The sequence below is a fragment of the Phalacrocorax carbo genome, assembly GCF_963921805.1.
Source record: "Phalacrocorax carbo chromosome W unlocalized genomic scaffold, bPhaCar2.1 SUPER_W_unloc_4, whole genome shotgun sequence".
Classification (NCBI taxonomy): Eukaryota; Metazoa; Chordata; class Aves; order Suliformes; family Phalacrocoracidae; genus Phalacrocorax; species Phalacrocorax carbo.
The window spans coordinates 134,959-207,047 of NW_026990255.1; the positions used below are offsets into that span (position 1 = coordinate 134,959).

At 39.9% G+C, this 72,089-nt stretch overlaps 1 protein-coding gene and 1 non-coding gene across 4 annotated transcripts; both read left to right on the forward strand.

Moving 5' to 3' along the window:
- The first annotated feature begins 276 nt into the window (after positions 1-276).
- On the forward strand, positions 277-50,086 carry LOC104048705 (zinc finger RNA-binding protein-like). Of its 3 annotated transcripts, none has more exons than XM_064439954.1 (20): positions 277-418; positions 688-772; positions 18,738-19,020; positions 22,112-22,256; positions 23,060-23,278; positions 24,593-24,843; positions 26,414-26,605; positions 28,766-29,066; positions 29,958-30,151; positions 32,010-32,129; positions 33,099-33,244; positions 33,637-33,799; positions 35,434-35,639; positions 35,883-36,033; positions 37,540-37,681; positions 42,640-42,737; positions 43,535-43,630; positions 46,626-46,737; positions 46,848-46,955; positions 47,736-50,086. In XM_064439954.1, the coding sequence occupies exons 1-20, from the start codon at positions 382-384 to the stop codon at positions 47,825-47,827; spliced, it is 3,141 nt and encodes a 1,046-aa protein (XP_064296024.1). In that variant the 5' UTR covers positions 277-381; the 3' UTR covers positions 47,828-50,086. The 3 variants fall into 3 exon arrangements, with proteins under 3 accessions (XP_064296024.1, XP_064296022.1, XP_064296023.1); XM_064439952.1 differs by having other exon boundaries at positions 46,848-46,945; XM_064439953.1 differs by having other exon boundaries at positions 28,766-29,054; positions 46,848-46,945.
- Positions 16,068-16,194, forward strand: LOC135310884 (small nucleolar RNA SNORA66). Its single transcript, XR_010370842.1, has one exon. It is a non-coding gene; the product is annotated as a small nucleolar RNA SNORA66 (small nucleolar RNA).
- Positions 50,087-72,089: the final 22,003 nt, after the last annotated feature.

The following is a 72,089-nucleotide window of genomic DNA, read 5'->3' on the forward strand; positions in this document are numbered from 1 at the left end:
ATAATGGAGGGAGGAAGCGGGCAGGCGGGCCGTACGTGTCGTGTTACTCTGAGAGCAGCTCTCCCTGGGGACGGGGACGGGGACGGGGACGGGGACTACAGCTCCCAAGAGCCCTTACACATCCCGCGCATGTGCACATGAGGATTCGCGCCTTAAGTGTGGTGGCGGCTCCCGCAGCCTAAGTACCCTCTTCTGGGGGCTGGATGGAGGGGGTGCAGTCATGGGTCAGACTACAACTCCCAGCAGCCCCTCACACGTCTCGCGCGTGCGCAACGTCCTGGCCGCACTCCGCCGTTGTCACCCTAGGTGTGTAGGGGGAAGGGAGCAAGCGCGGCGGAGAGTAGAGGGTGAGAGTTGAGTTGTTGTTTCGAGCTTGGACTCATGATTCCTATATGCCCGGTAGTTTCGTTCACCTATGGTAAGTAACGGTGCTCGGCCTTTATTTGTGCCTGCGCGTGGGGTGGGTGGCCGTGAGGGGAAGGGGATGCGGCCCGCGCGCGGGGCGGGGGAACGGGGAGGGCGTTCTTGAGACGGCGTGTCTGACCTGGCGCTCGCGCGCTCTTTCTGTTTGTCTGTCCTCTTATCTTCCTAATCCTTCGTCTCTTTCTTCCCCTTTCTCCTGCCGGGCCTCCTGTCATGGCCCCGACCACCACCGCCGCTGTCGCTTCTTGGTTATCGTCGCCACAGTGCCCAGCCGGCTGGGAGAAGATGCCAAAATGGCCACCGGCAACTACTTTGGTTTCACCCATAGCGGGGCTGCTGCCCAGTATAGGTAACCCCCACGATCCCTCCTTGCTCCGCCCCTTCCTCTGTCTGGCCCCGGAGCCACCTCTTCCCTCTCCGACTCCGGTCCCGTATCCGTGACCGGGATATCCCCGCCCCTTTGGGGTTGAGTGCCTGTGACTGCTCCCGTCCCCCGCCCCGTGTTGGGGGCTTTTTCTGCACCCCGCTCCTCCGGGATGGTTGTGCTTGGGACGCTTCTGCTTGTCTGCCTCGCCCGCGCGTGTGTTTTCTTGTCCTCCTGGTAAGGTCCTCCCTGTGTCCCCAGTGGTGTGAGGGTGGGGAGGTGGAGCCGGGCACCACGGAGGAGGAGAATTAGCGGCAGCATCAGGTCCCAAGGCCCTTAAATTAAAATGGCCACTTGCAGTCAACAACACCAGCGAGTTACCATCTGCTGCTGCTGGACCCTTCTTCATCTTCAGGGAAGGTGGGATTTGCTCCCCAATTCTTTGCCTCCCCCTATGTCAGCGTGGGAGGATGGAATCCTTTTTATCATAGGTTAAAATTATGCCAACCCAACCCATGGGAGACTGGACAGATAAAGGAAGAGCTGAAGCACCAGAAAGTACAGGGGACTGTCTCATTCTGCTAAAACAATGTTATAATTAATGTATCAGAAACTAGAGAAGGTACTTTGAGGGCCAGGCACCCTTTAAAAAGATTTTCTACTTGGATATCTTAAGGCCAGGAGCAGGTCCTGTAAATCTTGTATAGACATACTACCTTAAATCTTTGTATCTTTATATTCTTTGTGCATTTAAATTGCATATCAGAGTGTTAAAAAAGTAATTGGTAGTATTTGTTATCTTTTTCTGAAATCAAATTACTTAATTTGGCAACAACCAGATACAATCAGGAATATCTTCATATTTTTGCCTTGTATTGGGGTAGCACCTTGAAGTCCACATTTGAATCTATGTTATTTGTTTCATAGATCTGTAATAAAGACCTTCCTTGACTCCTAAGTCTTGGTTAATGGGGAAAAACAGAAGAATAAAGCAAATATATGAGGGGTTATTAACAAATGAATGCAGGTGTGTGCTACTGTTAACTAGCTAATCAAAATTACATGCCTGACAGTTTCAGGAATGTAGAGTTTTATGGGGGTCTTGGAATGACTCCCAATCTAGTCTTTCTTTCCTGGAAATTGGCATAAAGTACATGAATTTTCATTTACTCCAATGTATAATAGTTAAAGGAGAAGATTAAACTTAGCTCGCCTTCTAGTTCTTTTAAGATTAGGTGCTCACAGTATGTCTGTTTTACTTGGCAGTTATAGTGAAATTTGAAACTGGGTGATCATGGGATATGAAGGAGTTGCTAAATAGCATAGAGGGTTTTTTATAAGTAAATAAACTGAGATCCATATATCTGCAGTTTAAAATTATTATTCCTTTTATTATAGAGCTGAGGTGGTCTATAGACTTAATAACCTGAACAACTCGCTAATTTGAAATTTCCTTTTGAATTGCAGTATAAAAACATATATAATGGGAATAAAGTTCAAGTTCAAAATTCTGTTCATAGTTAATCCTAAATGCATTCCTGAGAAAATGGAAAAACTGATTGAAAGAAGCTTTTCCCTTTGCTATCGCAAGTGCAAGACAGTATTCCATTTGCATCTCAGTAAAAGATTCTGCATGTATATTCCGCTCCAGTATATTTGAAAAAGAGATGGTGATGGCAGGGGAAGATAATAAAAGATTTAATATTGTAAAAAGTTCTCTAAGATTGTTACCAGTATTCAAAGTAATAGTTTATAGAAAAACAAAATTCCTGTGTCATTAGAAACTAGGATAACAGAGAATACCAATGGATGTTTATCTGCATAGTTAATACATAGGTGAGTCTCATAAATCCCCATATTTCCCCGCCCCCCCCCCCCAAAAAAAAAACACAAACAACCACAAAAAAACCCCAAAATCTGGTCACAGGAGTAATCCCCGGATTTTTAAGAAGTTGCTCAAAATAGCAAGTTGCTTTAGGAGGGCAAATCAGACACTTGAAACTGAAGACCTTAGTTTTTTGATACATGCCATTTAGAAGTCCTAGTGCTGTGGTTTTTATAGCAAGTAACAGAAACTTTCATAGTGAACATGTTATTAGTCACTTTTTTTTTTTGTTCCCTCTTGAAAAAATGGCTGTCAGAAGTTCTGAGGCACTGGGAGAACTTTTGGCTGCAACTTTAAAGGAATCTCAGTCAGTGTTCCCTAACAATAATATATAGAATCCTGTTGATTTCAGTACTTATTTCAGCTAAGTGCAAAAAATCTGTGTAATTCTTCTTAGGATTCAAGCCTTTTGTGGAATAACTTAAAGTATGAAACTGTTAAATCTTCAGCTGGAGACATGCAGAAGAAAAAAAAACAAAGCAACTTTGCATCAGAAAGAAGAGTTTAAATATAGTTTCTGATAAATAATTTCAAAGGAGAAAAATCTGCTATACTAATAACTAAATGATATTTGAAAGGTGCTTGTAGTAAAGATTTTCTGTATTTAATTCTAGACTTCTTGTAGACCAGTATAAACCCTGTTGGAATTCCAGTTTCTCAAAATGGCAATATTCTAATTTGCATTAATAGTAGTGAAGGGACAATGTATTCAAATTATTGGGTTCAAGGAAATAGCTTCTTAAAATCAACAGTTGAAAAGATGATGAAGCTACTATTGGCATAGAAATCACTTTGTCTGTGATTCTAGTTTATGTGCAGCCATGGTGGCTATTTAAATACTCCCTCATCCTTCACATGAAGGATAAATTAAAATTTGTCCAAGGAATCTAGTATTAACATTAAATACTGATATTTGAAGCAGTTATAAAGGCCAGATTGGTAGCTGCTCAGATGTTAGATCTTGGATTTGGGAAGTTCATGAATACTGTGTGTAGGAGTTGATAACGTATTTACTGCTGTAACAGTGTAAGCAGTATAGTTCCCTGACTTGACTAGAAGAAAGGGAATAGATGTCTGTTTTTATTAGTTTATAAATACAAGTTTTCATAAAGTACATTTGAAATCTTAAATTGTTTCATATTTAATGAAAGGCAGCAAAAGAGCTAACTGCCCTTTAAACCTGTAAATAATGGATTAGAAGCATTCTTGTTCCTTTCAGTGTTGTCACTGCATAAAATTTTCTTCTGCCCTGCTCATTCAAAATTATTTGTGTGCACTACCTGGTGATAACATTGTGACTTAATGAGAGAATCATTAGATTATGTAACTACCGATACAGGAAATTTCTCTGAATTGAAATACATTTGTACTTTCTGCTAGTGGTGGTATTGGGGCCTAAGGTTATAAATCTGTGTGCAATGCAAAACTCATCTGTTACTTATTTAAGTAACTGTATTAATCCCTCTTTTTAGGAGCCTGAAATCAATGTGGAATTTGGTGATACTAGTCCTCTTTACTTTGTGTGTGTGTGTGTGTGCGCGCGCGCGCATGCGTTCTGTAGGCCACCTGAACCACTGTGTCTATTCAGTTTGAAATGAGCAACCTAATATTGGCTTGTCTTTTATGTGTAAAAAATATTAGCATTCCTGATTCAGTGCTGGAGAAGATAGTTATGCTTTTATTTTAAAGTTGGCTGACTGAAATGTAGGGATGCTGATGGAGAGGTAGGGACACTGAAAAATGTTTGGATAGAGAAGTGTGCAAATATGGTGGTCTCAACCTTGTGTTAAGATTTTTGTTTATGTTAAGAAGATAAAAATCTTTGAGTGTCTGAGTTTCATCTTAGTGATGTTCATACTGTGTCCTTGCTCTAATGAGACAGGTCACAGATGGGAGGTTCTTGGGTAGTTAGGAGTGATCTGTTAACTTTGAACTGCTATCAAGTAGTATGAATATTACTAAGTGTGGTGAGCCTTCACAGATAAAGGCAATTGTAGCAGTTAGGGTCCAGAGCCAATCACAGTGCCTGCGAATTTAGGTTAAGATGCAGCCATATGGAAGTGAACTCTTGCAATTATAGCTAGTTTGGCATTCAAGTGCAGCACGCAATGTTACAGGATATTCAAGACTGGTGCAGAACAACAAAGGTAGGTGAAATGCTGTGGATGGATAAGTTGGCTACTGAGAATTGTTTGGGGGTGGAGTTTTTTTCACATTTGCTAGTACTTCTAACTTCTGTCTTCAGTGTCTGCCTTGGTTACCTCTTCAACTAGATACTGGTTTCAAAAGTATTCAGTCTTTCAGAGATGTTAGGGCTGTAATCCACACAGGCCTACTAGCCCAAGCTTAAAGTATCACTAAGCATAATTCAGACTTGTACTGGTGGACAACAGGAAGATAGGGACGATGTTGAGTAGGACTTAAGGCTTATTCTGAAGTGAAAATGTACCAAAATGTTAGTCTTAAGTGCTATCTTAAACATGCTGTTCTAGCACAAGAAGCCTTCAGTAAGTTACTGCTGTTTATAAAAAGATTTTGATATACTTATTTTCAAAATCAGTGAGGTCCCACTCTCAAAGGAGATATGTCAACATTAGGCAATAAGGGGCTCTGGGTTTCTTAACATGGGCTGCATGCTGTTATTGCAGTTGTCTAATGATGGGGAGACAGAGGAGGTAGTGGTAATTAGGGATGAAAGGTGCCTCACTAATCAGAGGAGCCTTTGTCACTTTTAGGAGGGAAGTCCGCCAACTAGTTTAAATTTCCATCAGGCTCATTTCTTTAGGAACCAAGCAGTTAGAGAAGCTTTTCTGTTAATGGTATAGTTATATCCTTCATAGTTGTAACCTCAAAATGGATTGATGGTTATAGGCTTAAATCTGGGGTGTTAAATTAGGTATAAAATTTTGTCTGCTACTTAAATTCAACAATGGTAGGTTAAAGTGTAGTTGCATTATTGGTACCTAGAAAAGTAAAATAGTAGCTTAAGGCAGGAAATATAGAATGTTTTAAAAATTGAATAAAATTTTCTGTACTAGTAAAGTGTCTTTCCTTTTATAGAGAACTTGCCAATTTTAGTATTTTCCTGTTTAACATCTTCATTAATCATCTGGGTGATGGGGCAGAGTGTACTCTCAGCAAATTTGCTGATGACACAAAACTGGGAGCAGCGGCTGATGTGCCAGAGGGTTGTGCTGCCATCCAGAGAGATCTCAACGGGCTGGAGAGATGGGCTGATAGGAACATCAAAGTTCAACAGGTGGAAGTGCAAAGTCCAGCACCTGGGGAGGAATGACTCCATGTACCACTATATGCTGGGGGCCACCCAGCTGGAAAGCAGCTTGGCAGAAAAGGACCTGGGGGGTCCTGGTGAACACCAAGCTGAACTTGAGCCAATAATGTGCCCTTGCAGCAAAGAAGGCAAATGGCATCCTGGGCTGCATTAGACAAAGTATTGCCAGCAGGTTGAGGGAGCTGATCCTTCCTCTCTAACCCAGCACCGGTGAGGCCATGCCTGGAGTCCTGTGTCCAGTTCTGGGCTCCCCAGTGTGAGACATGGACATACTGGAGAGAGTTCAATGAAAGGCCACAAAGATGATGAAGGGACTGGAGCCTCCCTCCTATGAGGAAAGGCCGAGAGAGATGGGACTGTTTAGCCTAGAGATGAGAAGGCTCAGGGGGATCTTATTAATGTATATAAATACCTGAAGGAAGGGTGCGAAGAGGACAGAACCAGGCTCTTTTCAGTGGTGCCTAATGCCAGGACCAGAGGCAATAGGCACAAACTGAAACACAGGAGGTTCCCTCTGAACATCAGGAAAGTGGTTTTTGTGTTGTGGTGTTGTTTTTTTTTTGTGTTTTTTTTTTTTTTTTTACTGTGAGGGTGACTGAGCCCAGGGAACTTGTGGAGATTCAAAAGCTGCCTGGACATGGTCCTGGGCAACTGGCTCTAGGTGGCCCTGCTTGAGTGGGATTGGACCCCCAGATGACCTTCAGAGGTCCCTTCCAACCTCTGCCGTTCTTGCAGTTATGTTGTGATGTACAGTGAGGAAAACATCACAGAATTTGATTGGATTTCAATGAGGTAGTGAGTCTAAATGTGAAGATGAATAAACAGCAAGGGTGTATTGAAAACATAAGGATATTCATTATTGATGGTATATGGTTTAGCTATCCATTAGCAATCAGCATTTTTTTTGTAGTGGAATGATGGCAAGGATGTTTTAGAAACAAGGAAGAGGAAGGGAAACTTAAAATTACTACAGAGAACTGTCTTTTTTAGGCCATGTGTAGTTAAACCATAGACTATGTTACCAGGAGCTGCTAAAATATAACAGAATTTGAGAGGATTGCACATGTACATGCCTTCAGGCCTAGTGAATTGTATTACAATCAATGTTCTGTTCACAAAGCTGTAATAATAGGAAATAATAATTTTCATTAAAATTCTAAAAAGATAAAATCAGTCTTTAAAATTTTATGCCTGTAGTGAGTGACGGGCTCTAGTAAAACAGAAGTCTTCTAAAATACAACTTACTGTAGTGTAATGTTTCATTTCACCATTTAATGTTGTTTATTGTCAAGTATGATTAGGGGAAAAAGCTCATTTGATTTTTTTTAAAAATTATTATTACTACTTTGGTTTTTTACTTTACTCTGCCCAGGTTCCATTAACACACCTGAAACTTCATCTGACCGGTTACTCAGTAGTGCTTCTTTATAGGTTAGAAACTGAAGCAGCAGCAGATTGTAGTGCTGCTTTCAGGTTTTGGAGAGTTAAGTCATACTTGTTTCAGTCTTCATATCCCTGAAAGAAAAACTGCAAAATTGGGGTTTTTTTTGCTATTCTGATACTAATAGTCTATGAAACATTGAGAAAACTGGCAGTTAGGTCTCAATGAATATAGTTCCCTTAATGCTAAACTGTTCAAATATTCCTAAAAATTAGAATTTGAGAAATAAGGCTCAATTAGTGTGGGATGGATTTTTTTGTTGTTGTTGTTTTGGGGTTTTGGTGGGTTTCTCGGTTGGTTGGTTTTGGGTTGTGTTTTGTTTTGTTTTAGTTTAAGATATTTGTATAGCCTGAAAATTACTTCTGCATTTCCATGAAAAAAAACCTCAGAAATTACAACTAAAACGTATTCCTTGCGGGAAGCTGGTAGTTCAGGTAGAGACAAAATTGGCAACTGAACACACAGCTGCTCGCTCACATCCCTGTGGGATGGGGAAGAGAATTGGACGAACAAAAGAACTTGGGTTGAGATAAGCACAGTTAAATGATTACAATAAAACAATAATAATAATGTTTATGAGAATAATGACAATAATGTTAATATAAAATGGAAAAGGAAGGGAAAGGGAAAAAAAAGGAAAAAACCACAGAAACACAAACGATACAACCGCTCACCACCCACCGACCGACACTACCTGTCCCCGAGCCGCGATTGCTTCCTCCCTTCACCGGCCCGCTCCTCCCAGTTAACATACTGGGCATGACGTTACATGATATGGAATATCCCTTTGGTCAGTTTGAATCCGCTCTCTTAGCTGTGCCCCCTCCCCTCCCAGCTTCTTGTGCACCCGGCAGAGCATGGGAAGCTAGAAATGTCCTTGACTAGTACAAGCGCTACCCAGCAACAGCCCAAAATATCTGTGTGTTCTCTCAACATTTTTTTTTCCATGCTAAGTTCAAAGCACAGCACTATACCAGCTAGAGAGAAGAAAATGAACTCTATCCCACCTAAAACCATGACAGTATCCACCCCTTATTCCATATCATTGACATCATGCTCAGGTCCCATACTATCCAATACAATTTCAATAATCCCTACCCACCTTCTGATCCTTTAACAGGATATACAGATTTTCATTTATCATTCCCCTAGTGTATGGACCACCCCTGTAAAATGCCTGTGAAACGTCCATTGAGTTCTTTTAGCCCATGACTTCGGGTTCCGTCTATTGTAAGAGTCTTTCAGAGAGGTGCTCTGTGTGGTGTTGGTTTGTTGCATGCTGAAGTCAGTCCTTGTTCCATCACCGCTGCACTGGTAGTCCTTGTTCTCTCACTGCTGCACTTTGCTTGGTTCAGTTGAAAGTTCATTTGCTATTATTATTAATTGGGAGATTCCCACCATGATAACATTCCATTGATATGGCATATAGCAACCATAGTAGTGATGACGTACAACATTATATAGCAATTAGCAGCATATTATTCAGTTCATTGGCTGTTTTCACCCAAAATCAAATCCCCTTGAGGCACACACCGGACTCCTCCATCCTCCCGCATCACCCACCAAGTGCACCCAGGTCCTCGAGCAAACGCAATCTCACGAGTGGGTTTGCCTTTGCCTGAAGCAGGAATAACCCAAACTGTTTTGCCCAACATATTTTTTATGTGCACTACAGGGACTCTATCCCCTTCCACAGTACGTAGGATTTCTGATTGGGCAGGGCCAGCTCCATTGGCAGATCCCCTCGTGTTGACTAACCAGGTGGCTTTTGCTAAATGTGTATCCCAGTGTTTAAATGTTCCACCCCCATTGCTCTCAGTGTAGATTTTAACAATCCATTGTACCGTTCAATGTTTCCAGAGGCTGGTGCATAATAGGGGATGTGATACACCCACTCAATACCATGCTCTTTGGCCCAGGTGTCTATGAGGTTCTTGCGGAAATGAGTCCCGTTATCTGACTCAGTTCTCTCTGGGGTGCCATGTCTCCACAGGACTTGTTTTTTGAGACCCAGGATAGTGTTCCGGGCAGTGGCGTGGGGCACAGGATATGTTTCCAGCCATCTGGTGGTTGCTTCCACCATTGTAGACACATGGCGCTTGCCTTGGTGGGTTTGTGGGAGTGTGATATAGTCAATTTGCTAGGCCTGCCCATATTTATATTTCAGCCATCATCCCCCATACCACAGAGGCTTTACCTGCTTTGCTTGCTTGATTGCAGCACGTTTCACATTCGTGGATAACCTGCGCAATAATGTCCATGGTCAAGTCCACCCCTCGATCACGAGCCCACCTGTATGTTGCATCTCTCCCTTGATGGCCTGAGGTGTCATGGGCCCATCGAGCTAGAAATAGTTCACCCTTATGTTGCCAGTCCAGATCCACCTCAGCCACTTCAATCTTGGCAGCCTGATCCACCTGCTGCTTGTTTCGATGTTCTTCAGTGGCTCGACTCTTGGGGACGTGAGCATCCACATGACGTACTTTCACAACCAGGTTCTCTACCCAGGCACCAATATCTTGCCACAATGTGGCAGCCCAGATGGGTTTACCTCTGCGCTGCCAGTTGCTTTGCTTCCACTGCTGTAGCCAGCCCCACAGGGCATTTGCCACCATCCAGGAGTCAGTATAGAGAGAGAGCACTGGCCACTTTTCCCATTCAGCAATGTCTAAGGCCAGCTGGATGGCCTTTACTTCTGCAAACTGGCTCGATTCACCTTCTCCTTCAGCAGTTTCTGCTACTTGTCGTGTAAGACTCCATACAGCAGCCTTCCATCTTCGGTGCTTTCCCACAAGGCGACAGGACCCATCAGTGAACAGGGCATATTGCTTCTCCTTTTCTGGCAGTTTGTTATAGAGTGGGGCTTCTTCAGCACGTGTGACCTCCTCCTCTGGTGATATTCCAAAATCTTTGCCTTCTGGCCAGTCCATAATCACTTCCAAGATTCCTGGGCGACTGGGGTTTGAGTAGCTGCAGTGTCTGTCATAGGGGTTTGAGTGGCCGAGGTACTCGTTGCTTTCCTTGTCTTTGTCTTTTGAGATCCAGCAACCTTCTCTTTCCCTTGGGGGTACTGAATAGTGTTAAATATGGCTCGATAGGCATGAGCCAGGCCCCAGCACATTGCAGTGATCTGTATCTCTCTGGAATTACCAGGGTGACAACATACTTCCTCCAAATATTCTACTAATTTTTCAAGATTCTGCACTTGTTCAGGGGTGAAGTCCCACATCACGGGGGGTGCCCACCGTCTTAGGCATTTGCCCATACTATCCCACATACCCTGCCACGCATAGTTGTCGAGCCTTGGGGCAGATCTCTGGATGATATTCTTAACTTGCTTATTAACCTTAGGCAGAACTGACACTGTCTGCCAGAGCAATATCAATGGATGTATCTTGATTACCCAAGGATGTTCAAGATACTGAAAAGTTGTTGTAATGAAGGAGGAGACATTCTATAAGATGGTAGCTGAAATACAGTAACGGCTTCCATGCAAGACCTAAATAACCGATAACAGTCAAGGCCAGTGTTTTAATAACAAGTCTCCTAGGCAAAACATCTCTAATCACTGCAGAGCACAGCAAACTGAAAAAACCAACAGCAAGTTTTAACATGTACTTTACAATCGGCCTAGTAAAGACTGGACAAACTAGTACTGAGAGCAGATGAATCAATGCGGTGACCAGCAACTGTTATTATCTCAAACCCTTCGGGCCCCACGTTGGGTGCCAAAAATGGACTGTCGTGATTCAGCCTCAGCTGGCAACTGAACACCACGCAGCCGCTTGCTCACTCCCCCCACCCCTGTGGGATGGGGAAGAGAATCGGACGAGCAAAAGAACTTGTGGGTTGAGATAAGCACAGTTTAATGATTACAATAAAATAATAATAATAATAGTGATTATGATAATAATGACAATAATGTTAATATAATAAAATGGAGAAGGAAGGGAAAGGGAAAAAAAAAAGGAAAAAAACCACAGAAACACGAACGATACAACCGCTCACCACCCACCGACCGACGCTGCCCGTCCCTGAGCCGCGATTGCTTCCTCCCTCCCCCAGCCAGCTCCTGCCAGTTAACATACTGGGCATGACGTTACATGATATGGAATATCCCTTTGGTCAGTTTGAATCCGCTCTCTTAGCTGTGCCCCCTCCCCTCCCGGCTTCTTGTGCACCCAGCAGAGCATGGGAGGCTAGACATGTCCTTGACTAGTATAAGTGCTACCCAGCAACAGCCTAAACATCTGTGTGTTATCTCAACAGGGTTTTTTTTCATGCTAATTTCAAAGCACAACACTATACCAGCTAGAGTGAAGAAAATTAACTCTATCCCACCTAAAACCATGACATAACTCTATATCAATATAGCATTCTTCAGAAAACTAAAAAAAAATTACATGTCCTTTGCCTCTAGGAAGAGAATTTTCAGTGTTTATCACCCTAAACGGAGCTGGAATTGTAACAGCATTAATGTGCGTGTTGGCTGTTAGTACAGAGATGCACTGGAGATCAGCATTTTTGTATTCCTTTGGCTTATGTGCACATGAATTACAATTAATTTTTGTTTTTAAATTAAATCAGTGTGATGAAAAGCAAGGCTTATAGGGAATATTTTATGTGCTTTCCTCTATATATACCTTTTACATGCTGTATAACTTATATGGAAATAGACTGTGTTTTTCTGAAAGTTTATTCCTCTGACAATAATTGCTACAGATACCTTATTAAGTTTCTTAATGCATGACTTCACAGATATGCCAATGTGGAAAATAAAATATCTTACAATCTTAAGTCACCTGGCAAAATAGGTAGCATTGTATCAAAGTGTTGCATTTTTTTGATATTGTTAATGTGCAATAAATAAATGACGCTTTCTACCTTCAATTTATTTAAAAAAACCAAAACAAAACAAAAAACCAACCTGAACACCTTTATTAGAGAAGGCCAATAGCTGGAAATGAAAAAGGACAAGAGCAGAGTGTTCTCCAGAAAATAATTTAGTATTTGTTTCTTAAATGCTCATAATTCTCTGTCATTCTTGGGCTGATAAATTACAGGAAATCCAGACCTTCTGTCAGTGTCACTATATAAAAGTAACTAACAAGTGAGGATTCTGCTATTTCAGATCTAATTATAATACAAGTTCTCATCCAAGCTTTTTTTTTGTGGAAGAATGTTGCTCATTTGCAAACCTATATTAAATAGCTATTTAAATTAGACAAACCTGTGTGGTTTTGGAACTGGAGAACAGTGTTTTGCTAAGTGGACACCAATACTTCATTAATTGCTATTGATCAGCACTTTCTGCCTCCTAGCCAGCTTCTGACTTAAAATCATTTTAGGTGTGCTGCCATCTTTTTTCACTTTGGAAGCCCATATTTCTTTTTCTGTATAAAAACACTGCTACAGTTTCCTTGTTGAAGATCTTTGTGTGGTTCAGAAAATATTTTTAATTGCTTCTTGAACATTTGGGGTTTTGAAAAGGGGAATAAAAATTACTAACATATAAAATAATCTAGCTATTTTAATAACTAATATGGAATAGTGATGATTAACACCTTTTTGAGAGCTGCTTCTCAGGGTGTGGACTTTTTGTTGCTGGTGTTTTAATACAACTTAGCCAAATGTAAGTGTTTAGGCTGGACTTTTCCAAGCTGAATATCTACCTAGAATTTTTAAATTAACTTTTTTTAAAGCTATACTATAGTTTAATTGAGTTTATAAGCTATACTATAGCTTAATTTGTGGTATAGAATTGGGCAGGGAGATCTTAATGACACTGATACCTTAGTGTTTTGGAATGGGGACTTAGAATTTGCAAATGGGAAAAAGATTTTTACGTGTTATACTGTTTCAGAATCACAGTTCTGAGTGTACACAGCAATATTAAACGTTGATACCATGAAAAGTAGCTGCAGTGTTAGTCTTATGTCCAGCTTGCAAAGTATCAAAGCAAAACATGCACCAGTCTCGGGAACACTTGATTTTACTTGGTGAAAGGAGTTTTGTACACCAGACAGCAATATGGACAAGGCTAATTTTTGCTGTGGCCTTTGCTCTGGGATGAATTCTGCAAGACTGTGAGCCAGTGTGGCCCTTCAGTCCCCAGAAAATCAGATTGATGTGAAATTGGAGATTAGTGTGGAGAAAGATACATGGTCACAGCTTACTGCAGTCATGCATGTATTTTGTTACTATAGCTCATCTGACATACTGTATTTCATTGTTGCTCTAATAACTTGATCAGGTGCCAAAGTCTTTTGGAGTCTTATTTATTGGGACTGAGTTTAAATACTTGATGTGGTGCAGTATGGAAAATTATTACTTAAGTATTAAGTAATAGTAAAGATTAGTAAAAGAATTGTAGAGAAGGAGCTGGCAGAGGTGGTTAGTAGAATTAGAAGAGTTATTGAATAGGAATAATTGCAATGGAATACCCTAGGGATTGGTCTTGAGTCTTACTTAGTATTTATATTAGTGTGGTGTGTCGTGTTATTTGATGCAAGGGAAATATTGTCAATACACAGGTAACTTCACAAGAAGTTGCTCTGAGGAAGCTAGACTGTTTGGAAAGAAAGCAGTCTGGAGCAGAGTGGGTAGCACAGCTGAAACTTCATCTGAAATGATGCATACAGTTCTTGCCATCAAGAAAGAAGAGTAGATAATACTAGGTGTGGTGGTTTAGCCCCAGTCAGCAACCAAGCACCATGCAGCTGCTTGCTCACTCCCCCCTGGTGGGACGGGGGAGAGAATCGGAAGAGTAAAAGTGAGGAAACTCATGGTTTGAGATAAAGACAGTTTAATAGGTAAAGCAAAAGCTGCGTGCGGAAGCAAAGCAAAACAAGGAATTCATTCACTACTTCCCATGGGTGGGCAGGCAGGTGTTCAGCCATCTTCATGAAAGCAGGGCTCCATCACATGTAACGGTTACTTGGGAAGACAAACACCATTACTACAAACATCCCCCCTTCCTTCTTCCCCCAGCTTTATATACTGAGCATGATGTCATATGGTATGGAATATCCCATTGGTCAGTTTGGGTAGCTGTCCTGGCTGTGTCCCCTCCCAGCTTCTTGTGCACCTGGCAGAGCACGGGGAGCTGAAAAAGTCCTTGACCAGTGTAAGCACTACTTAGCAACAGCCAAAACACCTCCACATTATCACCACTGTTTCCAGCAAAACTCCAAAACATAGCCCCATACTAGCTACTACGAAGAAATTTAACTCTGTCCCAGCTGAAACCAGGACAGTATCCACCCCTTATTCCATACCATTTACATCGTGCTCAGGTTCCACACTATCCAATACAACCTCATTAACTTCCCCCCCGCCTTCCCATCCTTTGATAAAATACACAGATATCATTTAGTCCACGGCTTTGGGCTCCATCTGTTCTTGTGGTCACACAGGACAGGAGAGGTGGTGTGTTGCATGGACTTACTGGGCACCAAAGCCAGCTCAGGTCGGGTCACTGCTGCACTTGCCCTGCTTCTTGAAAGGCTTGTCCCCCATTGGTTCGGGTGGTTCCTGCTGTAGTAATTCCTATAACATGCAACTCAAATCACAGGTTACAACAATTTAAAGGTATAGCCAGTACAATCTCCACCCCTGGCCCCTTTGGGCCAGGTTATAGTTTTTAACATTGCAATGAACTCCTCCCCTTGCTCCCAGCCTGGCTAGCAACCAGGGGTTTCTGCTGTAGTAATTTCTATAACATGTAACTCAAATCCCGGGTTACAACAATTTAAAGGTATTTCCATTACAATCTCCACCCCTGGTCCATTTGGATCAGACCATCAGGTTTAACGTTTAAATGAATCAGGTTTAAATGAACTCCTCCCCTTGCCCCTGCTCTGGTTTGGACTTATCCACAGACTGTAGTCCTTTAGGGTTGTACCTGCTCCAAGCGGAGCCTTACCCAGGAGCCACAGTCTCTCCAGGGGTACACCTGCTGCAGCATAGACTTATCCAGAGCCACGGTCGCTTTGAGGTGCGCCTGTTCCAGCGTGGCCTTCTGCATGGGCCTTAATGCTTTCAGAGCTATACCTGCTCCAACATGGCTTTGCCCCATTGGCTTCAGTCCCTCCAGAAGTAAGCCTGCTCTGTTGTGGGCTTATCCATGGCCACACATTTTGAGGTGCTCCAGCATGGCCTCATGCGTAGCCACTGATGCTTCAAGGTGTACCTGCTGCAGCATGGACTTATCTACAGCCACAGACACTTTGAGGTGTACCTTCTCCAAGATGGATTTATCCTTGGGCCACAGTTGCCTCGGAGGTATACCTGCTGTGGCACAGACATAACTGGGGCACTAGGATAGGTGCAAAGAACAACTGCAAGAAATATCAGTGGAATAGGGAGTCTGGCAAAATAGTCTGGGAGGAGGTAAGTTCATCTTAGCGAACGTGATGAGGCACTAATCACCAAACAAGGATTAAAAACTCTTGTAAGTTAAATGAAGTTGGCACAAAAATCTTTTTATATAAATGAATTACGTGAACATGTCTGGTCATCTTAATGTTAAAAGGTTCTCAGTAAGACCATGAGGGGAAAAAACCATACATCATAAATTTAGAAAAGATGTTGCCCTGAATTTCTGTAACATAACTTTTAAAAAGGAAGAAGCAGTCAGTTCTAGAATATTTTACTTGTAGTCTTGCAAACTTGATCACTAGCTCTTCATGATGTTGCAGAAGCAAGGGAACATGTTTCCTAAAGTAAACATGGTCATAGAACTATGTTAGCCTTAGAAATCAAATTATTTGGTCTGTTAAACTTCCTTACCATGGTATAGAATCGATACAAAAATGGTACAGAAGAAATGAAATTGTAGTAGAATCTTGTCAATAGTCCTGCCCATAATGATCACAATCTCTTCACAATATTAAATACTGAAAACTGTCAGGCAGCTTTAATAACATATATTCTGAGAACAAAAGCATTCTCTTTGATAAACTGACTGATACTATTACCTTATAGTATGTTGTGAACACTATTGTATTTCATAATAGTAACTTAAGCATGGTTTCATGAAACTTGAAGAGCCGAATTAATGCTTCCTGGACAGGTCCCTGTTCTTTCTCCCCCTCCTGTTTTTTCCCCCTGCTTCCATACATATAACTTACGTGGGTTCTGGCACTCAGCAGATTGTTTTGAGAGTTCCAATGTTTCTAACATTTCTACCATGTTAGAAAATAAGCTCAGAAAAAAATCATAGTTTTCTGCTAGATTAATGAGTTAAATCAGTGCATTGAATAGCTTGACAAGTAGCAGAACTAGCACTAGGGTTGGAATAGGATGGTATAGCCAGGTTTAGTATATGGGAGGAAGGAAGAATAAGAGTGGGGATAGGATGGAACAAGACTTTTCCTCATTGGCAGTATTAGACTGTTGATGTGTTCAAGTACAGTCTGAGTCAAATAGCCTGCTACCTGTTTTCTCAGTTTAATGTATTTTTAGTGGATACATATGATAATGTGAATTACCTCAGAACTTTTTAATATTTTACACTTCTGTTAGATATATAGATAACGCAGCCTAATTTTATAGATTGTCATTCACTTTTACCATCATAAAATAGTCTTCCTGAATTTTCTGGTGGAGTCTGATTTCTCACCTTAAACTGACAAAACAGAGAAACTGCCTATATGCATCAAGTAGGAGGAATTGTTTCAAGCAGTAGTGGGAGCTATACCACAGTGGTTCAGGTCTTTTCCTTCCACTGTTATGCTAAGAAGCTGAAAATAAAACAAAACATAATTGTGAGTACATCTCACAACTGAATTAAATTTGGATGGAATGCAAGTGTTTTTTTAAGCAATCAAGGGCCTATGGGAAGAAGGTGGAGCCCAGGCATGTAATCCAATAATAATAAAATTTTCTCTCTGTTTCTGCTGTAAGAATGTGGGGTTTTGTATATTGAAGTTAATTTTAATTACAGCAGAACCCATTACAAAATCAGTTTTTCTTAAAAAAAAAAATCTAAACACAAGGGAGTTATAGAAATGTCTTTTGCAAAAATAGTAGTATCTATAGCTAAAAGGTGCTTTGTTTCTGGTAGTTATGTCAGAGAGAATATTGCAGTCTTTAGGAAAAAAATACTGTAACTTTTGGTTTTTGAGCATAACCATACTGCAATTACACTTTGCCACTGAGTATGTTTGCTTCAAGTGAAATTTCATTTTTCTGTTTTCTTCTAAAAAGTAAGGGATACTACCTCCTTGATAGGCATGGAATTAGTTTTGAATTGTCTTTTAATAGTGCTATGGAGATGTGAAACCCTATAGAAATTCTTAAGCAGTATAGGAAGTGTACTAAAAATTTCAGAATAATCACTCAATCCCCATTTCATATCATTGTTTCAGATAGTGATATTTTGCCCAGTTCACTTTTTGTTCAAAAAGAAAAATAACTATTCTAGGCTTTTAATCATAATGCATAGTGTTAGATCAATATAGGATAATGATATTACTTTCAGCTCAAATAGTTAAGACTTTGAAGCCATAATTTTTTATTTCCACAGTTAATATTTAGTCATTCTTAGTAAATAGCCACATATTGATGTCCTACCTGCAAATTTAAGAGAAGCAGATTAGTCTCAGCATGTGCCTGGAAGATTGCCAGAGCTCTGGTAGCAGTTGTCTTGCTCAATCTGACTGTTTTTTTGATGCTTCGTGTTGTGAGGCAGTGGACTTCTGTACAAGTGAGTGGGGCCAGCTTTTAAAATTCTAAACTTTTGTGGGAAAAGTCCCTTATCGGAGGTGTGTATTTAAAATGCCTCTGTCTTAAATTTAAGAATTCTGAGCTAACTTTCACAGAACTCTTAAATCTCATTAATGTGGTTTACTGAAAAACATCATGCAAGTGCAGGTCAGTAATGAGCTCTCACAGAAAAGTGATCTTCTTTTTTCTTAATTTGACAGGTATGTCAGTTTTATTGAAGAACTACTAAAACACTTAAAAACTTATTGGTCATGAAAAGCTAACAGTGTAAGACTTCTGTATTATTTTGAATGAAAGACTTGGGTTCTTTTCAAGCAGTGGAACACAACAACAACCACCACCACCCACCACCCCCTTGCCAAGAAGAAAGTCATCACCTGCATGATATATCTGCATTCAAAGAAACTTCAAAATGATACAGCCTTTTTAATGGGGGTGGAAGAGAGATATTAAAAGCAATTAAAGTGTATGCATAGATGGATAGCTGCTTCAGGTCTGTTTGTAGAACAGACAAGTATTAAATCTGGGATTTTGAAATATTTAGACATTAGCTTAGTATGTTGAATTAATCTAATTATTTACTTACTGTCTTTTTCCAATATAGCCAGCAGCCAGCTTCGGGTGTAGCGTATTCCCATCCAACTACAGTTGCTAGCTACACTGTCCACCAGGCACCAGTTGCTGCGCACACTGTTACTGCGGCCTATGCTCCAGCAGCAGCTACAGTTGCAGTAGCTAGGCCTGCTCCAGTAGCTGTTGCAGCTGCTGCAACAGCTGCTGCGTACGGAGGCTATCCTACAGCACACACAGCTACAGATTATGGTTATACACAGAGGCAACAAGAAGCTCCACCACCACCACCTCCTGTCACTACGCAGAATTACCAGGTGTGTTTAAAAAAAATTTTACTTGTGTGTGTGCTTTTTTTAAAAAATGATGTGTTAAATGGAAGAGGCCTGTTTGGTTACAGAATGTGATGATTTTTTTTTCTTCCATGAATCACAGTTCGAATGCAACTCAAATTACTTAGTAGCTAAAACTGATAGAATCTGAAGTGACTGCAGTCTCATATGGCGCATATAGAGGATTATCAGCAGTAATACTGCAGGAGCTAAGATTTAGACATTCACACAATAAGCAATGAATTGACATTTATCTTCAAATTACTTTTGTGAACTACAGCTGAAATACTTGTCTCTGCTAGCCTAAATGTTCAAGTGGCATGCGGTAAACTGGGTCATGGAACTGATTTAGATAAAAAAACTGTTCCAATAAAAATTTTCAGTGGGAGATAGAAATAATTCCCTTGTCAGATTCCTGGGTGCCGCAGGAGCTGTAGTACCAAATGTAAGAGGATAGAAGATTACCCTAGGAGAGAAATTTTGGGTAGGTTTTGGGTACCCTTTGTGAGACCACTGCCTAACCTTGTGTAGCTACAGGCTTCTACAAAAGGGTACTGTTGTCTGTTTTCATCTTGCACTGACCTTTGCTGACACTTTCTTGCATTGAATTTAGCAGTTGTCAGCATTTGGGTGGGTCAGTTCAGGATAAGGATCCCACAGAAAACTAACCAACCAAAAAAGGAGTAACAGCTTTCCATGGGATTGACAGGCTTCTGCAGAATTTCCTTGGTTCTGCACAGTTGTGATGCCAATGCAAGAGATGGAGGTGGGATCTTGTAGGGCTGTGAGGAGAGATGTGATGGTACCTCAGACAACCTCCCATTCTTATGCTGGCTTAAATGTATGAAACAACATCCTGTCAGTACCTTGTATTCCTCTTCAGGAATAAAGAAACTTAGCAGTACAAACCAGAGTGCTACATCAGTTTTGCAGTTGGAAGATTTCAGTCTGTAGAGGTTATCTTGGGACTTAATTAACATAATTGTTTACTCCAGTTTTTAAGAAAGAGTGAGAAGTTGCAGTTTTTCCTGTCTGTCTAGATTCACACAATCCAAGCGTATATGCACATCAGCAACTCTAGCCCATTGGTTTCAATCAGACAGATGCAGAAAGATGAGGGGTTTTACACAGCCAGGTAGTTTCCCATTGGAAATGTGAGCTTTATTTGTATTTTTATCAGCTTTTTTCCTACATTAGCATTTGTTAGTCTTCAGTGGATATTTCTAGGCTGGTGTGTTTATGCACAAGAGTTATCAAACTCTTATGGCCGTAGCTCATAATTAAAATGTGTATTTACTATGAGACAAAGGACATAGAAATAGTATGTCCCTTGTAATAATTCTTTAACTTTTTAGTCCTAAACTTATCAAGGTGTTATCTAGATTCTATTTAGTGTTTTTGTTTGTTTAAAAGGACTGTTCTGTTACCATATGTTATAAATTTCTTTGTATGGCTTTTATAATTTGCTACATATGGTAATGAACTTAAATGTAGGAGTCTTTCCAGTAGCATGTTTAATGACCTCGTAATTATGAGTAAACTAGTTAATTATTAGATGCATTCAGACAGAAGAGAGTCCTCTAAAGAAAAATAATTCTACTTTACATAGGTTGGTTGAAAAAGAAATTTTATTTTAATATTTCACAGAATCACAGAATGGTAGGGGTTGGAAGGGACCTCTGGAGATCATATCATCCAACCCCCCTGCTCGAGCGGGTGCACAGGACTGTGTCCAGGCAGGTTTTGAATGTCTCCAGGGAAGGAGACTCCACAACCTCTCTGGGCAGCCTGTTCCACTGCTCTGTCAGCCTCACAGTAGTTTTTTCTCATGTTTAGCTGGAACTTCCTGTGTTCCAACTTGTGCCCATTGCCCCTTGTCCTGTCATTGGGCACTATTGAAAAGAGCCTAGTCCCATCATCCTGACACCCACCCTTTAGATATTTATAGGTATTTATGAAATCCCCCCTCAGTCTTTTCTTCTCCAGGCTGAACAAACCCAAGTCTCTCAGCCGTTCCTCATAAGAGAGATGCTCCAGCCCCCTGATCATCTTGGTAGCTCTCCGCTGGGGGCCCAAAACTGGACACAATACTCCAAATGTTGGCTCACTAGGGCAGAGTAGAGGGGGAGGATAACCTCTCGATCTGCTGGCCACGCTCCTTATAATGCAACCCAGGATACTGTTGGCCTTCTTGGCCACAAGGCACATTGGCACATTGCTGGCTCATGTTCAGCTTGCTGTCCACCAGCACTCCAAGGTCCTTCTCAACAGAGCCACTTTCCAGTAGGTCAGCCCCCAACCTGTACTAGTGCATTTCTTTGAAATAAAAAGAAATTTTATACATTAGTACATTTCAGCCAATGTAGTTCATGCCTTGCTATCCCTCAATTGGTCAGCTCTTTGTGCTTTACCATAAATATGGTGAGGATGGGAGAATATATGTACATGCATGTAGTGTCTTCCAAGCCCTCCCCTTCTAAGCATACTAACCATCTCCTGAGTTCTGGAGGTGTTGAACGGGCTACTTGCCTTGCCCTTATAAACTAGATATGGTTCCCCGATGGAATAGTTGATATACCAAAAAGTAAAGGCAGCTTTCGAAGTATCACTTTCATACTCTAAAAAATATAACAAAGAAAAATATTGTTGATGATAGGATTTTTAAAGCCAATAGAGTCATGTTTGTAAACTTGTGAACTTCCTGTGGCTTGTGAAGATCTGTGGTGTTTTCCTTCATGTTTTACAGGAATGTAATCTGATACAGTCATTATGAAAAACTAGTGAGAACAGTTGCTTTTCGGTAACAAAAATAGTTTGGAAGGGAAGGTGATTTAATAGCATGAGGTTAATTCCTATATTAAATCTGAAAAAGACCATCAGGGTTGTCTTCAGGCCTGAAGTATCTGCAAACTTAATTTCTTTAAACCATGTATTAGTATATACTGTATCTGTAAATATTTTTTAAAATCTACTTTAGTAGAATAGAAGAAAATTCTTTGACTCTGCTAATGATTTTTATTACTTCAGATATATACTTAAGGAGAAATTTGCTGGGTTTTCTTTTTTGAACTTTTAGGATTCCTATTCTTATGTTCGATCTACTGCCCCAGCTGTAGCTTATGACAGCAAACAGTACTATCAACAACCAACAGCAACTGCTGCTGCTGTGGCTGCTGCTGCCCAGCCTCAACCTTCAGTAGCTGAATCGTATTACCAGACAGGTGGGTGGCATGATTCAAACTCCTGTCATTATACACAATCTGTGTACTATAATACCTTAAAAAAATGTCTTTGAATATTTCACGTTATCCAGTTGGGTTTTGGGTTTTTTTGTTGTTGTTGTTGTTGTTTTTTGTTTGGTTGTTTTTTTTGTTTTGGTGGGATTTGTGGTTTGTTTTTTTTTTTTAATTTTGACATCCCTGTCAATGTATAGAAAAATTTGAACAATATTGTGACATTGCCATAAGTAACTATCTTTGAGGTTTGGATTGTTATTAAATACACTCAAAATGTAATTCTAGGCAAACGTTTTTACTGAAGTAGATTCAAAAAGTAGTCAATGGTGGTTTCAGATGATAACTTGGTTAAAGACTCTTTTTTTTAATTCTTTAGTTACTTATGTAGTTCCTTAATTATTGGTATCATGAATGCTACAAAGTACAAATCTTATTTATTTTTTTTACCTTAAGAATAATAGGAAAGTTTAAATGTACTTTAGTGTATGCTAGTAAAACCATTGAACAAGAAGGTTGTTTAAAAACATGGCAGCACAGTTAATGCATAAATAAATCTGAGGTTTACTAGTGTGAGCTCTGACACAAACAGTTGTGTGATATATGGTAGGCGATGCATAACTGTTATTGTAAATAAAACAAAAAAAAAGCTAAAACCAACCAGACTAAAACAAATACTTCGTTATGTGTTTATTCCCCAGCATATCATTAAGTATCACTTAATATGGTTTGCATTTCATTCAACTAAAACATATCAGTGTTTGTACACTTCTATTTTCTATCCTAATTAGCTCCCAAAGCAGGATATAGCCAAGGGGCAACTCAGTATACCCAAGCCCAGCAAACACGACAAGTGACAGCTATAAAACCTGCAACCCCAAGTCCAGCAACAACTACGTTTTCTATATATCCGGTATCCTCTACTGTGCAGCCAGTAGCAGCTGGAGCTACTGTTGTTCCATCCTATACTCAAAGTGCAACATACAGTACAACAGCAGTTACTTACTCTGGTAAGAATTTTGCATATTATGTTGCTGGGATCTTTGCAGTTGTTACAGGAGAGGATTTAAAGACTAAGAATTTTAGCAGTTTGTGTTCAATTACATCATAGTCTACTGAAGTATCAACCAGTTAAATCATAATAATGGCAAAATATTTTGATGTGTCTTTAAGAGAGGCTTGATGTTTGTATGTGCCTATTTTGTTACATGTGAGAATATACAAAGCATTGGCATTTCTACATACATGGCGTTTTGTGATTTACTGTAAGGTTTGGAGAAAAAAAGATGGTGGATAAAAAAAAAAATAAGGCAACGCATCCACACAAATATAACCCAGGGAAATTGGGAGCATGCTGCCATCAAACAACAGTTACAGAGGCAGGGAGGAGCAGTCCAATATAAATCTTGTAAGTTTGGGTTGTCTTGACCCAAAATGGGAGGAGAATGTGTGCTAAAAAAAAAGACTTACTTTCAAACATTAGAAATCCAAAAAGTAGTTAAAGATGAAAAGATATTAACTTTATGGCCAGATGGTAATCAACTGGCATATTTTAGCTACTTTGAACTTTTTGTTTTGTTTTCTGTTTAAAAAGGGATTTTAAGACTTCCTTGAAACAGAGCCTGATCAGAGGATTAAAATAGTTGAACTAGTAGATGTAGAAAGTTTATGGGAAAACTGGCTCAAAGGTATGAAAGCCTAGTTTCCTTGATTTATTCAACTTTGATACTAGAAATCAAGGAGCGTGTAGACAGGATGTGCTGCAGAGGTTTTAGTGGGCAAGCAGCTTGTCTGCACTAAAACAATTTAAATCGGTGAAATAAAATGTAATGGCACTAGGCATTCTGTCTTTTATTTTCATGGGGTTTGGGTTTGTGGTTGGTTTGGTTGGTTGGTTCCCCCCCCCCCTTCCTCTACATAGTAGCTGTCTTTTCATTTTGGAATTTGAACAGTAAATCTGGTTCTGGAAGACTGCTTACTTCAAGTGGCCTTTGATAAATCTTTTCTTAAAATTCTTGTTACATCATATTCAATTTTACCAGATGTGCCAGGAAATTTCACGTATTCTTTAGGGATGTTTTGATATATCTAACATAACTGCATGTCTGCAAAGATTTGTCTAAAATCAAATATATTCCTGATATACAAGTGGTATGATATGTATTTGTGTACTGTGAAACATCAAGAAACAAGATCTCAATAAATCCTTTATATCCTGCCCTGCCCTCCCCAACTCTATTATGCAACATGCTTGGAATTAGTGTATTATGTAATTGATACATGATGTACAGTGATGTAACATTTATTTTATTTTGATCTTTGAGGTACATCTTATTCTGGCTATGAAGCCGCAGTGTATTCAGCTGCATCATCCTATTACCAGCAGCAGCAGCAGCAGCAACAGAAACAGGCAGCAGCGGCAGCAGCTGCTGCTGCTGCAACAGCTGCTTGGACAGGGACCACCTTTACTAAAAAGGCACCATTCCAAAATAAGCAACTGAAACCAAAGCAACCTCCCAAACCACCCCAGATCCACTACTGTGATGTCTGTAAGATCAGCTGTGCTGGACCACAGGTACCTGTATTATGTAATATTCTGCTATACGCTTTAGTTGTAATTTTTTCAACTAAAAAAATTACCCCATTAAGAATATTTGTTAATTTTTAAAGACCTGATTCTATACTTTTAATAAAGGAATTATTAAACGAAAATGTGTGCTATTACAGAAATAGGTCCTATGAGAAGACAAAAAAGTGCATCCCCTTAGCTTGTACAGAGAAGCTTCAGCTGTGCTTTGGACTCCAGAAGTATTCTAAACTTGTAATTTAATTTGCTTTTTTAGCATACCAAACTTAGAAAATACTTTTTTAAAAAACTTTGTGAATGGTAAGCTTGAAAATTTATTCTTCATTGTGTTCCACCATCCCAGTTTAGTTTCACAGTGGGTACAAGTGCATAAAAAGATATCAATTCATACAGAGTGTTTGTGTGTTTGGCAAAAGAGTTCTTACTCTTTAGGTAAATTTCATTATTTCTCACCCTGTCTGCCCTATAGATTGCCAGTGTTGGTATAGGAACAAATAACTTCTGCATTTCATTTTCAGCATAGCTTTATTTATGTGCTACCTTCTTTTGAATTTATTTTTTTTTAGTTCTCTGGATACATTTAATAACTGTGGTTGTTGTGGTTTAGCCCCAGTCAGCAACCAAGCACCACGCAGCCGCTCGCTCACTCCCCCCTGGTGGGACGAGGGAGAGAATCGGAAGAGTAAAAGTGAGGAAACTCATGGTTTGAGATAAAGACAGTTTAATAGGTAAAGCAGAAACTGTGCGCAGAAGCAAAGCAAAACAAGGAATTCTTTCACTACTTCCCATGGGCAGGCAGGTGTTCAGCCATCTCCAGGAAAGCAGGGCTCCATCACGCGTAACGGTTACTTGGGAAGACAAACGCCATCACTCCCAATGTCCCCCCTTCCTTCTTCTTCCCCCAGCTTTATATACTGAGCATGATGTCATATGGTATGGAATATCCCATTGGTGAGTTTGGGTAGCCATCCCAGCTGTGTCCCCTCCCAGCTTCTTGTGCACCTGGCAGAGCACTGGGAGCTGAAAAAGTCCTTGACCAGTGTAACTGCTACTTAGCAACAACTAAAACATCTCCACATTATCACCACTGTTTCCAGCAAAACTCCAAAACACAGCCCCATACTAGCTACTACGAAGAAATTTAACTCTATCCCAGCTGAAACCAGGACAGTGGTCTTGCAGTTTGAGGAAAATTTAAAATCAAGAATAATTCAATGCAATGCAGGAAACTGCAACTGAGACACATTTTTCTGATCTTAGTAAGCTTTCAGTGGTAATATCTGTTGACCAGTACTTGATTGAAGAAGTGAGAAGGTAGAGGAGAAAAGACCATATTGTATTACATAAAAGTGCAATTCTGATGAAAAAAACTTCTTGGTCTTAGAAGCAGCCTGCTTATGCCTTATTGCATGTCATATGGAAGAAATGTTCAGTGAAGGAAGTATTTTTCATACAAAGCATGTGTTTTATGCTGTGTTCTATATTACATGTATTCACATGAATGATGAATGAGCAGTACAAAGACAGCTTGTTGTGTGTGTATTCTTTATTTAAACAGACTTATAAAGAACACTTAGAAGGCCAGAAACACAAAAAGAAAGAAGCAGCATTAAAAGCTTCCCAGAACACCAATAACAGCAGCGCTTCTGCTCGTGGAACTCAGAATCAGTTGCGCTGTGAGCTTTGTGATGTGTCTTGTACAGGAGCAGATGCTTATGCTGCCCATATCCGTGGAGCCAAGCATCAGAAAGTAAGAACTTTCTCTTGTCATTATTATACAAGTCAGTTGTATATTTCTTCCCATCATTTTTTCTCATCTTAGAGAGGAGAAAATATGCAGAAACAATACTATTAGAATTACGTTGTTTAAATACATTTAGTTCTGCTTTTTGTTTCAAACTTATCTTTAAGCTCACTATTAGAAGGGCCTTGTTGGGAGAAAGGAGGAAAAATATTGCCACGGCATCAACGAGAAGACGATGTATTGGGGAAAGTATGTAAATTGTAGGAAGAAGGTGTAGAGTAAGATGGGGAAAAGTGTCAATGAGGACATGCAGTAGCATGCTTGTGCCCCCTAACTCTTTAAAAAACTTCTTGACATTCTTCTTATTTGTCTGGTGCTGTGAAGCTCTCAGTACACTTTGAAACACTGTAAGCTGAGTCAGTGCTAAGGGACAGGAATATTATGCATTGCTCTTTGGTATTTCTTGCAAAGAAAATTGGCATATGGGAGTAAGGAACAATGTCCTGTAGTAGACTTTATAATGAGTATGTTTGAAAGAGTTTTGGTAAGTATGCTTTCCCTACTATCCAGGTGCAGTTAGGTAGGCATTGTGGAATAAAGACTGTGGGCTGCACTGTGAACCCTTGTGACTTGTGTTTTAAATTTGGCCATAAAATAGTAACTGGAATGGCAGTGTAGAATGTGTGTTTAGCTATTACAGATTTTCCTCATAACTCTGGTAAGATTAATGTCAGTAACAGATATAGTATTAATATTCAGCTTTTATAGCTCTTTGTATCTCAGAACACTGTACAAAGTGGCATCAGTAACATAATTCCTATTAAAATAAATAAATCTCAGCAAATTTAAAACAATTTTCCCAATATTATTTCTTGTTAGTACAAGAACAAAAATTATAATTTAAATAGACTTGCCTAGTGTTATTTCATTAATAAGTCAAGCCATTAAATTTTTGGGTTGTGCACAGTAACTCCATAGGTATAGGGAGTATGGTATATATTATCTTTATATATTTGGATGTTGCTTTCTCTTCCTTATAGATAGTTGCTAACTAATGCTAATTTAGGTTGTCATCAGTGTAAAAATGAAATCTCAAAGGGCTCTTTCTTTGGTACACTGAAGAATCTTGTGCATTCTACTAGAAAGTAATTTTGAAGAGTTGCTTGAACTTAAATTTATAGTATTATGTGACATCAATATGTCCGTATTCTGATGGGGAATGTGCTTAAAAAAAAAGAAAAAACTAAGAAGTGTATGTATACAGTTATGTGCATATCATGATTGTGTATATGTGTTTGCATTAAAGGCATATTTAGCAGATTTGTGTGTTTTGGTTTGTGGGTTTGTGCTACTTTCAAACCCAGTCCTTAGTTTTGATTTTGCATATTTTGTTCTTACAGACTACATGCATTGCTTTTTCAGGTGATGATCAGCTGTCACCAAAAAGTATTATTCTATCTCAAGCATTTTGTGAAAAGGCCTCTGCTTATTACTTCTAAGAATAAGCATGTACCTTTTCCTATGAGATGCTAAAGAGCTCTGAAATATGCCTCATGCGTCCTCCTTAACTGTCTCTGCAGAGGTGCTTTAAAAAAAACCAAAAAACAAAACCCAAACAAACAAAAAACCCGTTTGTCTAAGGAATATCTTCAGTTTTGCTAGGTAACCTGGAAAGCCCTTCAATATAAATACTCTTAAAATGTAGCGATCAAAAGAAACAGTGTTGTTGAATCTGAATTAAATAACTCTTATTTAGTAATATTATTTGGAACCAAAATAGTTCAGTGTACTACAATTTTTGGAGGGAGAATAAAAAGCAACCAGGCAACAAAACAGTCACATTGAAACAGTTTGAGCAAAACGTTACCTTGAGTTTTACTGTCTTGTGAGTTTATTGGCTTTCTGTTCTCATCTACACAGCTTTCGGAGTAAATGTCTGAATTTCTAATGGAAATAAGCAATCTGAGATAAGTGTTAACTATTTCCTTGTTACATATGACAAGAACTTTTATCCCCCCATCACTTTTTGTAAAGAAGCAATAATGTTTTAGTTATTTTTTTAATGATATTGATGTTTCTGTTAAAGCTTCCATAATTTATAACAAGTTCTTTTTTTTTTAGTTATTCCAAGGAGATCATATTATGAATTCCTCTTTATTCTTATAGGTAGTAAAGTTGCACACAAAACTTGGCAAACCCATTCCTTCAACTGAACCAAATGTGGTTACCCAAGCTACTTCCTCAACATCCACATCTGCTTCCAAACCAACTGCCTCTGCTTCAAATATAGCAACTAGCAGCAGTACTGTGAACTCCTCTGCTGCATCCTCTGCAGTGAAAATTCTTACTCCCACAGCAAATGCACCACTTAACATGGCATCCAACAACAAAACATCTTCAACCGTTGCTAATACAGCTGTAAAGAAAATATCTACACCGAAAATAAACTTTGTTGGCAAGTACAGAAGTCAGTCTTTATTTTGAAACATAACCTATTATATATTTTTTAAAGATCTTAGTGCAACAAATACAAATGTATTTAGCTAACTTTATGCATGAGTAACTCTTGTGTTTAAGAGAATTACTGATAGGTGAAAATAAGAACGTATATAAAAGTTTTGCTTCACAATTTATGCTGTTTTCTGCCCTGTTGTCTCCACCTGACCTTTCTTGGAGGCTTCTCCCACCTTCATAAGAAGCCTCCCACCTTTGGTTTCTTATGTAGTAGCTGTTGGAGTATTGCAGTTTATAGTCCAGTTAGTCCTAATTTCCGTTTACAGCCTGGGCTGTTAGGGCAACCTGCAGTAAGTTGGCAGTTGATAACTGGGCAACTAAAACATCCTTGTAACAGTGGAAACTTTTGAAATAAGCATGACAGACATTTAGAGATAGGAAGTAGCTGTTCAACAACAAGCTATCCTGCTCTCGAAGGAAAGACCTATGCAGTTTCAACACTGAGAGTATAATACCTTTGTTAGTACAAACATTATAAGGTTTAGAAGTACTTTTTTGGATCCATTTACAAAAAAAAAATCTGGTGACAAAAAAAAATTATTAAAATATATTTGCTGAGTTGTTCCCATTCAGTCCTATTTCTTTTGAAAAAGCATGAAAATTAATTATGAGAATTGCAACTTGCTAAAATAAAAAACCCTGTTTATATAACTTGTTTAACTTTATTTTTTAAAAAACCAAACTTTAATTGTGTTTAAAATATGTTTAAGTTTTAACTGATTTAAAAGAATGAGAATGCTTTGGCCAGAACATTGATACTTGTGAATAGTCTTCAGTTTGCACACCATGTGTAATCGTATTTTCATTTTACGAAAGTTAATTATTTAACTTTTTTGATTTGTAGGTGGTAACAAGCTTCAGACAACAGGAAGTAAACTGGAAGAAATGAAATCAGCTGAAAGTGTTAAAACAACAACTGCTGCTACAGTACAAACACAGGAAGTAAAACCAGACACAGCAGCAGAACCAGTGACTCCTACGACTCTTGCTGCCTTGCAAAGTGAAGTCCAGCCAGTGGGCCATGACTATGTGGAGGAGGTACTGATATAAAAATTTGGATTATTTTTAAACTATTTTAGTGAAAACTTATTCAACATGAAGCATTCACAGAATGGCAGAGGTTGGAAGGGACCTCTGAAGGTCATCTGGGGGTCCAATCCCACTCAAGCAGGGCCACCTAGAGCCAGTTGCCCAGGACCATGTCCAGGCAGCTTTTGAATCTCCACAAGTTCCCTGGGCTCAGTCACCCTCACAGTAAAAAAAAAAAAAAAACCACAAAAAAAAAAACCAACACCACAACACAAAAACCACTTTCCTGATGTTCAGAGGGAACCTCCTGTGTTTCAGTTTGTGCCTATTGCCTCTGGTCCTGGCATTAGGCACCACTGAAAAGAGCCTGGTTCTGTCCTCTTCGCACCCTTCCTTCAGGTATTTATATACATTAATAAGATCCCCCTGAGCCTTCTCATCTCTAGGCTAAACAGTCCCATCTCTCTCGGCCTTTCCTCATAGGAGGGAGGCTCCAGTCCCTTCATCATCTTTGTGGCCTTTCATTGAACTCTCTCCAGTATGTCCATGTCTCACACTGGGGAGCCCAGAACTGGACACAGGACTCCAGGCATGGCCTCACCGGTGCTGGGTTAGAGAGGAAGGATCAGCTCCCTCAACCTGCTGGCAATACTTTGTCTAATGCAGCCCAGGATGCCATTTGCCTTCTTTGCTGCAAGGGCACATTATTGGCTCAAGTTCAGCTTGGTGTTCACCAGGACCCCCCAGGTCCTTTTCTGCCAAGCTGCTTTCCAGCTGGGTGGCCCCCAGCATATAGTGGTACATGGAGTCATTCCTCCCCAGGTGCTGGACTTTGCACTTCCACCTGTTGAACTTTGATGTTCCTATCAGCCCATCTCTCCAGCCCGTTGAGATCTCTCTGGATGGCAGCACAACCCTCTGGCACATCAGCCGCTGCTCCCAGTTTTGTGTCATCAGCAAATTTGCTGAGAGTACACTCTGCCCCATCACCCAGATGATTAATGAAGATGTTAAACAGGATTGGACCCAGTATTGACCCCTGGGGTACACTGCTAGTTACTAGCCTCCAACTAGGTTTCGTTCTACTGATCACCACCCTCTGGGCCTTGCCATTCAGCCAGATTTTAATCCACCTTACTGTATGCTTATCGAGCTCATACATCAACAGCTTGTCTATGAGGATATGTGAGACTGTGTCAGAGGCCTTACTGAAGTCCAGGTAGACAATATCATCTGCTCTCCCCTAATCTACCAGGCCGGTCATTTCATCACAGGAGTTTATCAAGTTGATCAAGCATGACTTCCCCTTGGTGAAACCATGCTGACTACTGATGATGATTTTCTTGTTCTTAATGTGCCTGGAAATGGGTTCCAGGATTATCTGCTCCATCACTTTCCCAGGGGTCAAGGTGAGGCTGACTGGCCTGTAATTCCCTGGGTCCTCGTTGAAGATGAGGGACATGGCATTGAACCTCCAAGGCTTGTGCATATGTTTACATTTTTGTATTGTGCATGTTTCTTTTATACTCAGTGGGGCATTCTTTATGTGGGTGGCATGAGATGTGTGGATGAAGTCTGATGTGAATTTTTCATTATTTGCAGGTTTGTAATTATTCAACTCTATGTTCAGGCTCGAGTTTAAAGCTGTGTACTCTTTGGAATGGAAGAACTTTGTTCATTACCAAACACAATGGTGTGTCTGTCAGAACTGAAAGTTCTATTTTGTCTTCTTTCAGTTATTGTGTGAACTTTTTAGCACATTTTGAGATGGGTAGACATTATCCAGTGTCACTGAATTAGATTAATTTTTATATCAGCTTTGTTAAAAAAAAAAAAAAGCCAAATGTGTTATAACTTTATTTTCCAGGTAAGAAATGATGAAGGAAAGGTGATCCGCTTTCACTGTAAACTTTGTGAATGTAGTTTTAATGATCCTAATGCCAAGGAGATGCACTTAAAAGGGAGGCGGCACAGACTTCAGTATAAGGTTAGTAGAAATGCTAATGCTTCTATCTGAAAATCCACCAGCTGTCAGCTGACTGATTACACAGTCTTACATTTAAAGACTAGTCAAAAGTAGGTACTCTATAAACAACATATAAAAAACCTAGAGAAATATATTTCTTAGGGACTGTGGTCTTTAAAGTAGTAATGCAGACTGTGAAATTGCATTTTGGATTGGGTTTTTTGTTTTTTTTTTTAAACATTTTGAATATTGCTTTCAGGCAACCTTTGCAACATTAAGCTATTGTACAACATATAAAGTACCTACTATTGCTTGCGTGTCATTTACCATGAATTTCTAATAGTGTAAAATAGTAGTGGCTCAACGTTTTTGGCAGGATAAGCCACATAAACCCTTTGTTGGAGGCATTTGAGAAAAGTGTTGCTGACTGTCATGAATGGAGAGACACCTATACTGACATGTGGTGTGCATTTTGATTATTATAGGAGGAATCTGCTGTGGTCACAGGAGATACAGTGGGCCTGCACAATCATGAAAGGGATGAAAGAAGATAAATGCCAGAAAAAATGTATTCAGTAACTCATAATTATGCCCCTGTATGAGGGACCCTTCAGGAACAGGGCATCAGGAAGCACACTGTAGTTAAGATGAAATGTTTTTTTCAGACTATAGAGTAGTCATCCTGCTACAGAATGAACAGCAAATCACTCAGTATTTCATGTAACACTTTAATATTAAATTGGTTTGTTCTCATATAATTGAAGAGGGAATTCAAGTTATTTGTAATATGTTGCTATTTCTTTCCTTTAAAGTACTGGACACATGTTTATTTTTCTTCAACTATTCATTCAGTGTAGTTCTAAAACTGCATTTTGCTCCCCTTGATTTTATTGTAGACTCGTAGTGTGTTATAAACATGTCAGAAGAGCTACGTAACCTTGAGATGACAAGAGGCAAACCAAAATTTCATTCATTATTTTTCTGAACTAGAAAAAAGTAAACCCAGACTTACAAGTAGAAGTAAAGCCCAGTATTCGAGCAAGAAAAATTCAAGAAGAGAAGATGAGGAAACAGATGCAGAAAGAAGAATACTGGAGAAGGCGAGAAGAGGAAGAACGCTGGAGGATGGAAATGAGGTAATGCATTCTGTTTTATCGATGAATGAGACAAAGCTACAGTCAGATTATCTAAAACTAACTCTGCTTCTTTGTAGTTACTTATTTTGAATACTTGTTTTGGGAATCCTGTACCGTGTTGTTTTAAATTAAGTTGTCATTATCCCTCTGGGGATTTTTTATTTGTTTTTGTTAGTGTTCAGTCTCTGAGGAATGTAGACTTACTAGAATTATTTGCTATAAATTCAGGCCCGCTTTCAAAATAACCATTCATTTTAGTTACCCTCTGGAGTTCACTGGTATTTGATCATGACTACTAGAAATGAGTTAGTGAGGTCAGCTGAGAATTTATTTAGAATGGTTGGAAATATTAAATGCTATGTAAAGAGAACACTCTGATTGATGCACTTCAGGCGATATGAAGAGGACATGTACTGGAGGAGAATGGAGGAAGAGCAGCATCACTGGGATGACCGTCGCAGAATACCAGATGGAGGATATCCTCATGGTCCTCCGGGACCTCTAGGCCTGCTGGGAGTTAGACCGGGAATGCCTCCTCAACCCCAAGGACCAGCTGTGAGTTTCTTAACTTGGGGGGGAGAAATTATACAGGAGGCACAGTTAAGAACTGTAAATTATTCAGTGCTACTTCAGTTGTCTCCAGTGTTTCTTAGTAAAGGATTTGGAAAGGTGAAGAAAAAAAATATATACTAATGAAACTGTGTAGACAGACCTGTCTTCCAAAATAAGTCCACTTATATGATGAAAGGATGTCTGGAAGACAAATATTGTTTCTTCTGAAGTACAAGTCACACTGGATTTGTGTACTACTTTTTATTTAATTGTATTATACTTTATTCATAGAATTATGGACAAATGTATGGATAAGAAGTGGTTGGATTGTCAGTCCCAGAGGATAATGGTTAGTGGTAGGTTGTACTCTACCTGGAGGTCATTAACAAGTGCAGTACCACATGGGTTTATCCTGGGGTTTGTTTCATTAGCACCTTATCAATGATCTGAAAGGTGATGGAGTGAGTGCACACTCATCAGGTTTGCAGCTGATGCAAAACTGAATGCATTCAGGGTGGTGGAAACAGTTGATACCTTTGAGGGAAGGGGTGCCATTCAGAGGGACCTAGGCAGACTGGAGGATTGGACCAACAGGAACTTTATGGAATTGTGCAAGGACAAATGCCTAATGCTGTACTTGGGAAGGTGTAACCCCTTGCACTGAGGGGCTGGGGAGTGACAGGCTGGGTAGCAGTCCTGCTGAAAGGGACCTGGGGTTCTTGGCAGATTGCAAGCTGAACGTGAGCCAACTGTGTGCCCTGGCAACAAGGAAGGCCAACAGTATCCTGGGTGATATTCACAGGAGCATAATCAGTAGATAAAGGGAAATGGTCAGCTTTCATTAGACCCAAACTGCAATACTGCATTCAGTTTTGGGCTTTCCAGTACAAGATAGATACTCATAAACCATAGCAGGTTCAGTGTGGGGCTACCGGGGGATGGTCAGGGGTCTGGAGTGTGTGCCCTGTGAGAATCTGGGCTTGTTCAGCCTGGAGAAGAGAGAGCTTCAGTGGGATATAATAGCCTTCTAATACCTGTGCATTATGAAGGCAGTGGAGCCGGGCTCTTTATAGTCGTGACGGGGTGAGATACAACCAGCTTAAGCTGAGACGATATTTTGTTCAGACTGAATACAGGAATTTTTTTTTTCCCCACACATGTTGTGCAGCTTCCCATCTTTGGCGGTTTTCAAGAACCAACTGGATAAAGCCCTGAGCAACATGATATGGTCTTATAGATGACCATGGTTTGCACAGGAGGTTGGACTAGAGGACCTCCTGAGGTCCCTTCCTGTTTGAATTCTGTGATTCTATGAAAGCAATCATGGACACTTTATTTTGCAGCAGTATGCAAGTATTTCCCAGTTAACAGAAAGACAATAGATATTTATGTTGGGGAGGTACTTTTGATCCTGGGATTTCATAATTTGTTTATTTTTAATACATTTCATGTATCTTCAGACATGATTGATTGTGACCAGTGTAAGTTGTTAAGGATACTTCATGTTTTGTTACATTTTAATGATTTAAGGTTTGAATATTCTGTTGTTTAGCCACATGTTTGGTTTTTGATCACATATCATATGTGAACTTGGAAGTGTACCTAAATTTCAGAAATATGCTTTTTCATCTGTTTAGCCTCTACGCCGCCCTGACTCCTCTGATGACCGCTATGTGATGACCAAACATGCAGCTATATATCCAACAGAAGAGGAACTTCAAGCAGTCCAAAAAATTGTTTCTATTACTGAGCGTGCTTTGAAACTTGTTTCTGACAATATGACTGACCATGAAAAAAGTAAGAGCAAAGAGGGAGATGACAAAAAAGATAGCAGTAAAGACAGGTAATTTTTAATTAATATTTTTTAAGAATTTCATCACTTTTTTCTGAAGTAATTTTATGTTTTTCCTTCCACTGTTATCAGTGCTTCCAGGGATTCTGTTCTCTTTGGGTTTTGATATGGCAAATGTCACTATGGCTTCGAGAGTATATGGAATACTCCTATTTTATTTCACTTTTCTATCTTCAGGATTAGTTTTATGGTTTTTATATTATTTTAAATGCAACTTTTAACTATAATTCACAGAGCTTTGAAAGGAGTTTTACGGGTAGGCGTTTTGGCAAAAGGTTTGCTACTCCGTGGAGACCGAAACGTCAGTCTTGTTTTGTTATGTGCTGAGAAGCCTTCAAAGATGTTACTCGGTCGTATTGCTGAAATTCTTCCCAAACAACTTGCAGTAAGTAGAATTTAGATTTTTGAATTTTGGTTTTTGTAAAGATACTGTAAAAATTTGTCCTCAAATCAAATGTCTGCAGGGCTGACTGTGCTGCATTTCATAGCTCAGGTTCAGTTTCAATTTTTCTCAGCATTTCTGTCTGCATGTCTGTATGCATGTTTTTGTTTTCTGTATATTGTGTCCATACAAGTGTAGGTCCTTATGCTACTGGTGTAGTACCAATCATCATTTAATAGATTTCATTTAACTGGGAAATAGAAATGAGCAGAAGCAAGACTATTATCCAGTTACCAGCAGTGATAGAGGTAATTTGTGCAGTGTTACAGAAGTTTGTGCTGCCTGAAGGTCAAAGTTCTCCATTAATGCCAATCTGTTTGTACCTGTCTTATTTCCAATTTGTATATGTCAGTGCTTTGTAGTCCCACAATTAGTTAACTAAGTCAGTCTTGTGGGGGTTTCTTTGTTGTTGTTTTTTGTTTTTTGTTTATTGTGTTTTTTTTTAAATTTGGTACTAAAAAAAAACCAAACACCAATCCAAAAGTACATGCAGTCTTAGGCCATTCAGCAGAATTCTTATAAACCCTTTGCTGTATTTCTACAAGAAATGAAAGTACAGAATAAAGTCTTTAGCTCCAGTGCGCTCTACTGAACAAAGCCTGTCCACCATCATTACAGAATGCTTGTCACAGCATTAGTATTTCCGTGCAGTCTGGTGAAATGCTCAGCAGAATCAGTGTCATGGTAGAGGAGCATTAGCAGGATCAGATTAATTAGAAAATAATCTTGGGTTTGCTCTTGTTTGAAATAACAGAACAGAAGAAAATTTTAAAACTGCACATCTTGGTCTGGCTTTGTGGAAAAGTCACTTGTCCCTCTAGTTTGTGGAAGAAGGTGATAGAGGTGCCTACAGCTTCCTTTTGGGGGTATTTAGAGTTATTATATCTAGTTGCAAGAAGCAATTCTGAATAACCACCTTGTTACTCTTACCTTTTTTTTTCCCATGGTGTTTATCTTGCCCTTTGCTCTCATCAGAGGATGTTGTGACAGCCAAGTATAGAATGTGCCTAGCAGTACCCATCCTTTAACTGTGAGCTTGAAGAACCACCACTGCATCTTTGTGCTTTTTAAAGGCTCCTATGTTCCAATGAGAAACATATTCAGCTGGCATTTTAAGTGGCACCAAGGCTTTTCTTTATTTCAAACACTGTCAGGATTCTTGTTATGTAATTTACTTAGTATATAGATTTCCTTTATGGGTAGTTTTTTTCTTTTGCATGCTTGGTGACTGCTGTGTATTTTCATTAATGATTTGGAAACAGTAGGCAAGTCCATATATATATATATTAATTGTGTATACTGTTGTCTATTTGAATACAGAGGTATCTGCTTCATATAATTATATTGTGTTTCTGTCTTTCTATTAAAAAGACTATGTTGAAATCCATTTTCTTCCCCATACTTTTCTTGACCACATGCTAATAGAAATTTCTGTTTCTTGATATTTAGGTAATAAGTCCTGAGAAATATGATATCAAGTGTGCAGTCCCAGAAGCAGCAATAATTTTAAATTCATATGTGGAACCCAAAATGCAAGTTACTATCACACTGACATCTCCGGTCATTCGGGAGGAGAACATGAGGGATGGAGGTTGGGAAGTTGTTAAAGATGTTACTACTTTCTCAACTGTTTTTATATGTTTATCCATTCTGTTTAAGGTGGTATTAAGGTCCTAGAAGGCAATGTGCTGGCACAACTAATGTATTTGATTGAAACCTTAGTTTTCAACAACCAATCTCAGTAGAGAACAGTTGGTTAAAATAAATGCTTATATGATGCATTTATTTAATTTTTAAAAAATTCTAACTTTATGTCCAACCTCAGCTTTCTGGAAAAGGTACAAACTTGACTCTTCCCCCTTGTTATAAAATTATGTGGAAAACTAAGTATTTTATAGCAAATGCCTATAAACTGGCTTTCTAGAGCAGTCTTCCCCTAAGAGAAAGATTGTTGGTTTTAGAAAAATCACAGGGTTTTGGGTTTAAACTGGATCAGTATTACTATCACTTACACATTCCAAATAGCAGCACCACTTAAAATGCACTTTTATAATACTTTTGATGGTAACAGTACTTCTAACTTTAAAAGACAATGTGATTTTTATTTCCACCACACACACCCCCAGCTCTCTGAGGTTGCTTTTTGGTCTGGAGTGCTTTTTGAGTATATTTAGGCTCCTGATATTACAGTCAGTCTTCTGTCCAACTGGCAAACCCAAACTAGTACAATAAGAAATGGCTTTGTCATTGAGCTGAAGCAGAAGGTGGAGCTTCTAAATCAAATTACGTTTCTGAAGTTCAGTTTCTCTGGTGCCAGCAGTGTTGCTTTAGGGTCTGTTCTGTAACACTTTCAAAGCTCCAAAAGCTTTTAAGCCAACAAGCATGATTAATGTCTGCAGTACATTGGTTCTTTTTGTTTATGGGTCAGATAAAATTAACTTCTGTTTCCTTTTAATCCTGTATTTTCATAGTTGAAAGAGATCATGGCAAACAGGGTTCTGGTGTTTGACAGTGAGACTACAGATAGGAAATCTGAGGCTATCTTAACACATCTCATATGCAGGTTGAAAAAATTGTATGTGTGCATGTATACATGTGCTTGTGTATATATGTATTTATATAAGCTACAGAGGCTTTTTTATTTCATCATAACATGTCCTCTAACATACTTGAGGCTTTTATACTGCATTAGTAAATGTTCTGTAGCTATGACTAGTGCATTGTAAGCAAGCTATGTTAACAAAGTCATCCTACATAATCAGAAAGAAAAATTTCAAGATTACGTTCTCTATATTGAATGACTACTGAAGAGCCTTTGAGTGCTTTGTACATGATTCTTAAGATGTGCATATTATACCTAGCTATAAGGGCTTTGTACATGTACTGTCACACCCAACCAATTCTACTTGTTTTTTGACAATATAAGTGTAACATGACTTGGTTTGTCTTTGCTGAATCAGACTTCACATATTATTTAAGTTCATAAAGACTAGTTAAAAGATTTGATTATTAAATTACGTTAACCATTAAATGAAGTTAACCTTAAACACCATGTTTATTTTTTTTAATGTACTGTGCAAAAGTGCAATATTGATTCCTGCCACAATACTCAATTTCCATTTTCTGGCCTAAAATTCTATGATGTAGACTAAAAAGAAAATAAATTTCAAATTACTATGATGAATCCCTTAATTTATGCCACTTAAAGGAAACAAATACCTATTTTTGTCTGACCCACACTTCAGTTAAAATGATCATTGTGAGCTTATTCACTGCTGAATGCAGTACTGCCTCTAGGCAAGCAAAATTTCAAGATTTCAAGACACTGAGCAATATAAAATGGATGTGCAGAAAAGTTCACTTTTGAAACTAGAGCAAATAGACTGAATTGCAAATTATTGCAGCAAAGAAGGCCTTATGAAGACTGCTGCTTATTTGCTGCAGAGTAATAGTATGTGTTTGTGGTTTTTCTTACTGCAGCTTCTCATGCTCTGTGTCTTACAATGGTTTAAAGTTTTCATTAATTTTTTTTTAGCCTGTTTGGGGAGCTAGTTCAGGTGATAAGGAAGGCTTTACGGAAGAACCAGTTTGAATAAAGATGAGACTGAGACTTGCACGTGGAGTAGAATCATGTTTGATGTGTAATAATCCCATTACAGGAGAAAAGGCTAAAAAAAATAGTGTGAAAAAAAATTGTTAACCGCATAGCTACTGTTCCTTATGGTATTGTGCGTTTGACAGTTCACTGAATCTGATATATTCAAAGTACTCTAACCCCTGCTGTGGAATCTTTCCTTCAGCAAACAAAGTGTACATATTTATAAACATATATATATGTGTGTGTGTGTGTGTCTTTTTTATTTTTCTTTTTTCTTTTCTTCTTTTAAATCCTTAGCTAACAGCCCCAGTCCAAAGCTTTCTAGCAGAGGGACTTGGTTCCTGTCAGGGGTTGCTGCCAAAGACATCGGAAGGATTTTTGACCAAGGTTTTCTAAAGCTCAGTGTCACACCTGCCATGCTTTACAAAGGAGGGGGTTTGGATGCGTAGTCCTAGCATCTACTGTTACTTTGTGTGTTTTTTTTTTTCTTTTTGTCTTTGTTTCTCTCCTAGAATTAAGCCATGTTCACACTAGTCTTGAAATAGTTGACTGGGTAAAATGTATTTAATGTAATAAAACTTACCAAAATTTATATACTTGTTAACTTTTAATTAAAAGGTAGTGTGGACACAGCACGTCGAACTGAAGATTAGCCCCTTATATTTAGGCTAGTAATAATTTAAGTTATATAGGGTAAAAATTTGTGCTTGTTTTGTAAATTAATTCAGTTTTTTGTCTTAGCTTAACAGGGTAGTCTGCTAGACATCTGAATTTAATTATATAGTCTTTAAGGGGTTAATCCTGAAATGTGAAACAGATGCAAAAATCCACAGATTAAGTATTACAAGAGTTTCCTTGATACAATTTTTTTTTCAGTCAGTGTATTCTCAGTGTAATAGGTGCCTTGAAACTTCTGACTTAGTCTTTTGAAGTTTCAAGGGTATTCATATGATGTCAATCTAAAATGTGCTACTAATAGATATTTCCAGCACTGATTAAGATTATCTTCTGTGGACTTAAACTGTAATTCTTTTTAGTAAAATTATTTTCCAAGTTGAAGTTTTTCAGAGCTAAAAGTAATTGGAGTTTCAAATTATGTAATGAATTATCATGATAAAAGTTTGCAATGTCACCTATTTGCATATTAGTTTTGAAGAATGTAGATAATTGATTAGGCTACTAGACCAAACAGACCCATATTTTTATTTTTAATTTCTCAACCTTTTTTTCCTGCTGTGGTTTTTTTCTAAATGTACTCCTTGTCTTTTATATCAAAGTTGTACTTGTTTCATCAGTTATCTTACCTGGCACCTCTTGTATAGGTTTGGGGTTTTTGTTTTGTTTTGTTTTAAATTATGTACCACTTTGAATGTCTTCATTTGCTCTGTAAATGCCTTGTTAGTGAAATTTTTCTTCTTTCCACTTTAACATATAGTCCATAAGTTTGAATATCTGTGTGAGAAGATACCTATGTTCTTCTCAGCTTTGTTCTTATTTTGAAATCCTCCCCCTTTTAACCCTGTGCAGAGCAATGGGACTATCCTATTAAAAAAAAAGGCCAAATCTGAATGTAGTATTTCATATGAAATTTAATTATTATATTGCAAAGTTGCAGAACCATGTTCATTCATGGCTTTTTAGTTCTCTGTATCGTACAGTATACTAATATTTATTTTACATTTGTGTATAAATAGGTGGCTTCAGAGTTGTCTCTGCAGCATCCCTAGAAGCTTTTCCCTGCTTGAGTCATGAGACTCAAAAAAAAAAAAATTATTCTCAGACTTCCCAAAAGTTATATCTTGCTGGAGTAAACTATATTGTTCTATACAGCCAGCTCCTGTGAAATGAGTGCCACTGAGTGAGGGCTTTTTTTTCCCCATATCTGGTGTATCACCAGTTATGCTACCAATATACTTTGTCACTAGTCACAGTAGCCATTTTCATAATTAGTAAACTAGAGAACTTTTAAAGCTGATCATTGCATTATGTCCCTACAATTTTTAAGTAACCTGAAGATACCATTTCCTATTGTTCAGTGGCTCCAGTTTCAATGATTAAATGAGTTCCAAAAGGGCCTTTTGGTCTTTTCCTTTTTGGTAACAAAGCAGTCAGCGTAGTAATTTAATTAATCCTTTTCTGAACATTTAAATATTACAAGATCTACTGTATTTTCTTTATCTTTCAGACATTCTGCTTTGTTTTTTAAACTATTCCTTGCTTTTATTTTTCCTGCTGAATATTAAGTAAATCAGTCCCTTTTCAGATCCTTCCTTGCATCCTAAATTATATTGGAGCACATATATCATGGGCTGAGGAATTTATTTATGAGTGAGAGAGGGTACTGGAAAGTAATGGAACTCTGTAATACTGAAGAGCATTTCACATTCATTTAGTCAGGTTTTTTAAAGCAAAATAATTACCATTTTAAGTTTAAGGTATGATAAAAATAACATTAGTAAACATCTAGTGTTTTTAAGATTATTTTCTTTTTAAACTTAGTTTTTCTTTTAAGGAGTAGGTCCCAAATAACACTACAGTTACAGGAAACTAAGTTTGAATGTTTCTACTTGGTTAAAGTGGATTTTTGTGTTCCTTCTGTCTTGTGTTCTCTGTGCTGGTGCACTGTGTCCAACCATCCTTCCTTCAGTATTTAATTTTAGGGGGTATGTGTTTTTCCAGTGTTAGCTTAAATAAAGAAGTACTACACATTACATAATCTGCAATGCATTCAAAAATAACCTGAGAGCTAAAGTATAATATGCTCTTGATAGTCCTACTGGGTTTATGCCCTAATCCTAATTGAATGGCTTTTATTGAACATTTAGATTTGTTATTCAAGTGTTTAAACTTCAAATGGCATGTGTGACACTGAAGCTACTTCAAGGAAGTGTCTTGCTCACCTGGTCAAACACCCATTCCTTACTGCATTTTGCCAATTCAATCCATTTTAGATGTAACCTCGGGTATGGTGAAAGACCCACCGGACGTCTTGGACAGGCAAAAATGCCTTGACGCTCTGGCTGCTCTACGCCACGCTAAGTGGTTCCAGGTTCGGAACATCATTTTACTTTCTTCTTGTAGCCTTATGAGAGATTAGTTCAGTTGCAATATAAATGTTTAACTGTGTGAAAACACTCAGTGTTTTACTTAATATTTTTCTGGTCCTTAACCTTAAATATAGAAAGTTGAGTATGGAGGAACTGCTTTATGCAGTTATTGCTCATTTGACGTGATTTTTTTTCCCCCCCTGGTCATTGAGAAGGCGACTGAAAGCTTGACTTGCTTGGGGTGATCATATGTTGTATATTTGTTATTTATTCCATAAGGCTGCAGAGTAACTTTGCTTTAAATAATGAAATATGTGTCTAAAGCTTTGTGTTTAGATTTAAGACTTTTTTCCTATTTCTTTAAGTGTATTCAGTGTAGGGAATGAAAGGCAAGAAGCAACTGTTTAGTTTAGTGGCTTTGTGTTCTGGCAAAGGCACAAAAAAGAAACCAAACAGATTCCCTTGACCTTTCAGTCTCTATACCTATTTCTTAGACCTTTACTTTATCCTTTTTATTTCTGATATAGAAAGATACTGTCTTTATTGTTACAAGTGAACACAGGTCAAGTGTACAGGGGATCAAGAAATATTATTCTTGTATAACCTGTGCACTTTGACCTACTTAAATTACTAACCCTGTATAAAATACTGCTGTAAATGGCAGCTCATGGAATAAAGTTGTAGAATGATTTGTTTCAATCTGAGCTTCCATTGAACAGTGGTGTTTTAGTCTTTCAACAAGTTCTATTTGCTGTAGGTGCTGGGATTAATTAATTTGATTTTTGTATTGCTCTCAAAGGCTAGAGCTAATGGTCTGCAGTCCTGTGTGGTTGTCATACGTATTCTTCGTGACCTCTGTCAACGGGTACCAACTTGGTCTGATTTTCCAAGCTGGGTGAGTAATGTTCTTTTGAATGAGTCTTTTTAATGCACATGGTACTGCAAGCAAAGCATAGGGAAGTGTTACTACAGTTTTTAAATGTAGAATTTTTTCAAGGAGTAATGTAGGGCTTTGTTTGGGGTTCCCCCCTCCAGTGGTCCAGATTCCCTCTAAAAAATTAATTTTCTGAGGTTTTATCATTTGGAGCTGGAATATTTTTTCAAAATTAATTTTCTTGTTCTTTTGAATTCTTTGTGGGTATCATTTTTATTCTAGATTTTAGCATTTTTTTTTCCTTTACTCTATATAAAAGAATCTGGTGGGGGGTTTTTTCTAACCACTTACTCTGAACTGTTTGGGCTTTACTGAAACTGAAAATCATGTCAGCTGTGCCCAGATAGCTCTGTGATAACAGAAAGGCTACTTGAAAGAATAAATCACAGTAATTCCTGGGATCATTAATATAGCCTTTCTTCAAGATGAAATACCACAGTACTAGTCTGTGGGAGAGTCACCATTAGCATTTTAATCAGTGTAACTTAAACAGATCTCTAGGTTGTACCCAGTTACCTCTCTCACTTCTTGTAGCCAAGTGTTCTTGGAGCATTCCTTTTACATTGACTATCTTAAATTATGCTCTCCAGGAGTGCAACTTGTGCTTCAAATATTAACAGATGTTCAATCTGTGGACTGAACAAAGTTAGTCTGAAACATGTATATGTGGAGGTAAACTCAGCTCTGACTGTTTTGTTTCATAGACCAAATCCTGTTGCACTGTGCTGCTTCCTAATGTAGACTTTTCAGTTTTGGCAGGAAGAACACTAACATTGTCAAGACAGTTACAGTAGTTAGCATTATTTCAATAAGAAATGTTTTACAACTGTACTAAGCTTGCAGAAAATTTTATTAAATTGCTTCTGATAATATTTATTGTTTCTGGAAAAAATGTGGAGCAGTTATTTCTGTTTTTTAAATATTTAAAGTTAAAAAAAAGTTCCAGTTTCTGTGCTACACTTAATGAAAGATATTCTGTACAAATATATCTTAAAAGAATCTAAGAAGTATGTAAGGGCCCTCATTATCGCTATGATACTGAGTTGCCAAAGAATAAACCCTGACATACTTGTAGAAAAGCATCCTTAGAACTATTGCAACATACAGCAGGCACATAGATGAAGAACAAGGACTGTTGTTTATTATTTCTCATAATATCCCTTCTAAGGCACAGCCAGAAGGGAGGAGGGGTATGAAGCGCAGTGTGTCAGACCTAGCTGTGTCTCAGTTCTCTCCAAAAGTGCTTCCTGGCTTGCTCCTGGTACCTTTTGCATTGCCAGTGACATGAATCAACATTGAAGTCTGTGTAGTCAGTTGTTCTTTTGGCCTGTTGGCAAAGTCTTGCTGACAGTTACAGATGAAGCTTTGTACATTGAAGAAATATATTTTTCTGGATACAGAACTTCTCCTGATCTGTATGCTAGAAGCCTCTTAAAGCCAAAGAGATGCCAGAGTTTTTCAAAGAGTCTAAGTAGTTGTAATAATAGAAAATATTAGGAAGTCTAAACACAGATATTGGTATCAGCCTCTTTATATACCTAAAAATCAAAACTAAATTAGAAGAATTTTGCCAAGTTCCTACAAGTTAGAAGGAACTAATATTCAAGGTTGATTTTTAAAAAATTTTTTTCCAACTTGAAATCCAGCCTTTTGTGCACATAAACACCAGGACATCATAATTCACATTTTCATAGGATTAAGTTGTGGGCTTTAGTGTATTGTAATGAGGATCCAAAAGAACTAGACTTGAATAAATGCAATGACATGATCTGGGTTTTTTCTTTCCTGCTGTATGTTGCTTCATACTTGAAAACAACTAAATTACTGTTGCTAAAGGTCAAACGCTTGATCCTGAGTGATACAGTAGGAGTATGGAAATACCATGCTCAAGAATTGAAATTTGTCAGTTAAATTGAGCTAAAATAGAAAAGAATGGGCACCCTTAGTGAAGGATTGTAATCAACACTCCCTATAGTTACTTGCATGCATTAGAATAGGCATTTATTCTTGGAAAATAAAAATAAAAGGGAACATTTGAACAACTGTAAACTCGGGAGAGGAACCAAAAAAAAAAAACCCAACAACAAAACCTCCCAAAAAACCCAAGACACACACGTTGTTTGAAAATGAAACTTTCCAAAGAGGTGGTATTGAAACATCCATTTAATGCTGAAAGAGATAAGGAAAGCTATTCCTTCTGCAAATATCTTTTATAGGCTTTCCTGGAAAAAAAAAAGTAGAGTCTAACTAGAGTCTAAACAATGGAAATGTTCACAGAAAAAAGCTATTTAAACTACAGCTAATAATTTAAACCATTTTAACTAATATAATGTGTAAATTTTAGAAAACCTGTTTATCATCAAGGTTTTTTTTACACTCGTTTAACATCTGAGTTAGTGTTAGCCTATTTCAGGAAAAAACTTGCTGTGAACTTCAGTTTTGCTAAACTGAAGAATTAGTAACCACTTAAACATGAAAAAGTTATTAAATTTTTGATGCTTTAAGTTTCTGTATTCTTGTAGAAAAAAATAATTTCTCTGTAGCATCCTGTTAATTTCATTAGATGAATCAAATTCATCATGTCATACTGTGTGCTGTTTATTCATGTGGCTGACAGATTCTGGTGACCCACCATGTTTCATGCTCTCTCAAAAAATGGCTGGACAAATTGTCTACCTGCATATATAGGCTACTACTGTATAAATTTCTACAAAACTTTTGGGCAACTTGTGATGAGAAGAAGCGTATCAGTACTCAATGTTAATCTCGCATCAGTTTTCTTTTTATTCATCTTTAAAATATCTGATTTTTTCCATTTTAACTGAAAGCATTCTGTGATGTGTAATGTTCTTCAAAATTCCAGTATCAAAAGTTCTGTATTGAACAACAGTAGTGTAGCTTTTCTCTGTTTTAATCGGTCTTCTAAATTGGCTGGACTTTCTTATTTTTGGTCTAGGCTATGGAGTTGCTTGTGGAAAAAGCAATTAGCAGTGCTACTGGACCACAGAGTCCTGGGGATGCACTGAGAAGAGTTTTTGAGTGTATATCTTCAGGAATCATCCTTAAAGGCAAGTTGCATTTGATCAGTGTCTGTGTACTTATGCTTAACTAATGTAAAATCTGTAGTCTTGGTTGAAATAAGGTAGAAATGTGCTACTAATTAGCCTAACCATTGTAGGTGGTCCTGGCCTTCTGGACCCTTGTGAGAAAGATCCTTTTGATACACTTGCTGTAATGACAGATCAGCAACGAGAGGATATTACTTCAAGTGCACAGGTAAGGAAAAGTAAGTGTGAAGTAACTAAATTTGATGGCTTTGGGGGGTGGGGTGGTGGTTGGTTTTGGTTGTTGATTTTGGGGTGTTTTGTTTGTTTCAGGTTGGGTTTTTTTGTTTTGTTTTTTTTTTTTAAATGGAGCTATATGGTGGACATGAATTTTCATTTCTTAGAATATAGTCTGGTCTTTCAGATGATCAGTCTTTTAAGGTAGGCAATGAAAATGTCACAACAGAGGATGTATAATAGTGTTCATTTTTGAACTAGAATTAACGTATTTTCCTGAAAAGTTTGAAGCACTCCCATCTATATATATATATCTCTCCATACAGATGCTCACTCTACAGAGGTATGTTATTAGATTTAAAATTACATTGGCATTTAATATTTTATAAATAATTCTATGTAAGTTTAATTTTAAATATTTAATGTATCCACTTACAGTATTGACCATTCACGCTTGCATCTTAAGAAATTACTGCCCCTGCCTGATCCTTTTGCTAAAGATAACTAATGTGTAATGGGACATGTGACAAGCCTTGGCTGATTCAGTGCAAGTCCAGCAGCTAAAACACATGTATATTATTTTTAAGCTAAGATGATGTACTTTGTACAGAAGCAGCAAATGTGACATACACATTTTATTGTGTTGACTTTGTTGGGGGAAGGAAGAGGGGATAATAAGAGCTAAGGATAATATACACCACTAATGTTCTTCATTAATTATTTGAAAAAGTACTCGAAATTGACATTTGTTTCTAACAAATATCTTCTTTCTACCCTTTTTCTAGTTTGCACTGAGACTCCTTGCATTCCGTCAAATACACAAAGTTTTAGGAATGGATCCGTTACCACAGATGAATCAACGCTTCAACATCCATAATAATCGTAAAAGGAGAAGAGACAGTGATGGGGTTGATGGATTTGAAGCAGAGGGAAAAAAAGACAAAAAAGATTATGATAACTTGTAAAAATGTTTGTCATCAGTGCTAAGATCGAAGGTGACAAAAAGTCAACTTGTTGCCTTGCTTTTAAATGGACATAATGTCTGTTTAAAACATCCATAACCAATTTGGTAATTAGATTTGGAAGAAAACAACCTAGCTCTTCTGTGAGATTCTAAATATTTTAATGGATGTACTGTATCAGACAAATTATGGATGGAAAGACTGCAAATGGAAACTGTTGTCATTGGAAAAAAAAAAAGCTTGAGTTTTTTTCCTCGTTGCATTTCCTTTAAATGTGTTGCTAACTTTAGTAACTTTTTTTTTTTTTGTCTCTTATTAACAATTGCGTTGTCATCTTATCTTGGCTGTATTTAATGCGGCATTTGTGCTTCTGTTGCTATGTGTATTTTGACTTTTTATTTAGGGTTTTTTGTTTGCCTTTGACACTAGTTGTATAAGTTACTTTGTGTTAGATAGTATAAACTGTTCCCCTCCCAATTAATATTTTACAGAACTTTATTTTGTAAAGTGAGACTGCAGGATTATGTTGGGTTGGGTTGGGATTTTTTTTCTAAATGTGAAGGGGTTGCAACACATAATTATCCTGCCATTTGAGTGCTCAGAATGAAATGTTTTTGCCTATCTTGTGGCATTTGTCTCCTTAGTGTGATATAACGGTGTAATTAAGACAAATTTGTGTTAATTAATCAATTTGCTGTTAGCTGTGCATTAGTAGTATCAAAGCTAATATATACACTATGGTCCAGCAACAGTTTTAAAGCAGCTGCATAATTGATCAAAGTTTTGCATGATTTTTTTGTTTTTAATAGAAGGGCTTTTAAAACTATCATTTTAGGTTAAATGCATAGGTCTTTGTATGATTGACTTTGTGACATAGCAAGGCCGAAAAATAACTTTCTGAATTTCTTTTCTCAACGTACAAGCAGAAGTGGACATTTCCCATTTAGACAAAGTTAGCCATTCTTTTCAGTCAACTTTGTCGATATGATATTAATGCGCCTCAGCCCTTAAAATAAATGTTTGTCATATCAGTGCCTGTGAGGTTATTCCTTATAGATATTCCTCTATAAATTTTCTGTGATTTTTTTTTTTAATAATTCAAATTTTAAAAATTGAAGTATTACTGAAAAAGTGAAGGTTATTGAATGGGGTGCGGGAACCAAAACAGAAAATTATTTTATGTGGCCATAGTGTATGCTTATGTCTCTTTCAAAAAGCTAAATATATAGCAGTGGTGTAGTAAAATTACATCATACTGTTGATGTATGCCCTGGTACATGGGTGTGATTTTGTTGTCACAGCACTACAGTGGAAATTCATTATACACTGGAAACTGAAGTTTCAGTCATTCTGTTCAATGTGTATTATGCTTTGTTGCAAACCCATAAAATGCACAGATTAACATAGACTAACATTCTGGTAACTACTTTATTGATGGCTGCAGGAAAGTATCACACATTACAAAGATAATTTATTTCTGGTACAATTTATTAAAAAACCCTTTTGTTCCATTTTGAGGTTGAATATATCTTTGATCTTCTTAATAAATAGCTCTTGGAGTAGGGGGTTGGTTTTGTTTGCAACACCTACTGCTAACAGCATGGGCCTCTGGAATAAAAATACAATATTTTAGAAAAATAGAGGGAGTCTAAAAAAATGTCAGTGGTGTTCTTTAAGCATCAGTGCAATTTTTAAAGGAGTAGTTATTAGTGGTTAGCAAATAAAATGAAAGCTCATTGTAAGAAAGATTTCTTACCAACTTCAACATCAGAAATACAATAATTAATGTGTTTTAAAATTACTTTTAAAAAATATTACACTAATTTCTGTTGCCCAGCCTTGATGCGTGGCTCCAAGCATGTGCTTGTTCAGTCTTTTTTTAAGAGGATATCTTGCTGTCATGGTGTCTAGTTAGCCATTACTATTTATTTTGAAAGCTACAGGTGCTATTCTTGTGGCTAGTTCAACTACATACCAAAGTTTCTTTCCTCATAAAGTAAACTTGTCTATTCAGGCATGTGACCCTAAAATTTAGGATTAAAAAGGTCAAAGATGTATTCTGGATTTCCTGAATTTTAGTTCTACTGGCTTTTAACTCTTAACCAGCTTCTGGATCTTTTGAACCATTGTATACTTAAAGTGATTTCACATTAAATATGAAGCTGTGACCATGATTTTTATGCTGTGTGATGAAGAGTAAATTTGCAGTTTGTTTCTGGTTTTCCTGCCTGTTTTAATGGGATATTTTAACTAAATAACTTCTGACTCTTGTTAAGCTAAGAAGGATGGAAAAACAAGGTTTTAAAAAGTACAGAGCTAGCTTTGATTTTAAATATTACATTGTGTGCTTAGGAAGACAAAACTAAGATGAACTAATCAATTTACAAACAAGTAATCATTTTAATATCGTATGTTTTGATAATGCTAGCAGTTTACTAATAAGCAGTGTTTGTCCAATGCTGTGTGTTAAATCTCAGTGCCAGACACTATAATCATAATACACAGAACAGAAATGTACACAGCAAGAATTTTCCCCTCAGTGTTCACTTTAGAGGAACAATTTGGTAAAATGAGCTGTTCTGTTTTGAAGCTTTTTCAAGCTTTGACTTGTCTGCTTAGTTTTTAAGTATGTCCTGTCTGTGAGCAGTGTGGTTTCCTGTATTAGAGGCATTGGTAGAGATACAACTTCTTGCCCTATTATAAAATTCTATATGAACTGTTAATCTTATAGAGCTATTGAATGTGATGGGTTCATTTGCTGCTTCTATTTTTAGATCTATTTCACTACTCATGTTGGGTGCCAAAAAGGACTGTGGTGAATTGACCTTGGCTGGCTGCCAAGTGTCCACCAAGCTGCTCTATCACTCTCCTCCTCGGCAGGACAGGGCAGGGGGAGAAAATGAGATGGAAAACCCCCACCTCATGGGTCAAGATAAATGCAGTTTAATAAAGCAAAGACTGTGTGCAGAAGCAAAGGAAAACAAAAAGATTTATTCTCTAATTCCCATCAGCAGGTGCTGTCCAGCCACTTCCTGGGAAGTAAGGCTTCAGTATGAGAAGTGGTTGCTCCAGAAGACAAACGTCGTAATAATGAATGTCCACCCACTTCATGATGTCAGCTGTCCTGGCTATGTCCCCCCCCAAGATCTTGCGTGCCCCCAGCCTACTGGGTGAGGAGGAAATGTTGGAGAGACAGCCTTGATGCCATGGGAGCACTGCTTAGCAGTAGCCAGAACACTAGTGTGTTATCAACACCTTTCTAGCTACCAATACAAAGTACAGCACTATGAGGGCTGCTATGGGGAAAGTTAACTCCATCCCAGCCAGACCCAATATGCCCTTATGGATACCTCAGTATGCCTTAGGACATCTAAATGGCATTGTTTAGGTAACTACCATGTATTTACATGTGTGAGAGAAAAGTGCAGGTGTTTTTAACTTTTATGAATTGCAGCCAATGTGGTCCAGAGTGTTGCCAATTTAAACGTAAAACTATAGCTACAGGAAGGTGGGATAATCATGAAGGAAGCATTGTGGTGTTGGCAAAGGATGTGCTTGTCACAGTAGGAGGAGAAGCTCAGTGCCTACGATAACTAAATGCCATCCTAATTTCTCCCAGTAACTTCAATAATTTTTTTAGTGTCTGTTTTGTAAGTGATTTGTACCTGTCCAAGGTTTTGAGAATAAGAAGTAGGAGGAATTTGCTTAATGTATTTCTCTTCCAAACAGTTTTAGTAACTTCTTTTTATTAAATACACAATGGCTGCCTTGGTCAGATTATGTCCTTACTGCTGAAATGGTATAAGAAATCTGCTCAGCCCACATGTGAAGACTAATTATTTCTAATAATTTACAAAACACATTTATCACTGCTATAAATATTTAACACATTCAAATGTGTACATGAGTTTCCACTTATTTCTCATATGGAGTAACCAGTTTTTTATGGCCACACGTGCCAAGAACAACACATTTTCATTCCCAGATGTATTGTTTCATATAATGTATCCTGTTTCAAGTTCGTTATAATTTTGGTGCTCTTGCAGAACCAAGGGTGCACAGATTTTAGCAGGAAAATGTCTGTTCTTCTCAGCCTTTTTTCATCTGATGGTCAATCACCTCAATAGCTGCGGTTTTCCAATGAAAAGGAGTTGTTGAGTGAATTATAACTTTAAGAGAGAGGAAGGGGGGAGGGTGAACCCAAGAAAAATGGTATCAGAAAGAACAGAACTGATTAAATGGGTCAAAATGAAATAAAATGAGGAAGGCTCTTAGAGAACTACAAAGCTAAATTAAAAATGGAAGAAAAGTTATGTCAAGTACTAAAACAGTCAACTACAAACTACAAAAATAAATAGCATGGGGGAAATGAAGATAAAGGCTCTATTTTGTGCAGAGAGAAGACCCAATGCAGTATGTGATTTGCCACATGTAGCAACTGCAGTGTTCCACAAAAACATAAAAGAAAAAAGAAGTGCTGGGTGACTTAGGAGGTTGAGACTGAAATGGTTTAGGCCAGCTAATAAATGTGGTGCTAACAAATGTTACATGAAATGTCACTGCAAATGAGCTGGAAGGAAAGGTGAAGTGAAAGATTAAGAGAAGGGACTGACCTTTAATGCGTCTATCCTACTTAAAAGAAAACTATACATCTAGTGTTCGTGCCTTGCTCTGTTATATTTGAAAGAAGACAATGTTGGAGAGTCTGTGAGCACACATCTCCAAACACTTGGAAATCAAAATGCTGCACAGCTGAAAAAAAGAAGTGCAGTTTTATGCAGCAAATCCACAGGCTCAGCTGGGCTAATATTTTAAACTAATCTGTCTTCTTCCAGCAGCAGAGTGCTGTGTCAGTAACAGCAGCTTCCATCTGGAAAGGCAGAGTTAATTTTCACATTGCCATGACAAACATGAAGCAAAAATGGTGATGTTTCAGCTACTCCAGTGTTACTTTCTATTGCCAGAGGATGCACTTAAAAACAAAAACAAATGAACAACACAAAAAAAAAAGCACCTGATGCAATAAAGTTGCCATGGTGGTAAGGTCCAATATAAAATCTCTGCTACTGCATAATAAGAGAGCAGTGGTTAGAAACACAATTAGGATTATTTTATTAATAAATTAGAAGTAAATAATTTTGGGGGTAAAGAAATTAAACATTTCAGAGAGTAGGTATAGGAGAAAGGAGAAGAGAGATTCAATTTGTCCAGAGTCACTGGGGGCTGCAAAGAAGAAATGAGCTATAGAAGTTCTTTCAGGTAATGGTTCCTGCTGAGGAAGGCAACCTGAGAAAGAGGTTATAAAGGAAGGCTTGAGAAAATGTGTCAGAAGAGTATATCTGGCAAATCATTGGGGACAGAAGTACTTGTACTGTACTTGACACTGGTGAGGCCACACCTTGAATACTGTGTTCAGTGTTGGGCCCTTCACAAGAAGGACATTGAGGTGCTAGAGTGTGTCCAAAGAAGGGCAACGAAGCCGGTGAAGGGTCTGGCATGCAGGTCTTATGAGGAGCAGCTGAGGGAACTGGGGTTGTTTAGTCTGGAGAAGAGGAGGCTGAGGAGAGACCTCATCGCTCTCTACAACTACCTGAATGGAGGTTGGAGTGAGGTGGGTGTTGGTCTCTTCTCCCAAGGCACTAGTGATAGGATGAGAGGCAATGGCCTCAAGCTGCATCAGGGGAGGTTTAGATTGGATATTATGAAAAATTTCTTTACTGAAAGGGTGGTCAGGCATTGGAACAGTCTGCCCAGAGAGGTGGTGGAGTCACTATCCCTGGAAGTATTTAAAAAACGTGTAGATTTGGCACTTCAGGGCATGGTTTAGGAAGCGTGGTAGTGTTGGGTTAATGGTTGGACTTGATGATCCTAGAAGTCTTTTCCAACCTTAATAATTCTATGATTCTGTGAAAGCTTCAAGTCTCTATATGTACTTTACAAAGAGAAGAGTCTATTGTCTAGGCCTAATACCAAATAGTTCTCCCTACGTATACACTGGAACCTGCCTGTCCTGTACTGTGTGACTCATGCTGGACAGTTCTCACTGGCTTCTCTCCTCCCAGAGCAGGAGTCCTCATGGCCAGTAAGGAGAGTCCTACAAGGAACAGCTATTTAGCTAGATGGACCAGATTCCCAGCTGGTGATGGATAGCTGGAAATCTTCCCCAAGGACTTTCCACCCCAATTATGTTTGGAGAAGTTACTTGGGCAGAAAGAATCAGGGTCACCCAGTAACAACAGCAAGGACCCCTTGGCAGCTTTTTCTACCACCCAGCTCAGGGACTGGCATCCAAATTGGGAGCTGAATGATGCTCTTTTCTTTCCTGGGTTCATTCCAAGACAGAAGAGTCAATTCAAGCTCTTTGATGTCTGGAGGACCATATATCCATTTATCTTGTTTTCTAAGAACTCATGATCCTTAGCACCTCCCTTTGGACTGCAGGATGAGAAGAACTGAGTGTGAGAGGTGAGGCCTGATTTAATTCTACCTCCAGCCATAGTGTAGGCTTAAGGGAAAAAACCAGAAACATAAATGATACAACCGCTCACCACCCGCCGACCAATGCTGCCGGTCCCCGAGCCGCAATTGCTGCTTGCCTCCCCTGGCCAGCTCCTCCCAGTTAAATATTGGGCATGACGTTACGTGATATGGAATATCCCTTTGGCCAGTTTGAATCTGCTCTCTTAGCTGTGGCCCCTCCCTTCCCAGCTTCTTGTGCACCTGGCAGAGCATGGGAAGCTAGAGAAGTTCTTGACTAGTACCAGCACTACCCAGCAACAACCAAAACATCAGTGTGTTATCAACATTATTTTCATTCCATACTAAGTCCAAAGCACAGCACTAGTCCAGCTGCAGTGAAGAAAATGAACTCTATCCCAGCTAAAACCATGACAATCAGGAAACCTTGACCTTGTGTGATCCTCTTTCCAGCCACTACTTCAAAATCTTTACCTGTGTCACCATTAGAAGCGCACTTACTAAAAGCAGTCTCCGGACCTGGATCCAGCCACGATGAGAGGTCAAAAGGGGAGCACAGCCTGAGAGTACTGCTGAGTCCTGCTGATACCTGATGCCAGCTTCAAAAGAACATACAGCCCCCTCTAATTGGAGCAACATAGCTAAGTTTGAAATACTTGGAATACTTAATGAATAAGATAGTCTTAGAACTTGCTATATGTGATTAGATAGAAGGGAGTCTGGAGGCACTGTATCCTTGAGTAGAATATATAAGGGAAATGTACTAGAATAAGCTAGTTCAGTATCAGTAAGAATTGTGTAACCAAGCCAAAAATGAACTGAGCATGCCCAAAGACTGAGTTTAACCAGCAGTCACAGTGAGGAAGGCTATTGACGACCACTAGAGGACTCTGGAAGACCACCAAGGAACATGAATGTGCATGTGTTACGGGCATTTGCATATGTTAATGAGTTCCAGGTATAGCGTGAATATGGTAATTGTTTCCTAGAAATTTAATGAATATGTATATTTTGATTGCATATAACCCCTGTAGTAGAGCAACTCGGTGCACACACTAGGTGGAGCAATCCCCTGTGTGCCCGGCACCGCAGTAAAGAATGTCTGTTTTCTAAAACTACAAATAGCGTTTTAGAGAGTTGTTATATTTGCTGACTTATGGTATCACTGCTGGTTATTTACCACCCTGGAACAGAAGCTCTGCATGCATCTGTGCCTTTGTAGGTCTATGGTGGGGCAAAGTCTCCTGTTATTTTCCTCAAAATCAGGAAATATGGAGTAGAAATTCAGATGTAGTCATTCAAGTTTCCTCAACTCTCAGGAATGGTTTTTAACACTTACTTTGTTACACCTGCCCAACCTACACCAAAGCGCCCACAACTCACAGTGACCTGCACCCCTGCCCATCCAAGCACCCTTGGCGCTCGATCCAAACGACTCTCAAAGGCACCAAGGTTTAAAAAGTCTAAGGGAAGTGTACCCGAGCAGAAAGGAAATCTGTATCTCTTTGAACATGTGTGAAGAGCTGATCCCAAGTAGGGCTGAGCATTAAACAATATCAGATCAGGCTCTTCTCTGAACCTCCTTCCTTGGAGTCCTGAACAGTTACAAGAAGGTATTTCTGCCATCACAAGCAATTGAATTAACAGATCTTTGACTTCAGATACCATTTGGCAGGAGACAAACATTGAGATCCTTCCCAAGAGAGTCTGTGTCTCACTAGCAGAAGTGTTGCCACAACACCAGTTTTAACAACCCAGAGGCTACTCAGTCTGCAGATTGGCTCAGTTCATGAGTGGCCCCAGGCTCAGAAAAGCTGAAAGATGGTATAAAGCTGTATTCAGTGATCTTTCCCAACTGTGCTCCAGATAGGATAATGCCTAGGATACCCAGCCTAGGTGTTGTGGTTTAACCTGGCAAGCAGCTAAACACCACAGAGGCATTTGCTCACTCCCCACCCCACCCCAGTGGGATGGGAGAGAGAATCGGGGGAAAAAAGTAAGATTTGTGGTTTGAGATAAAACCAGTTTAATAGGACAGAAAAGGAAGGGAAAATAATAAATAATAAAAATAATATATAAAATCAGTGATGCACAATGCAATTGGTCACCACCTGCTGACCGATGCCCATCCAGTTACTGCGCAGTGGCCCCCCTGGCCAGCTTTCCCCTAGCTTATATATACTGGGCATGACATCATATGGTATGGAATACCCCTTTGGCCAGCTGGGGTCAGCTGTCCTGGCTCTGCCACCTACCAGCTTCCTGTGCATCTAAGGCCTTCTCAGTTCACAGAGAATGGGAAGCTGAAAAGTCCTTGACTTAGAATCAGAAGAGTAAAAGTGAGGCAACTCATGGGTTGAGATAAAGACAGCATGATAGCATATGGTGTGGAATATCCCTTTGGTCAGTTTGGGTCAGCTGTCCTGGCTGTGTCCAATCCCACATCCTTGTGCACCCAGCAGAGCAAGGGAAGCTGAAAAAGTCCTTGACTAGTGTGAGCACTACTTAGCAACAACTAAAACATCTCCACATTATCACCACTGTTTCCAGCACAAATCCAAAACGTAACCTCATACTAGCTACTATGAAGAAAATTAACTATCCCAGCTGAAACCAGGACAAATATGCATTCTGCAAAAACCCACAATGCCAAAGCTTCTGTTTCCTGTTTCCTGGTGTTGTGGTTTAGCCCCAGTCAGAAACTAAACACCACACAGCTGCTCGCACACTTCCCCCACCCCTGTGGGCTGGGGGAGAGAATCAGAAGAGCCAAAGTAAGAAAACTCGTGGGTTTAGCTAAGAACAGTTTAATAATTAAAATAAAAAAGTTAGAACAATATTAATAATAGTAATATAATGAAAAAGAAAATAATGAGAGAAAGAGAGAGGTGAGCCCTTGGGAGGAGTAAAAAACCAAAAAATCCAAACAACAAGTGATGCAACCACTCACCACCCTCCAACCAATGCTGTTGGTCTCCAAGACGTGATTGCCCCCCACCCCAGCCAGCTCCCCCCAATTAATATACCGGGCGTGATGTCATATGATATGGAATGTCCCTTTGGCCAGTTTGAATCTGCTCTCTTAGCTGTGCCCCCTCCGCTCCCGGCTTCTTGTGTACCCGGCAGAGCATGGGAAGCTAGAAGAGACCTTGACTCTTGACAAGCACTACCCAGCAACAACCAAAACATCTGTGTGTTATCCACATTATTTTCATACTGAATCCAAAGCACAGCACTAGTCCAGCTGCAGTGAAGAAAATGAACTCTATCCCAGCTAAAACCATGACAGATGTGGACACAATCATCCGTACCACTCTAAATTTGTATATGCACAAACTGCACAGTCATGTAATACCCTCCAAATGAAATTACTTTACCCAGTATATACTTTACTTATTACATATTCAAAGGTTAGATTTAAATCTAGAACTAAGGTTCCCCAATCTGGGGTTTGTAACAAATTTTAGTAGTGCAATTAAACTGCTGCTATTGTGGATTCTCACGAATGACTGGCTAAACTGTAAGAGTAAATTTCCTTTACAGACCACTAATAAATATATAACTATCATCTTGGCATAATTAGATTAACAACATTTTCTGAGTTTTATAACTATACTTATGGAAAATAGGCACTTAATCTCTAGGTAGACAAGTCCTGTTTCTTAAGCATAGTTCATTGAGGGTCTCTGGTCAAGAGTTCCAAGTTCGTATGTAGGCAGTGTCTCCTGGCTGGAATGGGTGGACTGGTGTGTCCAAGGGAAGAGAAGTCCTTTGATTTAGGTCCTTGTATAGTGAAGACAAAGTCTGCGAGAGAGAAATCAAATATTCCTTGACGGCAGCCTGTCCTCTTATACGCATTTGGTCTCCCTTGTTGTTTAAGAGGTTTGTGGGACATGCCTTCCCATATACAATCTCAAAAGGCTTACTCCCTCCTTAACCCTAGGGGTTATTTGAATTCGCAAGAGAACTAAAGGTAAGGCTTCTATCCACTTAAGGTGTGCTTCCTGGTAAAGACTTGCCTCTTGAGGGTCTGATTCAGCCTTTCTACTTTTCCACTAGATTGAGGCCTCCCAGAGGTGTGTAATTCCCACTTAATCTGTAAAAACTTGGAAATTCCCTGTACTACTTCTGTATAACATGAGGCCCATTGTCAGAGGAGATACCTTCTAGAATACCAAAACTAGGAATAACTTCTTTGAATAAAATCCTAATCACTTCTCTAGCTTTGTGGTGTGACAAGGAAAAGCCTCTGGCCAACCAATGAAAGTATCTACTAATACCAATAAATATTTATACTGATTACATTTACGTAATTCTGCAACCTCCTTTGGTTGGAGAACTGCTTGCAGAAGTCTCATAATTTCTGTTCCATATTTTATTGGAGCCCCTTGTGAGTTTAACAGTCCTCTTTCTTTCCACATTGCCCCGTGTGCATGTACCACTCCAAATGCATATTTGGAATCAGTGTATATATTAACTCTTTTCCCTTGACTCAGTTCTAAAGCTTGAGTCAGTGCTATCAACTCTGCCTTTTGAGCAGATGTATTACCAGGTAATGCTCCAGTTTCTAATATTTGGGTATTTGTTACCACCACGTATCCAGCTCTGCATTTTCCTTCCAACAGGTAGCTGCTACCATCGGTGAAGAGCTCCACTCTGTGTCAGGCAGAGGCTTGTCCTGTAAATCTGGCCTGCTGGAATACACTTGTTCAAAGGTGGTTAGACAATCATGCTGTAATTCATCAGACTCAGAAATTGGGAGTAAAGCGGCAGGATTTAAGGTAGAAGTTAGGGAAAGTGTGACATCATCTTGTTCTAGTAATACGGCTTGATATCTCACTAACCTATTCGGGGAAATCCAGTGGTGTCCCTTGTTTTCAAGGAGAGACGATACAGCATGAGGTACAAACACAGTAATCGGTTGACCCAGTGTCAGTTTTTGAGATTCCTCAATTAAGGCTACAGTTGTCCCTACTGCCCTGAAGCAGGCAGGTCAGCCTTTACTAACCTCATCTAATCGTTTGGAAGAGTATCCCACTGGTCCCTTCCAGCTACCCAGCTTCTGTGTCAGCACTTTCAATGCCACTTGTTGTCTTTCATGTATGCATTGATAGAGTTAGAACTGTTGTGACTAAGACTTGTTGTTTTGGGGGAGTCAGAAAGGCTTCAAGACAAGAAGCACCTAAACAGAAAATTACAACGACAACATTTGACCTTAGAAAAGCAGATGTACAGAACCATAAAGATAAGGAACTGCGGAGCAAACACTAAACCAGAACAGACTATCCCTCAAGGACAGTATATACGTGATCTCAGAACTTTGTGCAAAAGCAAAAGTTAAGTAGTGGCCACAGTGAGGAAGAGTATATCCTTCATCCAGAGACCCCTGATGACCACCTGGAGACACCAACAGGCACGTGCAAAGGACATTTGTGTATGATAATGAGTTATTGGAAAATAATGAATATGTATATATTTTCTTGGAAAACTAATGAATATGTATGTAAAGCTTGTATAAGTTATGCAAGTAACCCTGTGCAGGCATGCACATTAGGAGTACTGATTTCCCCTGTGCGTCCAGCGCTGCAGTAAAGAATACCTGCTTAATAGTCGTTCAGACTATTGAGTACTGATTTCGGCTTTTCACGGCATCAGAGTGTACCCTCAGCAAGTTTGCTGATGATACCAAGGTGGGAGGAGTGGCTGATACACCAGAAGGCTGTGCTGCCATCCAACAAGACCTGGATAGGCTGGAGAGCTGGGCAGAGGGGAACCTGATGAAATTCAACAAGAGCAAGTATAAGGTCCTACACCTGGGGAGGAACAACCCCATGCACCAGCACATGTTGGGGGTTGACCTACTGGAAAGTAGCTCTGTTGAGAGGGACCTGGGAGTGCTGGTGGACAGCAAGCTGACCCTGACCCAGCAATGTGCCCTTGTGGCCAAGACAGCCAATGGTAGCCTGGTCTGCATTAAAAGGAGCGTGGCCAGCAGGTCAAGGGAGGTTATCCTACCCCTCTACTCTGCCCTAGTGAGACCACATTTGGAGTACTGTGTCCAGTTTTGGAAACCCCCAGTTTAAGAAGGACAGGGAACTGCTCGAGCAAGTCCAGTGGAGAGCTACGAAGATGATCAGGGGACTGGAGCATCTCCCTTATGAGGAAAGGCTGAGAGACTTGGGTTTGTTCATCCTGGAGAAGAGAAGACTGAGAGGGGATTTCATCAATACTTGTAAATATCTTTAGATATTGTCATGGTTTCAGCTGGGATAGAGTTAATTTTCTTCACTCTAGCTGGTATAGTGCTGTGCTTTGAAATTAGCATGGAAAAAACACCTGTTGAGATAACACACAGATGTTTAGGCTGTTGCTGGGCAGCGCTTATACTAGTCAAGGACATGTCTAGCCTCCCATGCTCTGCTGGGTGCACAAGAAGCCGGGAGGGGAGGGGGCACAGCTAAGAGAGCGGATTCAAACTGACCAAAGGGATATTCCATATCATGTAACGTCATGCCCAGTATGCTACCTGGGAGGGGCTGGCCGGGGGAGGGGGAGAGGAATCGCGGCTCGGGGACGGGCAGCGTCGGTCGGCGGGTGGTGAGCGGTTGTATTGTTCATGTTTCTGTGTTTTTTCCCTGTTTTCCCTTTCCTTCCTTTTCCCTTTTATTATATTAACATTACTGTCATTATTATCATAATCATTTATCATCATCATTCTATTGTAGTTATTAAACTGTGCTTATCTCAACCCACAAGTTCTTTTGCTCGTCCGATTCTCTTCCCCATCCCACAGGGGTGGGGGGGGGGTGGGGAGCGAGCGGCTGCATGGTGTTCAGTTGCCAGCTGAGGCTGAACCACGACAGTCTATTTTTGGCGCCCAACGTGGGGCCCGAAGGGTTTGAGATAATAACAGTTGCTGGTCACAGCATTGATTAATCTGCTCGCAGTATTAGTTTGTCCAGTCTTTACCATGCTGATTGTAAAGTACATGTTAAAACTTGCTGTTGGTTTTGTCAGTTGGCTGTGCTCTGCAGTGATTAGAGATATTTTGCCTAGGAGACTTGTTATTAAAACACTGGCCTTGACTGTTATTGGTTATTTAGGTTTTGCATGGAAGCCATTACTTTACTACAGCTACCACCTCATGGAGGCAATTAGCAATTATACCTCCTCCTCTGAGGAGTTTTTTATAGAGGAAATACAGAATGGCACCGTAGCTACTATCTTATGTAATGTCTCCTCCCTCATTACAACAACTTTTCAGTATCTTGAACATCCTTGTGTAGTTAAGATACATCTGTTGATATTGCTTTGGCAGGTGGTATCAGATCTGTCTAAGGTTAGTAAGCAAGTTAAGAATATAATCCAGAGATCTGTCCCAAGGCTCGATAGCTATGCGTGGCAGGGTATGTGGGAAAGTATGGGCAAATGCCTAAGACGGTGGGCACCCCCTGTGGTGTGGGACTTCACCCCTGAACAAGTGCAGAATCCTGAAAAATTAGTAGAACATTTGGAGGAAGTATGTTGTCACCCTGGCAATTCCAGAGAGATACAGATCACTGCCATGTGCTGGGGTCTGGCTTATGCCTATCGAGCCCTATTTAACACTATTCAGTACCCCCAAGGGAAAGAGAAGGGAGCTACTCCAACCCCCGTGACAAGCACTGCGGCCACCCAAACCCCCACGACAGACACTGCAGCTACTCCAACCCCAGTGACAAGCATTGCGGCCACCCAACCCGCCACGACAGAGACTGCAGCTACTCCAACCCCAGTGACGAGCATGGCGGCCACCCAACCCGCCGCGACAGAGACTGCAGCTGCTCCAACCCCGGTGATGAGCACGGCGGCCACTCAAACCCCCACGACAGGCACTGCAGCTACTCAAACCCCAGTGCCAAGCGTTGCAGCTGAACCAGAGGACCAACCTGTGCCAGTATCAGTCGCCCCTATACGCAAGAAGAAATCATGGAAGAGAAGGTCAACTCGTTTAGAAAGAGATTACGATGAACCAGGGCCATCACGAGAAGAGGAGGAGGAGGAGGAACCATGTGTACAAGAAACGGAAACTACCCGATCTCTATCCTTGAGTGAGTTGCGGGATATACGGAAAGATTTCGGGCGTCATTCAGGTGAGCACGTTATCACCTGGCTGCTCCGATGCTGGGATAATGGGGCCAGTAGTTTGGAATTAGAGGGGAAGGAAGCCAAACAACTGGGATCCCTCTCTAGGGAAGGGGGCATTGATAAAGCAATTGGAAAAGGAACACAAGCCCTCAGCCTCTGGAGGCGGCTCCTGGCCGCGGTGAGAGAGAGGTATCCCTTCAAAGAAGATATTGTATTTCGCCTAGGAAAATGGACGACCATGGAGAAAGGCATTCAGCATCTAAGGGAATTAGCCGTGCTTGAGGTGGTTTATGGTGACCTGGACGATCAACGGTCCTCCAAAGATCCAGATGAAGCTGAGTGCACACGACCCATGTGGCGGAAGTTTGTACGGAGCGCACCATCCTCGTATGCGAACTCATTGGCAGTGATGTCCTGGAAAGATGACGAGACACCAACGGTGGCTGAGTTGATTGATAGACTCCGGGAATATGAAGCGAATCTCTCTTCCTCGCTCGTCTCTGCTGTTGAGAAACTGTCCCGAGAGTTCCAGCAACTCAAAGAAGATATGTTCTACTCCCCACCAGTATGGACCAGTATCTCAGCCATTAGGAGTAATCATCCCTTGGCTCAAGAGAAGGGATACACACGACGGGGCACCCTATGGTTTTACCTGTGTGATCATGGAGAGGACATGAAGAAGTGGGATGGAAAACCTACCTCAGCCTTAGAGGCACGGGTACGTGAGCTGCAAGGGAGAACAATTACTCAGGGGAGTTTCTCCAGGAGAGCTGCTGCCCCAGTTTCCCATAAGCAATTCTCCAGACAGAGGAGCAGAAGTGCTGATGGCCTGACTGATCTTAACAGAGACACCCGTGATTCATATTTACCGGAAGTGAGTGATGAATACTATGATCAGGACTAGAGGGGCCCTGCCTCCAGCCAGGTGGAGGAAAGGGATAACCGGGTTTACTGGACTGTGTGGATCCGATGGCCTGGCACATCTGACCCACAGGAATATAGAGCTTTAGTGGACACCGGCGCACAGTGCACCTTAATGCCATCAAACTATATAGGGGCAGAACCCATCAGCATTGCTGGAGTGACAGGGGGATCGCAAGAGCTAACTGTATTGGAGGCCGAAGTGAGCCTCACTGGCAATGAGTGGCAAAAGCACCCTATTGTGACTGGCCCAGAGGCTCCGTGCATCCTTGGCATAGACTACCTCAGGAGAGGGTATTTCAAGGACCCAAAAGGTTACAAGTGGGCTTTTGGTGTAGCCGCCTTGGAGACGGCGGAAATTAAACAGCTGTCTACCTTGCCCAGTCTCTCGAAGGACCCTTCTTGTTGTGGGGTTGCTGAAGGTCAAAGAACAACAGGTGCCGATCGCCACCACAACAGTGCACCGGCGGCAATATCACACCAACAGAGACTCTCTGATCCCCATCCACGGGCTCATTCATCGACTGGAGAGCCAAGGAGTCATCAGTAAAACCCACTCACCCTTTAACAGTCCCATATGGCCAGTCCGGAAGTCTAATGGAGAGTGGAGGCTAACAGTAGACTACCGTGGCCTGAACGAAGTCACTCCACCGTTGAGTGCTGCTGTGCCAGACATGCTAGAACTTCAATATGAACTGCAGTCAAAGGCAGGCAAGTGGTATGCCACAATTGATATCGCTAATGCATTCTTCTCAAGCCCTCTGGCAGCAGAGTGCAGGCCACAGTTTGCTTTTACTTGGAGGGGGGTCCAGTACACCTGGAATCGACTGCCCCAGGGGTGGAAACACAGCCCTACCATTTGCCATGGACTGATCCATAATGCTTTGGAACAAGGTGGAGCTCCCGAACACCTACAATACATTGATGACATCATCGTGTGGGGCAATACAGCAGAAGAAGTTTTTGAGAAAGGAAAGGAAATAGTTCAAATCCTCCTGAAAGCTGGTTTCACCATAAAACAAAGTAAAGTTAAGGGACCTGCATGAGAAATCCAGTTCTTGGGAATAAAATGGCAAGATGGTCGTCGTCAGATCCCCATGGATGTGATCAACAAAATAACAGCCATGTCTCCACCAACCAGCAAAAACGAAACACAAGCTTTCTTGGGCGTTGTGGGTTTTTGGAGAATGCATATTCCACACTACAGTCTGATCGTAAGCCCTCTCTATCAAGTGACCCGGAAAAAGAATTATTTCAAATGGGGCCCTGAACAACAACAAGCCTTTGAACAGATTAAACGAGAAATAGTCCATGCAGTAGCTCTTGGGACAGTCCGAGCAGGACAAGATATAAAAAATGTGCTCTACACTGCAGCCGGGGAGAATGGCCCTACCTGGAGCCTCTGGCAGAAAGCACATGGGGAGACCCGAGGTCGACCCCTAGGGTTTTGGAGTCGGGGATACAGAGGGTCCGAAGCCCGCTATACTCCAACTGAAAAAGAGATATTGGCAGCATATGAAGGGGTCCGAGCTGCTTCAGAAGTGGTTGGTACTGAGGCACAGTTGCTCCTGGCACCCCGACTGCCAGTGCTGGGCTGGATGTTCAGAGGGAACGTCCCCTCCACACACCATGCAACTGATGCTACGTGGACTAAATGGGTTGCACTGATCACCCAGCGGGCTCGAGTAGGAAACCCCAGTCACCCAGGAATCTTGGAAGTGATTATGGACTGGCCAGAAGGCAAAGACTTTGGAATACCACCAGAGGAGGAGGTGACACGTGCTGAAGAAGCCCCACTGTATAACACACTGCCAGAAAAGGAGAAGCACTATGCCCTGTTTACTGATGGGTCCTGTCGCCTTGTGGGAAAGCACCGGAGATGGAAGGCTGCTGTATGGAGTCCTATACGACAAGTAGCAGAAACTGCTGAAGGAGAAGGTGAATCGAGCCAGTTTGCAGAAGTAAAGGCCATCCAGCTGGCCTTAGACATTGCTGAATGGGAAAAGTGGCCAGTGCTCTATCTCTATACTGATTCCTGGATGGTGGCAAATGCCCTGTGGGGCTGGCTACAGCAGTGGAAGCAAAGCAACTGGCAGCGCAGAGGCAAACCCATCTGGGCTGCCGCACTGTGGCAAGATATTGCTGCCCGGGTAGAGAACCTGGTTGTAAAGGTACGGCATGTGGATGCTCACGTCCCCAAGAGTCGGGCCACTGAAGAACATCGGAACAACCAGCAGGTGGATCAGGCTGCTAAGATTGAAGTGGCTGAGGTGGATCTGGACTGGCAACATGAGGGTGAACTATTTCTAGCTCGATGGGCCCATGACACCTCAGGCCATCAAGGGAGAGATGCAACATACAGGTGGGCTCGTGACCGAGGGGTGGACTTGACCATGGACGTTATTGCATAGGTTATCCACGAATGTGAAACATGTGCTGCAATCAAGCAAGCGAAGTGGGTAAAGCCTCTGTGGTATGGGGGACGATGGCTGAAATATAAATATGGGGAGGCCTGGCAAATTGACTATATCACACTCCCACAGACCCGCCAAGGCAAGCGCCATGGTAGTACCATGGTAGAAGCAACCACCGGCTGGCTGGAAACACATCCTGTCCCCCACGCCACTGCCCGGAACACTATCCTGGGTCTCGAAAAACAAGTGCTGTGGCGACATGGCACCCCAGAGAGAATTGAGTCAGACAATGGGACTCATTTCCGAAATAACCTCATAGACACCTGGGCCAAAGAGCATGGCATTGAGTGGGTGTATCACATCCCCTATCATGCACCAGCCTCTGGGAAAATCGAAAGATACAATGGACTATTAAAGATGACACTGAGAGCAATGGGGGTTGGAACATTTAAACACTGGGATACACATTTAGCAAAAGCCACGTGGTTAGTCAACACGAGGGGATCTGCCAGGCGAGCTGGCCCTGCCCAATCAGAATCCTTACGTACTGTGGAAGGGGATAGAGTCCCTGTAGTGCACATAAAAAATATGCTGGGCAAGACAGTCTGGGTTATTCCTGCTTCCAGCAGAGGCAAACCTACTCGTGGGATTGCATTTGCTCGAGGACCTGGGTGCACTTGGTGGGTGATGCGGGAGGATGGAGGAGTCCGGTGTGTACCTCAGGGGGATTTAATTTTGGGTGAAAACAGCCAATGAACTGAATAATATGCTGTTAATTGCTATATGATGTTGTATGTCATCACTACTATGGTTGCATCAGTGGAACGTTATCATGGTGGGAATCTCCCAATTAATAATAATAGCAAATGAACTTTCAATGGAACCGAGCAAAGTGCAGCAGTGATGGAACAAGGACTGACATGCAACAATCTGACCCCACGCACACCGCCACTCCGAAGGACCCTTACAAGAGATGAAATCCAAAGTCATGGACTAAATGAACTCAATGGACATTTCACAGGCATTCTACAGGGGTGTTCCATAAACTAGTGGAATGATAAATGAAAATCTGTATATATATATATTGTTAAAGGATGAGAAGATGGATAGGGATTATTGAATTTGTACTGAATAGTATGGGACCTGAGCATGATGTCAATGATATGGAATAAGGGGTGGATACTGTCATGGTTTCAGCTGGGATAGAGTTAATTTTCTTCACTCTAGCTGGTATAGTGCTGTGCTTTGAAATTAGCATGGAAAAAAAACCTGTTGAGATAACACACAGATGTTTAGGCTGTTGCTGGGCAGCGCTTATACTAGTCAAGGACATGTCTAGCCTCCCATGCTCTGCTGGGTGCACAAGAAGCTGGGAGGGGAGGGGGCACAGCTAAGAGAGCGGATTCAAACTGACCAAAGGGATATTCCATATCATGTAACGTCATGCCCAGTATGCTACCTGGGAGGGGCTGGCCGGGGGAGGGGGAGAGGAATCGCGGCTCGGGGACGGGCAGCGTCGGTCGGCGGGTGGTGAGCGGTTGTATCGTTCGTGTTTCTGTGTTTTTTCCCTGTTTTCCCTTTCCTTCCTTTTCCCTTTTATTATATTAACATTACTGTCATTATTATCATAATCATTTATCATCATCATTCTATTGTAGTTATTAAACTGTGCTTATCTCAACCCACAAGTTCTTTTGCTCGTCCGATTCTCTTCCCCATCCCACAGGGGTGGGGGGTGTGTGTGAGCGAGCGGCTGCGTGGTGTTCAGTTGCCAGCTGAGGCTGAACCACGACAGATATCTATTTTTAGATGATCTCCAGAGGTCCCTTCCAACCCCTACCATTCTGTGAAAAGATTGGAGAAAACAACATCTAATGTAAACAGAACTGACTAGGGAACTTTGAAGATGAATTCTAATTATTAAATTGTGGAGAACTTGTTTCTGTGGCCAGGGAAAGATAGTTTGGTGGCTTTTTTTTTAAAGTGTGTAATGAACAGAATGAGGGGCACAAGCAGACATGGAGGCAGAACAGCTACAGGAACAAAATCAATAGATATATCCTTGTGCACTTGATCATAGTTGCAAGCTGTAGGGTAGGTAAGGGAGGTAGTGTGGTATATCTCAATTGTTTCTTAGTACTAGAGCTGTTGTAGACCTTGGGCTTCAAGGTTTATGCCTTATGCAGGAAAGGTGATCTGTTCTGGTTTTAATTGAGCATATTCGCTTGTGAGAGCTTTTCAGTTTCTGAATACTGCCTTTGATAGAAATAAAAGCAGTAGAGATTTAGGTTGCATTTAATCAGCTACAAAAAGGCCTAGTGAAATTTATGAGAGTGTAATGTTGCACTGGCCTCCTGATTTATCTTAGTTATTCCCTTTTTGATGTATTTTAACGCTTCTCTTCAGTTGCAGTGAAAACTGTTTAAAACTTTTCCAGGTAATCTTACATCTCATAAATTTGTGTAACCACCTTCTAAACCCCTTTTGTGTTTCTGGCTCTAATAGTAATCACTTCCAAAATCCAGCCTCCTTATGTTAAGCGTTAGATCATGCTTTAGAGTCAAGGCGACTGGAATGTGGAAGTAAGAATTCAATCTCCTCTGATTAAACCTTTTCCTTTTCCATTTTGTCAGCAGATTTATTTACTTGGTTTGGTTGCTATGAACCTATAGCATACTTTTTCTAAAAGTCTATGGTGCTACAAAACTTTACTGGTGTTTGTAGGACTACTTTACTTCCTCATTTAGTTATAGGGTGTTGACTTTAACAGTGATTAGGATTTACTGACTCCTTGATATTGGCTGTTGTATTACCCTTCATAACTGAAGGGTAATACAATGGATGACTGTTAATTAGCACTACGTATATGTGAGTAAGCCAATTTTGGGGTTTGGTTGGTTGTGGGTTTTGGGGATTTTTTTATACGCTTCTGGGCAACTGATGTGAAATGGTTTTCATTATTGGAGAGCACGAACTGGCTAGAGATAATCAGGTTTTCTATATCTGTAATTTTCTGGGTTTCAAATTGCTGTTTAATGCATTTGTAGTGGTTTTTCTAGCTAGTTTCTTGAAATATGAAGACATTCTTCACCTCCAGTAGGAAATAAAATTGACAGGCTTATGGTCCCATTTATATCTTTTATTTCTACAACTTGAGACAGTATTTTTACAGTGCAGAATTGTGTTAAGCCTCCTGCATTAAAGGATGCGAGAAGCAGCAGATGATTCCAACTGCAACTCTTCCAGCAAACCTCTTATAACTATAGATCCAGTAATTTCCCTTCTGCACTTAGTCACCTTCTTTCCAAACTGAAGAATATAATTTGTTTCTTGCATGAAACCTGTTCTGTGTCTCTGACTCGCCTTGCTGTTCTTCTCTGTACTCTCTATTTCTGCAATATTCTTCAGGGTGGGATGAACTGCAGTATTCGAGATGTTAGCCTACTAAAGATTTAGAAAATGACAGTTGTTCTCAGTTTTGTCCCCTTTCTCTCCTGATTGTTCCTCAAGTTCTTTTTTCTTATCTCAGCAGTCCACAGTGAGTAAGTGTTGGAATGTTGTTGGCTAACGTAAGGCTAGTTATAGTGGAATGTTGAGGGGGTTTATTTGTTTTCAGTGTTACTTTGTGCTAGCTCTGTCTGCAAGTTTATTCTGTTATCAGCTTGTTACCATGAAGTGCTGCTGCACTTTTCTGCAGTCAGCTTCAATTCTTTCTAGTCTGAATAACAATCAATAAATATTGATAGCTATTCATTCCTTATTCCAGAATTTACATGTATGTTGAATGAGAGGTTCTAGCAAAGATCATGTGTTGAGAAATGCACTGACTAAACAGAGGTTACAAGTAGTTTAAAGTAAATGCCAGCCGAAGTTCCTAGCCTTACATTGTTTTGAGACTGGTCATTCCTATGCTTGGATCCAGTTGCTTCCTGGATCAGCCTGTTTTTGGCTCTTGCAGTCAGGAGTGCCTTCTCAGCTATTCTAGATGCTGGAAGAAAGAATCTGACAACTTCACACTTATGAAATAAACTGTCAGCTTCTATTAGTGGCCTAAGCAGCTGCAAGAATTCTAGTTTGTGTGTAAACTTTTGCTGAAAATAAAAACTTTATGAAGAGTTAGGTCTGGAAACCAACAGCGTTACATCTGGGTGTTTGATCTTTAATTCCACTCTGTGTTTCCTTGTGTAATGATAATCTCTGAATAAACTTTGCATGTTTACAAGATCTGATTGCTGATCCTTCCCTCTGCCTCTTAAAACCAGATTATGGGAGAAATATACCATGTAGTAGATTAGAACATAAGTGTGGTGATGTTGACTCTTTCCAGGATAAATGTAAAATGTGTTCATCTGATTCGTGTCAATATGGAACAATGCTAGAGTCACACGGTGAAGTGTGACCCTCTAACATTTGACCGTTCTGTTTGTGCTTGTGTAACCGAGGGCCGTTCAATTGACTTGTTAACTGTCTTAATGGTTGGAATGTTGATTGGCGATTTGTTAAGTTAATTGTTAAGAAAGAATTTTAGTTAGGAGTAGAAACTAACACCTGAGAATTTTAACAAGATAATAAATAATGCTTAGGCCAGACAAGAGGGCATTAGCAATGAATGCTGCATTGACAAGAAGCCTCCTAAAAAGATACAATTCAGTAGAACTTCAAGGACTAACAGTGGAAACATCCTGCTACAAAGGAGAGTGCCAAGATAAGGGAAGACCACAAATCAGCCAGTAGTGATAACAGGGAACTTCTTGGCTCAGAAGGCGCTGAAGCATGGAAACTGGGGGAAAGGTAATTCCGGCAGGGGGAGATTGCAACCACCGACCCAATTCAGGACCAAAAAGACTTGCCCCCTCACACCCGTAAAGAGCATGCGGGCTAATCTACATGGCAAGCGTGGCTAATTTAACTACGGCTGACCAACGGCAAGTGGGATGCTTATCACTGACCAATGAGTGTAAACTTAGGCGTGTTTTTACTAATTGTTATTAATTAAGTAACTGAATATAAACCCTGTAATTTTGTATGACGGGATGCACGTTAGGCGGAAGGATCCCCTGTGCATCCAGCGCTGCTTGCTTGTCTCTATTCAATAAATTGTAAACTTTGATTGAAATTCCGTTTAAGGCTAAATTAATTATAACAATAAAGATCTGGCTCTTAGCAATTGTAATACTTTAGTGTGTGTGGTGGCTGATATTGATCCAGAATACAGTATTGTACTACAAAGGTACAAAGATGATAACTGGAAATGCATGACTAATGGCCAAGTAAAGATACCTCTTGAAAGTTTGCTCTTGAAGCTAAAGTTCTTAATTTACAGAAGTTGAGTGTGATTTTTGTTGTTTTAAAGGACTAGGCAAGTTTTAGTAGTCTGAAGTTCTAACCCCTTTTAGGAGACACTAATGTAAGAATCTTTTCTTTTTAGCTTCTTTAGATGTAGCTTAAGCTGCATAATATGGAGCATGAAAACTTTCTGAAAGGATATTTTTATGTTCTAGATATACACTGAATACCATGAAGTCTCTTTATTAAAAACACATGAAAGAATATGCTTATTGTATACAGAGCAGTTTATTTTCCTAGATTAAATAATCACATGGAAAACCAAACTTAATGTTAACCATTAAGCAATTTTTTAAATTAGTGATTTAGGTTTGTGGTTTTTTTCCTTTTTTCCCCCCAACACAAACACTGCCATTTGAGAAACCTAGCATGGGGAGGAGATGTTTCTAGGAGGCACCTGAAAGGGTGAAGAATTCATGTTGCATGAGGATGCAATTTCACACCTTGTGAAAAGACACATACAGGATAGGAAGGGTAAGGGTGGATAACTGGCCTGATAGCATGGGGCAGGAGGGGCAGACTGTGGGGGAGACTGAAGGGTGTAGACATCAAGGTGGTTGTCATAAAAGTTTGCTTTTTGCGATTTTATTGTCAAAGTATTATCCTAGTATAAGCATACAAGAAACCTTAAGTTTTCACAAAAAGGAGTATTGGAAACATGGATTAACTTCTCTTTGATGGTATAACACTTTTAAGAAATGGTGAGCTTCTCTGAGCTTGAAATACAGTTTTGTTTGTGAAGCTAGAAATACATTGCTTTCTTACCCAAAGTTTTAGGAATGGCTTAGTAGACGATATGGTTTCTGCTCTCTTCTGTAGAAGAGAGTGCTACTGATCTGTGCTGTGGAATCATAGAATCATAGAATGGTTTAGGTTGGAAGGGAGCTTTAGA

Bases quoted from the DNA above. Each gene is read 5' to 3' on its own strand.
- LOC104048705 (XM_064439952.1), top strand. From the start codon at position 382: ATGATTCCTATATGCCCGGTAGTTTCGTTCACCTATG. The intron at 26,606-28,765 runs GTAAGAACTTTC...TTATTCTTATAG, and splicing joins GTGGAGCCAAGCATCAGAAA to GTAGTAAAGTTGCACACAAA. The intron at 42,738-43,534 runs GTTCGGAACATC...TTGCTCTCAAAG, and splicing joins GCCACGCTAAGTGGTTCCAG to GCTAGAGCTAATGGTCTGCA.